Source organism: Vitis riparia, chromosome 12, assembly GCF_004353265.1.
Source record: "Vitis riparia cultivar Riparia Gloire de Montpellier isolate 1030 chromosome 12, EGFV_Vit.rip_1.0, whole genome shotgun sequence".
Lineage (NCBI taxonomy): Eukaryota > Viridiplantae > Streptophyta > Magnoliopsida > Vitales > Vitaceae > Vitis > Vitis riparia.
The window spans coordinates 6,684,871-6,756,959 of record NC_048442.1 but is presented as its reverse complement, the minus strand read 5'-3'; the positions used below and the strand labels follow the sequence as shown (position 1 = coordinate 6,756,959).

The following is a 72,089-nucleotide window of genomic DNA, read 5'->3' as shown; positions in this document are numbered from 1 at the left end:
CCAGGGTGGTGCTTGTCGAAGAAGGATGCGATGGTGATGCATACCTTCAGCATTTCCACAGCCACCAGGGTGCTTCTGGTGCTTGCCGATTCGGCCATGGTCGGCGCAAACGTGTCCTCTCTTCTTCCTATTCTTCTTGAACTTGGTTGTCACCCTTGTACCTTGCATTGCCTAAGGCTTTTGAATCTCTGGGGTGGTCTGCGGAGAGAAGAGATAATGTGATAGGGAAGATGATGGGTGAGTTGGGTATAGGGAGGTACAAGCATGATAGGCACGAGGGGTGCATGTGAGGGTGTTTAGGTTTGATGGAGAGGCACGGGTGATGAAAGAAAACACGGAAGGTGAGTATGGTGGGCTTGATGGTAGAGAGAGAAAAGGTGATGGGCAAAGGAAATGAGGAAACCGGGTATGAAGACGAGTAGAATGGAAGGGGAGGCTTGACAGGTTGTATTAGGAACAGAGGTTGTCGTGCCATCTCCAGTGGAGCAGGAAGAAATGAGACTACTGGGTGCTGAGAGTGCTAAGACTGGGGGCGAGCAGGAGCGGACCAACCAGCAGGAGGCATGGCTAATGCACCACCACCAAGTTGTGAACTCGGGACATCCACTTTTGCCAATTTTTTATGGGACGTCTTCACCTTCCTCTCCATAATGAGCTGCTAAGATTTCAGGTGAGAGAGCGTATTCTCTGTTCTAGAGGTGACAGTCACGAACCCAGCAGAATAATCCAACAATTCTTTGGGTAATGAAAATGCGGCAAATCAGGTTCCGAAACTATGCCCATGCAAAGACCAAAGGCGATGCTGGCCATGACCCTTTCTCCTTGATGGTACGAATAGCTTCCGAGAACAGAGAGTGAATAGCAAGGAAGCAAGCACCAAAAAAAAAAAAAAAAAAACAGGGCATCCAAATGAACTTAATATAACACTTACATGAGCCTTCTTTTATATTGAAGTTAATAGGTTCCTGTATAAGTGGGAAAACCGGGTGGAAACAAGATCCAAGGATATGATTCAAACACAAAGGAGAGCTAAAAAAAGGGATTAAATCATTCTCAAACAAAATTTCACATGGGGAACAAGGAATGAATACATCATCACATAGTTATAGTGACCTAAAAAGATGTCTATAGCAAACAAAATGTGGTTTAGCAAATGTACCTGAGGATGCTCCCTCTCTTTTCCCCTGTTTTCTCTTAGTTTCTCTCTGGATCCCTGGAACCAGCAAGCCCCCTCCTCTGTAACTAGTCGTCTCTCCAGAAAAAAAAAATCTCCCCCCCCCTCCCCCCCGTTTTTCTCTTCCTCCTCTGTTTTCTCTCCTCAGCAAGCCATCACCAACCTCTCTGTTCATACATCAGCAAGCATGGGCTTGCAACCACCCCCCCTACTGCTGCACGTCTCATGCAGACGACATCAAGCCTTCCAGCTGGGGGTCCCCTACCCCTTCTAAAAATATAATCAAAAGCCAAGAAAAAACCACTCCCTGGGTCCTCACCACCAAAGGGGGTCTACATTTAGGTTTAAATTTTGTACATTCTTTACAAGGAGTGATAACAATACAAAATAACCAAGTCAATTTTCATTCTAAAACCACAACAATTGTTTATACAAACATGGAAAATGTATTAAATAAAAACCATAATGTAACATCTCATCAAATTAAAAAAGTAGAGGCACAAAAGGATAGCATAATTAATGACTACTCAGAACAATTAAGAAATGCAAATAGATTAAAAAACTTTATATTAGAAGCAGAAAAAATAGGAATTATAGGAGAAAACCCACAAAACCATTGGAATAAAAATAAAACAACCTGTAAAATACCAATTAAAAACCTAGATTTAACAATAAAAATGGCAGATATAGCATGTAATCTTATAGATACAAAGAAATTCAAAATTCAAATAGAAGAATTGTTATAGAATAACCTCATAAAACAAAGTTTCAGTCCCCATAGATCCTTAACTTTTTTAGTTAGAAACCATAATGAAGAAACACGAGGAAAAACTAGGATGGTTATTAATTATAAAAGATTGAATGATAATACATATGATGATGCCTATAAAATTCCAACAAAAATTCTTTAATTAATTCTATGCAAGGATGTAAGTATTTTTCTCAGTTAGATTGTAAAAGTGGATTTTGGCAAATTAGATTAGAAGAAGATAGTAAACCATGGACAGCGTTTTCATGTCCTTGTGGATTATATGAATGGAATGTAATGCCATTTGGACTAAAAAATGCTCCTCATATATTCCAACAAATGATGGATAATATTTTTGGTAAATATTCTTTTGTTCTTGTATATATTGATGATATTCTTGTTTTTTCATATACTCTACAGAAACACATAAAGCATTTAGAATTGATTTTTGAAAAACTAATTAGTCATGGATTAATAGGAAGCAAAAAGAAATTGAAATTATTTAAAACTCAAATAGAATTTTTAGGATTAGAATTAGAGGATGGACAAATAAAATTGCAAGAGCATATAGTACAAAAAATAAAGGGATAATTATCTTTTGGGGATAGATGGGCCCCCAAATTAACAAAAGGTCCATATAACTCTTTAAATTGAATTGAAGGATATGAAATAGTAACAGACAAATATACCCTTTAAGAACACATATAAAATATTTTATAAAATTAAGTTAAATAATTTTTTTTCAATAATTTTTTTCAAAAATACTAAATTAAATAAAAGTAGTTTTCAAAAATATTAAATTAATTTTTTTTCAAAAATATTAAATTAAATTAAAGTATTTAAAAAAATATTAAATTAAATATTTTTAAAAAATATTAAATTAAATAAATTTATTTTTAAAAAATATTAAATTAAATAAATTTATTTTTTAAAAATATTAAATTACATAAAAGTATTTTTAAAAAATATTAAATTAAATCAAAAATATTAAATTAAATAAAAGTATTTTTCAAAAATATTAATTTTTTTCTCAAAATCAACAAAGGGCATTTTTGGAAATACTGAAGGATGATATCCTTCAACTCAATTTTCATACTTTCATTGGGTCTTGGGCTCAATTTGAAGAGTTACATGGACCTTTTGTTAATTTGGGGGCCCATTTACCCCCAAAAATAAATAATTTTTTAGATAAACTCGAAGACTTAAAAACCTTTCAAAATTTTTTAGGATTATTAAATTATGCTAGGCCATATATTAAAAACCTTAGCAAATTAGCTAGACCCCTTTATAGTAAAACAAAAAACACAGGGCATAGATATTTTAACCAAGAGGATATTAAACTTGTACAGAAAATAAAAGAACTTGTGAAACATCTTCCAACCTTACATTTACCCTTAGAAAATGAATATAAAATAGTTCAAACTAATGCTAGTCAAATAAGATGGAGAGGTATACTTTTAGCAGTAACTAATATAGGAGAAGAAAAACTTTGTAGATATTGTAGTGGAACTTTTAATGATTATCAAAAGAACCTTAGTTCTACAGATCTAGAAATTGAAGCAATAATATTAGTCTTAGAAAAATTTCAATTATTTTTTAACCAAGAACAATTTACTTTAAGAACTGATTGTGAGAATATTAAAAAATTCTTTGAAAACAAAAATTCTTCAAAACTGTCCACCAAAAGATGGATAAAATTTCAAAACTCTTTAATTGGTTTTAAACCTAAATTTGAACATATTAAAGGAAAAGATAATATATTAGTAGATTGGTTAAGTAGACAAATAATTAATAATGTTAATAATATTAATGATTGATTTTATTATTACAGGAACATGGCTCAAAGAAAACTTACTAAAGCTAGAACCTTCCAATATGGAATCAAATGTCTGAACGAAGTGTTGAATGCAAATATGAGGTTTAACTCTTTATTTTCTCAAAACCTTTTTGAAGAACATAAGATTATTGTAGATAATTTTTGGTCTTTAAAACCACAAAGCTTTTCAAACCCTCATTAAAATAATATAAACATTTTCAAACAATTATTATTTTAATATATATTTAACTTAAAGTTCTCTGCCTATAGTATGAAACCATTTAATATATAAAAGTTAAGTTTTTGAAATAGGATATCTCAAAAATTCAGGTAATAAAAATCAAAAATTTTAAAACATCACTTTGTGTCAAGGTAACACCCCCCTTCTGACTAGACGAAGTCTCCCTAACACGCCAAATTTCTGGCAAAAACGGGTTTCAGGTCAAGGGTTAAGACTAAAGACTCTAGTTTTAAAACATGATTTTACACCCAAAATTTTCTAAATAACCCGATTTTTTTTTTTTTTTTTTTTATGTTGATGAGAACATTATATAAAAAGGATTCGTGTATATTACGGATATTAACTAGTAAAGAAAACTCAAAAATAATTCAAATAATTTTCATTTCCCTACTTTACCTTTTTACCCCTTTTACCCCCTAAGGGTAAGAAAAATACACAATAAAATAAATTTTTAATATTGAACTAATTTATATTAAAAATTATCACCATTTATCCTATATAATTATGTTATTTTAGTGTCATACTTATTGTAAGATCTATATTGTTTGTATAATTTTGCCTTTCATTTACCAATATATTTATTTTATAAAATTTATTTTATAATTGATTAATTATGTAATTTATAATTAATACAAGCATATATATATATATATAATTAAATATTTATTTATTTAATTTTAATAACTCAAGTAGCTTATATACGAAAAATTTAAAATTAAGTTGAAAATCTCCAAATTAAAGTGAGGTTGGATTAAGTAGACTTCTCACCCAATTAACCTCTCTAAATGGTAGGTCTATTGTGTTTGAGTGACCCGATCCACCAAACACTAAGATTCGACCTAGCAAATGGATGCTTTTGAGCTAAGTAGAAGTATACAAGTTGATTTAGCCCCATACTCTTTTGTTCATGCCACATGAGTTAGGTTGGTAGATAGGACTAGGATAATGTTGAAACTATAATCTGACTTAAAGTCAAATTAGAATAATTTTAGGAATTGGATAAATATTAGGAATTTTTATTTATTTTAGTTTCCTATGTTAATTAGGAATCTTAGTCTAATAGGAATTGGAGTCCTAGTACAGGTATGATTGGTTTATTATAAATTGGTTTGTTATTATGTTGAAAAGTAAAATGCAATAAAATATTATTCTAGCAAAAATTTTATCAATACCAAATTGTGTGGGTTCCAACAATTGGTATTAGAGCTAGGAGATCAGACAAGGTGAAATGTTATATCAAAGTTAGAATACCAGGGAATGTGCAGAATCATAAGAAAGTTGCAATCTTGTTGATGAAATTATGGCTTCAAATTAACTCACTTCATCCTCAACTCCCAAAATTCACAAGTAAAATTTTTGATAATTAGTATATTCAAATGCGTTGCTTGTTTATATCTCAAGATTTATGGGATCTAGTGAATATTGGTTACAATGAAGTTACTAATTCAAAAGAATTTGAGGCACTATTAATTAAAGAAGCAGAAAAATTCATTGAAAGATTTTCGAAAAAAAAAATCAAAAAACACTCTATGTAATATTCCAAGCAGTGGATGAATCCATATTTAAGAAAATATTGTAGACAGAAATAGAAAAAAAGACATGTTACTTTACAAAAATTATACAAAGGTGATGAACATGTCAAGTGAATGAAGTTGCAAACATTAAGAAGTGAATTTGAGTCTTTTTGCATGAATGACTCCAAATCTATCTTAAATTATTTTGATTGAGTACAAACTATATATTGTTAATCAGATATGGGTTAATGATGAGAAGCTTAATGATCAATGAATAGTAGAGAATATTATACGTTCTTTAAGTGCAAGATTCGACTATGTTGTTGCGGCAATTGAAGAAGGAAATGATATTTTCACTCTCATGGTTAAAGGGTTGATGAGTTCATTGTGTTCGCATGAACAACGAATGAATCAGATAATCAACTCTACTAATTTGGAGCAAGCCTTGTAGAGTAGAGCATCTACTAGAGGTCGTGGTGGCCAATAAGGGGTAGAGGTTGTGGTCCTAGCATAGGTAGAGGATGACACAACAACTTCAATAACAAAGATGGAGATGGTAACACAAATTCTTCTAAAGGAAGGGGCAACACTTCTAAGCCTAAAGATAAGTCACACATACAATGTTTTAGATACAAAAAGAATGGACATTATAAGTCAGAATGTCGAACAAAATTGCAGAATGAACAAGTTGAGCAGACAAACATTATCGAGGTAGAGTAGAATTTGGTTTGCCCTACAATGTAGCAACATCAAATGTAGTCTACCAAGATGTTTGGTATCTCGATATAGGATGCAGTAATCACATGAGCGGTAAGAAAGAATTGTTTTCACATTTAGATGAATCAGTTTAAGGTAAAGTTAATTTTGGAAACAAATCCAAAGTTTTGATCATGGGCAAAGGTAATGTTAAAATATGTTCTAAAGTTGGTATTGATGTTACTATAGTAAATGTATTTTTTGTTCCTAATCTTTTTGGGAATTTGTTGAGTATGGGACAATTAACAGAAACATGACATATCATTAATATCTTTAATGGAGTTTGCACCTTTAGTGATAAAAATAAGAAGATGATTGTAAAAGTGTAGATGACTAAGAATATGATGTTTTCTATGCTTCTTCAAGTAGAAACTTTATTTAGTTTGAAGACAACAGTAAAAGATAGCAATTGGTTTTGACATTTTCGGTTTAGTCATTTCAATTTTTGTGGGTTGAAGTTGTTAGTGCATAAGAATATGGTAACATGATTACCTATGATTGATATTCCATATCGTGCATGTGAAGGATGTCTCCTTGGGAAACAACATAGGAATTTTTTTTTCCAGTTGGAAGATTCCAAAGAGCTAAGCAACCTTTGGAGTTGGTGCATATAGATATATGTAATCCTGATGAGGTAAGATCTTTTGGTCATAACAAATATATTTTGACATTTATAGATGATTTTACAAGAAAGACTTGGATTTATTTGTTAAAAGAAAATTTTAAGGCTTTTAACAAGTTTAAAGAATTTAAAGTTCTTATTGAAAGACAAAATGGTTGCAATATTAAGATATTGAGATCTGATAGAGAAGAGGAGTTCACTTCTAATGAATTTTATAACTATTGCAAAAGTTAGGGTATTCGACGATAATTGATAGCTAGTTATACACCTCAGCAAAATGACATAGGTGAAAGGAAGAACAAAACCATTGTTTAAACGACAAGAGCATGTTGAAAGCCAGGTCTTTTCTAAAAACTTTTTGGGCAAAAACTGTTATATGTGCAGTGTTCTTATTGAATAGGTGTCATATTAAAGCAGTCTTTGGAAGAATACTTCAGGAAGCTTGGAGTGGTCATAAGGTAGAAGTAAAAGAGTACAAAAAAAAGTTTGATGATAAAAGTGGGAAGTATATTTTCATTTGTTATAGTGATGTAACTAAAAGCTACAAACTATATAATCTAGAAACAAGGAAGTTGATTGTGAGTAGAGATGTTCAATTATTGGAGGATGAGAGTTGAACATGGACTCAAACACAAAGTGAGGAAAAATGAGTTGTCCTTGAAGAAGACTTTAAGAATTAGAAGGATTCTACAACAAATATTTCTACTTCATACTCTTATCCTATTAGAAGTGCTCTAATGCAAACAGTAACAGGGCAAAAGTCTGAATCACAAGGTTGCCCAAAACAATATCATATTATGCCTGCACATCTAAAGGATTATGAAGTCATAAAAGATACTAAAATTACTAATGAAGGTTTAGTTAACTTTTGTCTATTTGCAGATTGCGATCCTATTTCATATGAAGAAACAAGAGATGAAAAATGGATTCAAGCAATGAATGAAGAAATTCAATCCATAGAGAAGAACAATATGTGGGAACTAACTTCCTTTCCCGTTAGAAAGAAGCTTATAGGTGTTAAATGGGTTTATAACATAAAATATAAACTCAATGGTAATATTGATTTATTTAAGGTAAGATTGGTTGCAAAAGGCTATAAATAGAAGTTGAGTATTGATTATTTTGAAGTTTTTGCACCAGTTGCTAGATTAGATACTATTCATATGATAATTGCACTTACAACTTAGAAAATGTGGAAAATTCACCAAATAGATGTGAAACCAATTTTTCTTAATGGTGTACTTGAAGAAGAGGTTTTTGTTGAACAACCATCAGAATATATTAAGAAATGGCAAGAGAAACAGGTTTACAAACTCAATAAGACATTATATGGGTTAAAACAGGCACCATGTGCTTGGTACACACAAATTGATACTTATTATTACAACATGGATTTCAAAAGAGTCATTTTGAGCATACACTTTATATCAAATCAAATTATAATGGTGATATAACTGTTGTATGTCTCTATGTGGATGATTTAATTTTTATAAGAAACTACCAACATATGTTTGAAAATTTCAGGGAGACAATGAAAAAAAAATTTGAAATGATAGATTGGGATTAATGTCCTATTTTCTTGGAATTGAAGTCCAACAAATGGATGATGGCATCTTTATCTCATAAAAAAAGAATGCTTTAGACATTTTAAAGCGATTCAAGATGGAATCATCATCAACAATTCGTACTCCTATTGCAGAGCAATTAGAGATGAAAAATGAAGACATTGGAGAATTAGTAAACCCCACATATTTCAAGGGCATAATAGGAAGTCTTCGTTATTTAACTTCTACTAGACCAAATATTGTTTATGGAGTGAAAATTATCAGTCGATTTATGAAAAAATCATATCAGTCACACTTGCAAGCTGCAAAATGAATTTTGAGGTATGTAAGTGGTACTCGTGATCATGGAATCTTCTGCTCCTACTCAAACAACTTCACTTTAGTGGGCTACAAAAGTGGTGATTGGGGAGATGATGTAGAGACAAGAAAGAGTACTACTGAGTATGTTTTTTTTTTTTTAATCTTGGAATAGGAACATTCTCATGGTCATTAAAGAAGCAACAAGTTGTAGCATTATCAACTATAGAAGTTGAATACATTACAATTATTTCCTCAACATGTCAAGCAATTTGGCTTCGCAAGATGCTTAGTGAATTGAAATATGAACAAAAGGGTCCTACAAAGATCTTTTGTGATAATAAGTCTACTATTGCATTAACAAAGAATCTGATGTTTCATAGTAGAAGCAAACACATAAGCATCGAATTTCATTATATCAAGGAACTCGTGAAAAATCAAGAGATTGAACTTGAGTTTTGTAGATCAGAAGATCAAGTTGCAGATATTTTTACCAAGCCACTAAAGATGGATGTGTTCGAGAAGTTGAAGATGATGCTTGTGTGATTGACTTTACAATTCAAATTAAGGGAGGTTGTTGAAACTATAATCTGACTTAAAGTCAAATTAGAATAATTTTAGGAATTGGAGTCCTAGTATAAGTATGATTGGTTTATTATAAATAGATTTGTTATTATGTTGAAAGGTAGAACATAATAAAATATTATTTTAGCAAAAATATTACTTATACCTAATTGTGTGGGTTGCAACAGATAATACATAAGTTTCGAGCACCCTTGTCCAATGAAGAATCAAGCAAGTACGACCCTTGTCCATGCATTACACATTAGAAAGCCCTTCACTTTCACTGACTAATACCTTTTTAGTTTGATTTGATAAGATGATACTGGGTCAGTGCTTGTTCCATCAAGAGGACATTTCTAATTTTTCGTTGCCTATACAAACTTGAGAAACAAGTAATGAGCTAGGCACAATGTCCTAGATCTCACCTTTGAAAATGGAAGCGATCACCCAATAACAATTAGGCTTTATTTGTAAGGAATCAGTTGACCTTAACTTTGTCACCTAACCAACAACAACATAATAGCTAAAAGCTATATAAACTGGGCATAGCCTCAAGGAGGAGTTTTGGCACAAAATGGGCTTCTTCCCAAACTTAATATTAAAACTATGCTTCTTCCAAAACTATTGTTCAAAGTAGCCCCCATCTGTCCACATAAGCATAAAAACCATTTTTTTAATGCTATTTTTGTTTACTTTCCCAATTCCCATCCCGTTCTCTATTCAATTTTTCTCTTCAAACCCTAACCCCAACAATGGGCCACTGTGAGAGAGACATTGTTGGAGCTACAAAGCATCAAGGTTAGGGTTGCTCCCAATTTTCTTTTTGGTTTGTTTTATGTAAAGTTTTTGACACTTTCCCATTTTTTTTCCTCATCTCGTAATCTTGGTTTTTAGAAATATTTTTTACCCATTGTTTTTGCTTTTCTATTTTGTTTACATCTTTCACTACTATTTTATCAAAAATGGTTTGTTATCATCCAAATATTCAAGCCCTTAAGATGCAGACATTTGTTGAAGTTTTTGGGGAAAATGAAATTTTTTGGGAATAAATGAAATTTTCTCAGGAAAATTAAAATAATAAAGAATAAGAAAATAGGTTTTTTTTTTTTTTTTTTTTTCGTTTCTCCATGAAGGTTGGCTGGTCTTTAGGAGAAGGGTGACCATTCTACACTGCAAATCCTAATTATTTTCTGCAAACATAATGGCCACTTGTGTTTCAATTAGCGGGGACATTTAGTAATGTATAGGGCTTCAGAGATCATTTGAATTCAATACCTTGGTTGCTTATGAAAATGCTGATAAGTTGCTTGACAATATGAAATTGTTAGATCAACTACTTTAAATGTCTTTTATATTTAATTTTAGAGTGGGTTATCGTTGTTTAATATGAGGTGTTAATGTCTATGGAAAACCTTTTTGATTGGGTAAGCTCTAAGTAAGGGGAAGGAGTTGTTATGTTTTTTGTTTCTCTTTTCTTGTTCTTTGTCTTTTGGTACCCTTTTATATGTCTTGAGTACATCAGTACACCCTTTTGCTATACACTGTTAATGTTTTAAGGGTGATCAAGGTATCATCAAAATACCGTCATGGGTTTTAATGTCTTTTTTTTTTTTTTCATTTTTTCCTGCTTTTGGTTACACTATTTTAATTTTAGGGCATCAATGCTGCTGAATGTGATGAATACATGAGCTTCCTCCCTATGTTGATTGGTTATTAGTTGGTTACTCAAACATTTTTTCCCTAGACTCTTGATTTGTGGCGTATTGTTAGATATTGTTGTTTCTTGTCAATCATTCATATTTTGCTTATATCATGTATTGATGTATATGCAAACATGGATACTCGGTTGTTTCCTACTCGTCCTGACCCTCAGGATACATTTGTGCTTACTCTTCAGCATTGATATCGATCATCCACCATTCGTGTTGATCCAAATATGGGTCATGTTTTGACTTGTCGACACAAGTTTTGTCGAGAGTGGGTTTTGGATGATCATGTTCGGCCATACATTATATAGTTAGGATTTTATGTATTTCATCGAGTAGGGCATGTTAAGGTTGATTGACCTTTGATTACTGCATTGATAAAGAGATGGCACCCAAAAATGCACACATTCCACATGCTAGTTGGTGAGATGACCATCACATTGTAGGACGAAGCCATCTTATTTGGATTACATGTATATGGTCATCCTGTCACTGGTTCTATAGATATTGATTGGCATGCACTTTGTGAGGAGTTATTGGGTGTTCGACTAACAAAGACTAATATTCATGGAGCATCCCTTAGAGTTCATTTTATTAGTACCCATTTATCCTACTTACTACCAGGGGTTTTAGATGAGGTCACCCTACAGTGCCATGCTAGAGCATATATTTTATTGTTAGTTGGTGGTTCATTATTTCCAGATAAGGAGGGAACCTACCTCCAATTAGCAATTATACCCATGTTAAGAGATTTTGGTGAGACTACACGATATAGTTGGGGGAGTGCAACACTAGCACATCTTTATCAAGAGTTATGTCGAGCTCGTTTAGATAGTGTAGAAACTATTGCTGGACCATTACAATTGTTACAGGTACAACTACAAGTCTTATTAATTATGTGCATTTAAACATAATTTTGTTTCATTTTTAGTTATGGTCTTGGGAACGATTACATATGGGTCGTCCTTGTAGATCACTTCCCCATGCACCAGTGCCTATAGATGAGAGATTCCTGCTAGATGCACTAGGGAGTAGGTGGAGAGTTCCCTTATCTCATACAGACACTCCTCATCATGTGTTGGTCACATACAGAGATGAGTTTGATAGACAATGATCTAATCAGGTTTGGGCTAAATATTAGTATTCTTTAACAAGATTATTAATATTAATATTATAATTTAAACTTTGTTGAATACACACTAAGATTTGAATATATCAGGTATTATGGTAGTCTTACACATATGATATACTAGCATTGCTTCTAGACATTTGTTTAGCTTATCAGGATATTTGGTGGACAATGTCACCACTTATTTTTTTTATATTGTTGAGTAGCATTGTCTTAAGTGTGTGTTGCGCCAGTTTGGACTCATATAGGGTATTCTTTCGGCATCCCATATAAATTCTGACCTTCACTCCATAGATTGACGTGGTCAACCTCAGTTTGATTGAAGGTTGTATCATAAGCGCTACGTGGCATTATGGAAGGCTAGGGGGGACCACATTGTCACTGCGGAGCCTATAGAGCCTCATATGGACTACCATGCTCCATACATGACATGGTATCATCGTATTACATGTTGTTTTATTACACCTATGGATGATTTTGGACCTATGCGATACCAGACTACTGCCTCATTTGCCCACTTATTGGTTTGTATCACTTTAATATTATGTACATACTGTATATAATATTTATTCCAACAAAGAATTATATATCATTTTATGTGACAGATTGAGACTATGACATCGATCATATCTCGAGGAGGTCATGCATTGGAGGACTCTGATAGTGATGCTTGCCGCATTGGTATTGTTGATATTATTCGTATGGTCATTGATGTTATGTGCATTATTCGGGAGGACTATCGTATCTCACATGTAGAACATGGAGGAGGTAGGTCATCGACTTAGTCGACAGTTGCTCAATTGCCACTTGTTCGGGGTCGATCGACATCTCAAGGAAAAGGTAGATATATTAGTTGTCAGCTCACCACCTCGTCAGTATCAACATCATTACAACTCCATACCTTTTTATCCAATGTTTTCAGAACTAGACTGAATATTGAACCGAAAAAGTTACCAATTCACGGTTCACTGGTTGGATTGGTGGTCGAACCATGGTCAAACTAGTGATGTCATAAATATACATTTTCTATTTTTATTAAAATTAAAAATAATTATAAAATATTTAAAATATATAATTAAAATTTAAATAATATTTATAATATTATTTATTCATTTTTATATAAATGTATTAATGGTTTAAATTTATTAAACAAAATATATACAATATTTAAATATGAAAATATATTCAAAATGGTAAAAAAAAAAAATTGTATTTAAATATGAAAACAAAAAAATATGTAGCACAGTGGAAGAGTTATGCTCGTGATGAGCTTGTGGTCCATGGTTCAAACCTTCTTGTTGCGGCCTGGAGCAAAGTAGATTTTTTCTTTTAAATCCCTTTACCTTATCCCACATTGGAAGTAAGAGGAAAAATAAATTGCTTGATAAACCTCTTCACATCTTACTGAAGCCAGGTTGTTGGGCCTAGTGGTTGTTGTGCCTTATGTTGAGTAAGGGGGCCCATTTTGCAAGATGGTGAGTATTTAATGTTGGGCCATGGAGAGAAGCCCATTTTGTAAAAAAAAAAAGGGTATGGACAATTACTGTTAGGTTGTGAGGGAGTGGACCGTTTAGTAAAAAAAAATTGGGGGTGTTGAATAGTTTGGTTATCCCTAAACCATCTGGCCCAAGTGGTTCGACGGTTCAAACATTACCCCAAGCGGTTTAGAACCGATCCAATTGATATCCGATCCAAACTAGGGAACTTGATCAGAAAGGTCATAGGTCGACGGTTGGAGCAGTCTGGTTTTTAAAACATTGTTTTTATCCTCACAATTAATACAGTCACCCATCTCTTCCGACCTACCATACTTACCATCAGTGCAACCCTGTACCTCTTTAGACCCACCATCAGTACAACCCCCTAGTTCTTTAGACATACCTTCAGTTGAGGCCACTACTTCTTTAGACCCACCATTAGCACAACCCCTTACCTCTTCAAACCCACCATCAATACAACCCCCTACTTCTTTAGACCTACCTCCATTACAACATCCTACCTCTTCAGGCCCACCATCAGTGCAGATTGATACATCTACTCAACTAGATTTACCGCCAGCCATTCTGAGGGGTAAACGAGGCCTACATTGACTTAGATTGCTACCCCTACCACCACCTCTATTTTCAACTCCAATTCCATTACAGATAGATGTTCTTCATGTGTCACATGTAATGCTTGCTATAGTTAGAGATGAGTGACCAAAAAGGAAGAGAGTACCAGTTACACATAGGTTCTCTCCTTGTGGAAGTATGTGAGATTATATATGTTTTTTTTTCCATTATATTAATGTTACCATCAGTGCAGATTGATACATCTACTCAACTAGATTTACCGCCAGCCATTCTGAGGGGTAAACGAGGCCTACATTGACTTAGATTGCTACCCCTACCACCACCTCTATTTTCAACTCCAATTCCATTACAGATAGATGTTCTTCATGTGTCACATGTAATGCTTGCTATAGTTAGAGATGAGTGACCAAAAAGGAAGAGAGTACCAGTTACACATAGGTTCTCTCCTTGTGGAAGTATGTGAGATTATATATGTTTTTTTTTCCATTATATTAATGTTTACTGAGTATTTTTTGTGACTTTGATTAAACTACTAAAAATTACATTTTGCATTACACTTTTTCTAATTAATTTCATTAACTAATTTTGTCAAAAAATCTATATATGGCAACTGCGGTTTAAAAGTATACTATTATTTCGATAAAGATAAATTTTTCATAATACAAATAATTTAATATCTTAAAAAACAACAAGTTAAATATCTTAAATTAATAAATTATACAATTTTATATATTATTTATATGTTATATAAGTTTATTGTTTTAAGATTATTAATTTATTAATAAATAAAATATTCATTTATAATATCTTCTATTTATCAATTTATTTTTGTTGAAGTAATACTAGATTCTTAAGTTTAAATATAGATAATTTATTATTAAAGTATATATTTTTTAGTTTTAATAATAAATTGTAATTTAATATTTTTTAATTAAATTTGAAAGTTAAAAAAAAAAATTGAAATCTCAATTGTTAACTACGACTTAAGAGTATACTATTATTTTGATAAAGATAAATTTGTCATAATACAAATAATTTAATATCTTAAAAAACAACAAATTAAATATCTTAAATGAATAAATTATACAATTTTATATATAATTTATATGTTATATAAGTTAATTATTTTAAGATTATTAATTTATTAATAAACAAAAAATTCATTTATAATATCTTCTATTCATCAATTTATGTTTGTTGCTTAAGTTTAAATATGAATAATTTATTATTAAAAAATATATTTTTAATTTCAATAATAAATTGTAATTTAATAGTTTTTAATTAAATTTGAAATTTAAAAAAAAATAATAATTGAAATCTCAATTGGCAACTACGACTTAAAAGTATACTATTATTTCGATAAAGATAAATTTATCATAATACAAATAAATTAAAATATTAAAAAACAACAAATTAAATATCTTAAATTAATAAATTATACAATTATATATATTATTTATATGTTATATAAATTTATTATTTTAAGATTATTAATTTATTAATAAATAAAATATTCATTTATAATATCTTCTATTTATCAATTTATGTTTGTTGAAGTAATACTAGATTCTTAAGTTTAAATATAAATAATTTATTATTTAAGTATATTTTTTTAATTTCAATAATAAATTGTAATTTAATCATTTTTAATTAAATTTTAAATTTTAAAAAAAATTAACTAAAGCCTCTGCAACTTTAGTTAAAAAATGAAACCTCAGTTGTCAATTGAGAGTTCAGTTTAAAAGTGAAGCCTCAATTGACAACTACGACTTTAATTCAAAAATGAAGCCTTAATTGTCAATTAAGACTTTAGTTTAAAAATGAAGTCTTAATTGACAACTGCGTCTTTAGTTCAAAAACTAAAGTCTCAGTTGATAACTGCGGTTTTAGTTCAAAAACTAAAGCCTTAATTGGCAACTACGGTTTCGATTAAAAAATGAAACCTCAGTTGACAACTGCGGTTTTAGTTAAAAAACTGAAATCTCAGTTGACAACTATGACTTTAGTTCAAAAATAAAGTTTCAGGCTTCAATTAAAATGATGATTTTTTTTTTTTTTTTATGACATGACTCAATTTGAACATAAGTTTCATAAAGTGGTTGGATCCTATACTTTTTTTTTTTTAATAAATGGGTCATTTTAACCCAAAACTCCTCACAAATTTTTTCCTCTTGTGCATAGAACTCCACCGGGCTCTATCATTCCTAAATACTTGTCCTTATACTGTCTTTCTTTTGGAGTTTAAGACCAAAATAATTTATTTGTAAAAAAAAATGATAAGAATAGTATCCATTTGAAAATATTTGTCAAAGTAGTCTTCTTTGTCCACGTAAGCATCCACATGGATTTTAAGTGTAAAAAACCACCGTTGGTGACTGTGGTTTTAAAACTTACAGAAATTTCCTTAAAACCACAATTACAAACTGTGGTTTTAGAATTTCTCTTAGAACCACAGTTACTAACTGTGGTTTTAAAAGAAATCCTTAAAACCACAGTTACAAACTGTGGTTTTACAATTTCCCTTAAAACCACAGTTAGTAACTGTGGTTTTACAATTATTTTTAATCCGTCCCTATTTTAATGGTGTTATAATTTTAATATTATTTTTAAAATATTTTTTTTATCAAAACAACCCAAAACCACAGTTACAAACTGTGGTTTTACAATTTCTCTTAGAACCACAGTTACTAACTGTGGTTTTAAAAGAAGTATCCTTAAAACCATAGTTACAAACTGTGGTTTTATACTAACTTTGGTTTTACAATTATTTTTAATCCGTCCCTATTTTAATGGTGTTATAATTTTAATATTATTTTTAAAATATTTTTTATCAAAATTTTAATATTATTTTTAAAATATTTTTTATCAAAATAACTATAAAACCACAGTTAGTAACTGTGGTTTTACAATTATTTTCAATCCGCATCTATTTTAATGGTGTTGTAATTTTAATATTATTTTTAAAATATTTTTTTTTATCAAAATTACAATTATGTTGTAATTTTCACAAATATTTTTAAGGGGAACTCATGTGTAAAAAAGTATAGGATTTTAGAACTTTGCTTTTCACAAAATTTTTTTGTTACGACTGTTTTAAATATTTGTAAAACAAATAAATATTTTATTTACCATAAATATATAAATTTTTATGGGAATGCATGTAGACCAAATTATTTTCTCAAATTTTCAAGAAACATATGAAAAAATAAAGATAATATATATATATATATATATATATATATATATATATATTTAAAACAGTTGTAACAAAAAAATTTGTGAAAAGCAAAGTTCTAAAATCCCATACTTTTTTACACATGAGTTCCCCTTAAAAATATTTGTGAAAATTACAACATAATTTGTAATTTTGATAAAAAAAATATTTTAAAAATAATATTAAAATTACAACACCATTAAAATAGATGCAGATTGAAAATAATTGTAAAACCACAGTTACTAATTGTGGTTTTATGGTTATTTTGATAAAAAATATTTTAAAAATAATATTAAAATTTTGATAAAAAATATTTTAAAAATAATATTAAAATTATAACACCATTAAAATAGGGATGGATTAAAAATAATTGTAAAACCACAGTTACTAACTGTGGTTTTAAGGGAAATTATAAAACCACAGTTTGTGGTTTTGGGTTGTTTTGATAAAAAAAATATTTTAAAAATAATATTAAAATTATAACACCATTAAAATAGGGACGAATTAAAAATAATTGTAAAACCACAGTTACTAACTGTGGTTTTAAGGGAAATTGTAAAACCACAGTTTGTAACTGTGGTTTTAAGGATTTCTTTTAAAACCACAGTTAGTAACTTTGGTTCTAAGAGAAATTCTAAAACCACAGTTTGTAACTGTGGTTTTAAGGAAATTTCTGTAAGTTTTAAAACCACAATCACCAACGGTGGTTTTTTACACTTAAAATCCATGTGGATACTTACGTGGACAAAGAAGACTACTTTGACAAATATTTTTAAATGGATACTATTCTTATCATTTTTTTTTACAAATAAATTATTTTGGTCTTAAACTCTTTCTTTTGTACCTGAAAAGTTAAAGCTTGTACCAATCTCTCTTTGTTAATTCCAAACTTTATAAAGAGTTGTGGTTGAAGCTAGCTTTGATTACTTGTTTATGCAGGACTATAGCATGAGGCGAAGACCACACAATCCATCATTATCATGAGGACACCCAAATTGGAAGCCCTAGCTCAAACACTATTCAAATTGCAATCATACATAAGACTAATTTAATTGATTCAAAAGAAGGTTTAAACACAACATTATTTTGATAAAAGCCATTTAACATAATTTTAGGTATATTTTTTGCCCCCAAAATCTCCTTAAAAATATTGAAGCATAGTTTATTTTTCCATATTTATCATTCATACTCGACAGTGTAGAGAGGAAATGGGAAGAAGGCATGGAGGGGGAGGGGAGGAAACCAAAGGCTGTGTTCATGGCCTTCGGCACCAAAGGCGACGTTCACCCTATTGCTGTATTTCACTCTCCTTTCTATTTTTTTATTTTTATTTTTTTTCCTGATTGGTTGCTGGGAAAATGCAGGAAAGTAAAAGAAATTAGCAATTTGAGTTTTGAATTTTTTTTGATTGTTTGGGACTAGAGAAGATTAGAGCCTCCACTAAACTGTGTGTAAAGGCATATGGTTCCAAATATAAAAAATTTCCCCATTTTCTAGGCAACCAAACAGAGGTTTGTGTTGCAAATAGTTTAGCATAACAGCTGAAGAAACTCTAGAAAATTTTGGCTTAAACGCAGAGAATTCAGAACCGAGGTTTATTGACTCCGTAGCTGCAGAACAAAGGTTTTGGACACATGATAAACAGAATCCTGCCTATAATCTGTAATCAATGAGAAGAACCCTCAGGGCTTGTTTGGGTTTGAGATAGAAAATGAAGGAAAAGAATATGCTAAAAGTGGATTTGAATCAACTTTAAATTAATTTTTAGCTGTTTTACTTTATTTTCCTTGTTTTGAACGTCCATAGGACACGAGTAACTGATTAGTTGCATGTTTTCATGTGTTTTGGCATGTGGTTAGAGTTTCTTACTCTCCTAGCTAGAAAATAGAAATTCTAGTGACAGTAAAGTGATCTTTTTTCCCCCTTTGGGTGCTGCAATAGGGTAATATTTTTGAGTTCCATTTGATTGTGAATGGGTTCACATCTTTTTGTCCTTGGAGTTGTTTTAAAACGGTTTCTTATCAGGGTAGATGAATTACTATCATTGAAGCACAGTTGTTGAGAAGGAGAGGAAATACAGCCCGATAAAAATGTTCCTTCAATGAAAGGAAGGCAAGTGTCAAAGCGATGGGACTAGGACAAAAGAAGAGGGAACAATCCTTTAAATGGAGATTACAAAAGTAGGGATGTGGAATCTATGGAGAAGAACTCCATAGCATTGGCGATCAAAATACTCCATTGGGCTGCATTGTCAGCTGAGATCCCAATATTTATGAAGAGTCTTATTTTCGACTGTTGAAATTTTTGAAAAGGGAGCCTCATTGGTGATGCAAGTGAGTTGTTGTGTATTCTTAGTGTAAGTCTTAGTTTAGATGAATCTTTCTAGTTTACCTGAAAATTTAAGTATTCATGATATTTAAGGGTTCCAAGGAACTTAGGACAATTGAAAATGTGGAATTTGTTGATTCAAGTGCTGTTAGAGATTAAATGGAAAGGAGAAGAATAACTTAACTCTTCAAGCAGCCATGTGGTTAAGAGGAAAAGGTTTTTATTGTTGTATGAAGGCTATTATCTATAAAAGAAATGGTTAGGATGAATCAAATGGTGTATCTCTTTTTTGTCTTGGTTAATGGTTCCCTTTTAGGCTTTTTTCAAAGCTTTACGGGTTTGAGACAAGGAGACCCTTTGTCTACTTATTTGTTCATCTTAGCACTGGAGACCCTCTCCCGCTTGCTCTCTAGGGCAAAGGAAGGTGATTTTATTAATGGATTCCTAGTCAAAGGAAAAAATGTTGTGGGAGTGGAGATTTCTCATTTTTTATATGCAGATAATAAATTAATCCTTTGTGATGCTAGTAAGGAAAATCTAGAGTACCTAAATTGGATCTTCATGTGGTTTGAGGTGTATTTAGGGCTGAAGATTAAATTGGAGAAAAGTAAGTTGATTCTAGTAGGAGATGTCCCAGATATGGAGGAGCTTGCTGAGGTTTTAAGCTACAAGGTGGGTTCTCTCCCAACCACATATTTAGGGTTTCCTTTGGGAGCTCCTTACAAGTCTTCTAGGGTTTGGGAAGGGATGGAAGAGCATTTCCAAAAAAGGCTTGCTTTTTGGAAGAGACAGTATCTCTCAAAAGGTGGAAGATAGTTTCTGATTAAGAGCACCTTATCCAACTTATTGATTTACACCATGTCCCTTTTTGTCATCCCAAAGATGGTAAGGGCAAGACTAAAAAAAGATTCAAAGAGACTTTCTTTGGGGAGAGGGGACTTTGGTTAACAAGCGGGGATATGCCTTTGAGGGATTCTTTTCCGGATTTGTTTTTTTCTATAACCTTCTTAAAAGATGTTTGGGTGGTTGATGTTTGGGATGGTGGTAGTTGAGGCCCTAGGTTTATTAGACAGTTGAACGATTGAGAGTTGGAGGGAGCATATGTCTTTTTTGGGAGGTTGCATGATTATACCATCTCTTTGGGTACTGATGATATTATGGCGTGGTTGGAGACGAAGAATGGTGACTTTTTAGTTAAGTCTTTTTATTCCTCCTTGGCAAGTAGGAGAGCGGAGCTTTCCTCATGGTGTAGTTTGGAATTCTTGGGCTCTTGTAAGAGCTAGTTTTTTTGCCTGGGAAGCAACTTCGGCCAAAACTCAGGATCAACTCAAAAAGAGGGGTTTGAAAGATGCATAACAAATGCTATATGTGCAAAACAGAAGAAGAGACGGGTGATCATATATTCCTACATTGTTTGAAGACTCGCATTTTGTAGTAGTTGATTTTTGCTCTTTTTGATATACAATGGGTTATGCACTCTTCAGTGAGAGGGATGCTCTTGTGTTGGGGCGGCTCCTTTGTTGGTAGAAAAAGGAAAAAGGCTGGGGAAGGTTGCTCCTTTTTGACTTTTTTGATCCATCTGGAGGGAGAGAAATAGGAGAGCCAAACAATTAAAAGTTCTTTTTTGTATCTTTTTTGGGATTGTGTTAGATTGTACATTGGGTATGGTTCTATGTCACTATTAGATTTTGTGGATTGGTTAAGCTCTTCTTAGGGTGCCATTGTTGGTTTTTGCCTTTTCGTGCCCTCTTGTTCTTTGGTTGTTTTGTGTACATCGTGTATACCTTTTTTTTTTTAAAAAAAAAAAAATTAATAGAATCTTCATTTACCTATAAAAAAATTCTATAGAAGAAATAATTAATGTTTCTTTCTTTCAACAGCTTTGACAATAAATTTGAGTGCTGGAAAGTAAAATTGCAATCCACTTGTTACAAGGTTTTAAAAGCCAATATGAACTGATATATCAAGATTCTAAACTACAGATGTGTGGAAGGAGCTGTCATGTTTATGTGATGAAAGTGTTTGGTGGCTGGCCTGTAGAACATATTCAGAATGTCATTTAACCTTTTCCCTTTAGTCTTGGGTTTTATCAAAGTGAAAGACATTATCACAATGGAGAAAAAAAGGAAAGAACCAGAAGTATAGTGAAAGAAGTTGCAATCAATGAGAAAAAAAATGGTTCATTCTCATTTGGCTGCTTGCAGAGTACATATTGAAAAGAGAGGTATTATTAGAGTTGGACAACTGAGTTAGTGGAGTGTTTTTTCATTGATGGCACTAGTTCTAAATTCAATGGAAAAGAAGCCTAACAGAGTTCAAAAAATTGAAGCAAACGCTGAGGTAGAATTTAATCTTGATCTAGTATTGGCATTGATGAATCAAACATTAAACATCCAAGGAATGTTTTATTTTTGTATGAAATTACATGGAGGGATACTGTGGTCAAGGATATACATAGATCGGGAACTTAAACTCCATGGTTGACTCATGACTCTGCAAAGCTGGTAAGCTCCCACTAACTTAGGGCCTGTTTGGGAGTGGTTTTTGTAAATGTGCTTTTAGCTTGTAATGCTTTTGTTGGTAATACTTCCATTAGAAATAGTTTTATTGGGGATAAGTTAGTATTTGGATATAGACCAAAAATGTGTTTCGAAAGTGTTTTTGGTAATGGATTACATAACAAAAAAGTGATTTTTAAAAGTACCCAGTAAATGCTAGTTCAAAAATTAAGTCAAGTGATTCTCTATATTTTTAAAAGGCTTTTTTACAACTTTGTCAATCTTCTACTTATTGTATAAAAAACACATTCAAGCATTAGGAAGTGCTTCTAACCCTTGAAGAATCACTGCCAAATAGACTCTTGTTCGAGTCCTCCTTAGTGGGAAAGGTTCAAACCAAGATCCTGTGGTTGAGTGGTCTAAAATATCCAAAGGAGACAACTAGCTCTCATGCTCTGCAATATCTGAACAATTTCATCTTGTATTCTGATTGTTGCTAAGGTTGGAGAAAACATCCCAAGTTCGTAATGCACGAGGGGAATGCAAAGATATCCCATAAAGAGAAAAAAAAAGAAAAAAAAAAAAAAGAAGAAAAAGTTAAAAAGCAAGCCATTTAATTTTGAATTAAATAAACAGCTAGAAATAAACTAAATTCTGTTGTCTCCTGCTAAGGGGTTAATTCATTCTCGGGGAACCTTGATGGCTGCAGTTACTTCCTGAAAAAGTGTAAAAGTAAGCAAGAATGAGTGCAGATGCCTATCATGCAAAAACATATTAACCTGGTCCATGCAGCAGATCAAGCTATCAAAATGTCCACAGACCACAGATGACTAAAATAGGTTTTGTACATAAAAAGAAGGGCTTTTGTACATAACCCGTTATAGATTTATTTATTTATTTATGTTTAATTTCAGCTTCCATTTGATACAAGATTCCTGATTTGGATGTTATGTCACAACAATCTGATTCATGTATATAGCCACATTGATTGTCTTTGACCAATAAGTGGTTTCATATATTGATGTTGGGTAAACTATGGAAAATACACCTCACGCCTAAACAAAGCAATGGAATAATTCTAGGTTCTGAAAAATGTAATCTCCCTTTATATTTTATTTGATTCCATTTAAGTAAAAAAAAATTTGGACTGAAGTTTCGTAAAGCTATAAAAATTCTATTATCAAATGAAGTAGAGTTATTGGATGAGAAAAATTTCTACTATCGTGATCTGTTGAATTCATATGTGCGTTTTGTTTCCATCAGGCTCCATGATCTAAAATCTACTGTATTTTATTTGATCCATGCTTTGGGGAAGAAATTGCTTACAAATGGTCACCTCAATTTTCTTGGTAAACTTTGGCTAGTGCAGGATTCAGTCACTATTGACTGCCACTACATGGCTTTTGTTTGTCTGTTGGATGATTGCTTTTCGTGCTTAACATTAACAGTGCTTCTTTTTTATAGAACCTTTTTCCTTCTTCCACTCCTACAAAGGCATTGCTATGAGATTTCTAACTGTGATGATCCTTGCAGGCCATTGCTTCAGCTTTTGCTAGTGACCAAAAACAGTACCATGTGGTTCTAATAACTCATTCAGCACACAAGGTTTGCATGATAACCTTTTCCAAATTTGGGGTTCCTCCTCTATGGATTTTCTTTAGTGGTGCAAATGCATATTGTCCATGTATCAATCAAACAGTGAATCAGACCATTGTATACCCTATTGACCTAAGATTGGGGTTAAATGTCAAAAAGGAAAATTATATTGAAGTGTGAGAGATACCTTGGGCTGTTCCTTTTCTTATTCTCCATTTGCAGTGAATGATCTTCCAAATTGACTAGTAAAATATGGAGCTAAGTGAAGGGCTTCTTTTGTAGGGATTGTTTTTATCCCCTTTTGTACATTGTGTCTAAATTTTGTTTATCCTTGATCTGCATAGCTATCTTGTTAGGTAATTCTCCTTTCATTTTTTGTCCTTTGTTTTTTTGGAAGGATGCCTCATCCTTCGCTTGCACTTTAAAATCTGTATCCATGAATTGTTTTTTTTTTTCATTAGAAAAGATACCTGCATAGGAGATGAGAAATTTATCTTGGAAGCCACCATGTCATTCTTACTCAGCTTCTTGGCTAAAATTGAATTCAAACTTCAAAATGCAAGTCCTGGTGATAGGGTTTCTGCCACAGGAGTGTAGTTTTAGGGTTTGTGCCCCAAAAGCAAACTGTATTCAACATTTATGTAAACAATAAATGTTATTATTTGTTTTGAGAATCATTTGACCATGCATTCATTATTATGAATTCATGGATGGAATTAAGGTCCTTAGTTATTTTGTATATGATTTAGATGTATGGAGTGTAATCATAAATAGAAGACCAAAACCATAAGTGCCCTATAAATTGTAAATACTGTTAACACTTGGTGATAAAATTGATATTTTATCTGGAATGTAAGTCACCAATTTCTATGTGATAAGGTCACTTCTCTTGGTCATTGAAGTGAAGAGTTCAAATTGGCATGTTACTGCATTTGGAATGTACTGATTAGCTATGAGAACCCATTTTAATAATATTACTGTCATTTAAATATATGTTGTTATAAGTGTTTGGTAAGTGTACATAGTGGATATCATTGAAGTGGTCAATAGCTCAATAACTTGGATGGCTAAGCTTACAGGGAACATATATTTTCAGGATGAAAGCTGTGACATGTTTGAGCATAATATGTAAAATTGTCAGAGAAAAAAGACAGAGAAAAGTAAGATAATTTATGAAAGGAGTTGAAAATGTTGTGGGAAGTTATCTGTGGATTGATGATTATGTAATTGCGCTATTTTATTATTTTTATTTCTTCTTCTAACAATAAGATGAGGTTCTTTGTGTTGCTGCATGTGTGAGAAAGGATATGGGACACTAAGGAGAGCAATCCAAATTCTTTTCCCTCATAGTTTTATGTAAAACTCCGAAGGAATTGTTTTCATTTTATTTTATTTATTTCTTCTTCTTCTTTTTCATCTTCTTCTTCTTCTTATTATTTTGTCTTTTCTTTTAGGGTCTATTGCTGATGAGATTGATTTGTTGATAATCTTGCAGAACCTAACTGCTCATTTGGCAGGAAAAAATGTTGCTTATTTTCCAATTTCATCTCCACCAGTTCTTTCTATCCATGAAAATCATGACACTGAAGGTTTTGATTGCTAACTTTGTTCTTCAGCTTGTCACTTCATTCTATAATTATAATGTTCTATTTGCATGGCAAAAGTTGGTTCTATTCTTGAGCTTGTGATTTTACAATTACAATGTTCTATTTACATGGCAAAAGTTGGCTCTGTTCACAGCATAACACAAGTAAACTGATGAATGCTTTTCCAATGTCGTAAGTGATCTTTTTTACTTTATCAGGTTCCCTGGAGTCTTTTTCTCTGCAGAAAAGAATAATTACAAGAGAACATAGACAAGAATGCTTTTCAGTGGTTGAAACGATCTTTGGGGAAGAACCAAGCATGGAGGGTGATTTTATTGTGATAAATTTCTTTGCATTGGTAGGTTTATTTATTTATTGTTAATTCTAAAGTTGAAGGCAGCTTTTAGTGCACGTTCAAATCATCTATATAATGAAAATCCGAGGAATTTAATAAAATTTGGATACTGAACTATAAAATATGTATATTAATCCTTTAGTTGTGTTGGGTTTATATATTGGTTCTGATGGAGTTATTAACCTGCCATTACCAAAGGCAATTTTATTTCAAAGAAAGCTTTGTATGAAGAGGGAAGACGACTTCTAAATGAAATTCCAGGGGATGTTTTGACAAGTTGATAGTACCCATTTGTAATTTGAAATGTAACAAGAATTAAAACTAGTTCTCTAGCACAAGAAAACAAAGCTGTGGTTCTTTTCTATGAAAACATACAATCATTGGGGGGAGGTTAGGATGAAGAGACCTTGTAAATCATCATATTCCATTACGAAAGGAAGAAAGGAAGCTTTGTGAAAATAAATTTAAAACCTATTTTAGAGGGTTTTCAAAAATATTGAGGGATATTTTACTTTTATGGGTGCTTTGTAATTCATCCAATTATTTAAAAATATGTATTTCCTATTTTTTGAAATTGGGTAAGCAGTAGAAATTTCAAGCCATGGTTGTGAGTGGTGTGATGATGATATACCTAATAAATCCATTTTTATGGTGGTCCAGGAAGGGTGGAGCCTTGCAGAACTTTTTCATGTGCGATGTATTGTTGCTGCTCCTTATGTTGTTCCTTATAGGTATATGAAGACTTAATTATTTTATTTTATGTTACAAAAGAGTAAGCAGTTTGCCTCCATGATGATCTGTGACCTATCTTAATGGTTGGGACAATTATGGTTATATTTATTTTGTTGGATTACAGGTTTATGGCTTAAATATTGATAAACATTTGGATGTTTATGATGCAATAATTTAAGTTGCTCATCAAAATGTCATTTCTTAATTGTTTCTCTGGTTTTGAAAGTTTTGAAGTGTAAACATGACAATGTACTAAAAACTTGGAATATGAATTTTTTTTTCTTTATTTTTTATTGTTTTATTCTTTATTACAAAAATTGTTTCTTTGACTCTGTCTAATTCATTTGGCACCTCCAACCTTATGGTGGAGAGAAATTTAGTGGCAGTTCTCTCTTGAGTGGTGAATGGGCAAAGAGGGTCATGGATGTACAAACATTGGGTGCAGAGGATTTTGGGTCTTGTTATAGTTGTGGGTTTTTCATTCTCTTGTAAGTTTAGATCAAAAAATTACAAAGCCTATACATTCACCAAAAAAGAAGCCATCTCTCTGTTTGATTCTATTGGTGTTTTATGTCCTTTGATGGTTTTTATTTTTTTGAAAGTTCTGTTTTCTTTCTAGTTTTTTAGTGTTCAAATGTTTTTTATTTTTTATTTTTTATTTTTTATTTTTCTGAAGGACCTTTTGTCCTTCTTATAAACATTTCTGTTACTTAAATACAATTCCTAGTAGTTTTTTTATGAAACAAATGGCCATAAATAATTGGATAAGGCTGCTTACAGATGAATAATGGTGGCTAGGGCTTTAGAGATTAGGGTTTGAGAAGAGAAAGGTGGAATTAGGTTTTATTGATTTAATAAGGTTCAGATAGGCTGTGGTTTTAAGAGGCTTGTGGACTGGAATTTAGGGGAAAAACTTGCTTAAACTTTGGGATCACGTGGAAAATTAATTTTTTTGCAATGCTAGTGTAATATGTAAGTGCTGAATTATTGCTATGGTCAAAGAGAAGGGTTTAGGGATAAAATTTGAGCTAAGGAAGGGGTGTGTAAAATCTTGATATTGCTAAAAATAAAATAAAGAAGTACCTTACAGCATAATAAGACATTCTAGAAGGTTTGTTTAGAAGATAAATTGATGGAGGGTCACCATTAAAAGAGTGCAAAAACTGTTGAAAAGTCTTATTCATAGACAATGGAATCTTATCATTCCAAGAGCAAAATTTGCTGAGGATTTTTTTTGTTTCCCTGTTTTTGTTTGCTCCATTGAACTGTCTCTGTGACTTATATAGGAGCAGAATTACCAGACTCCAACTTCAAAACAGGAACTTTTAAAATAAGAATCTTCTACCATGCAAAAACTTCATAACTCCATAAAAATTGAAATTTAGACATAACAAGAGAAAATGGACCAGGAGCCTTGTACAGAAACAAAAAGTTTCCATAAGGCCTAGTTGCCAAATCTTACTGCTCAATCTTAGAAGTGTCAATTTGTCTGAATTGCCTTCACGTCTTTAGACCTTTCATATATATAGGAACTATACAACAAGATTTCACTGAATTTCTCCTAATTACAATAGAGATTTTCTCTTCTGCTAATTACAATAGAGATTTTCTCCCAATCCCCTAGTTGTACACACTACTCCTATATGGAAAACCCAACTGTACAAAATAAAGATAATAAAGACCTGCCGCATGCCTTGTTGCACATCCTATTAACATCCCCCCTCAACTTGATGCGGGCAGATCAAGAAGCATCAATTTGTCAATCATGAACTGATGACGGTGCCGGGTAAGAGCCTTTGTGAACACATCAGCAGTCTGAAGAATGGTGGAAATATGAGGAAGAGTAATCACACCCCCATCAAAAGCTTCACGTATGGAATGACAATCCACCTCAATGTGCTTGGTCCGCTCATGAAAGATGGGGTTAGCAACAATCTCAATAGCACTCGTGTTGTCACAATGAAGCGGAGTAGGCTGGAGCTAAGGGAAACCAAGTTCGGCTAACAACCCACAAAGCCCATGCAAGTAGAGGACATAGCACGATACTCGGACTCTATAGAGGATTTTGAAATGCGAGCCTGCTTCCTACTCTTCCAAGAGATAAGAGCATTTCTGAGAAACATGCACCACCCTGTGACAGAACGATGAGTGTTTGCACAACCTGCCCAATCAACATCACTATAACGGGTCAGCAGAAGAGAACCAACCGGAAAGAACAATCCACGTCGAGAAGTCCCCTTGAGATAGCGAATGATACATCGAACAACAGTAAGATGAAGGTGGGGAGGTGCCTGCATAAATTGACTAACCTATTGGACAACAAAGGAAAAATCGGGTCTTGTAATCGTTAAATAGTTTAAGCTCCCAACCAATTGCCGGTAGAAGGAGGGATCAGAAAGAAGTTCCCCTTCCCCTTGTTGCAATTTCAAATTCACCTCCAAAGGTGTAAGAACCGAATTTCCGTCCTGAAGACCGGCCAAAGTAATCACCTCCTGTGTATACTTGTGTTGATGCAGATATGTACCTTCTAGTGTGGTTTGAACCTTAAGGCCGAGGAAATACTGTAGACGGCCAAGATCTTTCATATGAAAAGAAGCCTTGAGGTGCTGTTGTAATTGCTCAATCAACTGGGAGTCCATTCCTGTAATCACGATATCATCCACATAGACCAGAAACACGACAATCTCAGTAGCAGTCTTGCGGAAAAAGAGAGATGAATCAAAATTGCTTTGAACAAAGTGGAAATCAAGAAGAGTGAAATGAAACTTATCAACTAAGCACGTGATGCCTGCTTTAATCCATACAGAGACCATTTTAGGTGACAAACATCTGACGATGGTGTAAAAGTAGACCTTGGGGAGGAGTCATATAGATGTCCTCCTTAAGATCCCCATGTAGAAAAGCATTCTTGACATCCATCTGCAAGAGAGCTCAGCCTTTAGAGGCAACAATGGCTACGACGGTCCGCAACATAGTCATCTTAGCAATAGGCGCAAAAGTTTCCTCATAATCAACACCATATTCCTGTCAATTTCCAAGGGCCACTAGGCAAGCCTTATACCTCTCTAAGGAGCCATCAGATTGGAACTTAACCGAATAGACCCATTTACACCCAATAGGTTTCACACCAGGAGGACAAGACACAATATCCCAAGTGTGATTGTCTTGCAGTGCCTGAAGCTCTTCTTGCATAGCTCGTTGCTAACAAGCTTGTAGAAATGCTTGAGAATAAGAATGAGGCACGACAATAGTATCCAAAGTTGCAGTGAGTGATGTATAAGCAAAACCATACCTATATGGAGGTCGAGTGACTCTATTAGACCTGTCGAGATTCAATGTCCACTGGATCAGGTGGGGAATCGGTGGCGGGAAAAGGCATTGCTGGGCGTGGATGACGTCGCTGGCACACAAACCCTGGCTTAAAGCGTTCAACAACATGGGACACATCATCAAAATTGGGAAGCATGGCAAGATCAGATTGCGAAAGAAGGTGAGACTGAAAGAAATATTGATTCTCAAAGAAAATCATATTTCGGGATACACGAAGCTTGTTAGCAGTAGCATCATAACAAACAAAACCTTTCTAAGCATTACTATACCCCATAAAAGCACATCGTGTAGACTGAGCAGTAAGTTTGTGATCTTCTGTGGGTGGGAGATGGACAAAACAAACACACCCAAAAGTATGAAGGGACTAATACTCAGGATGATTACCATACAAGCTGAGATAAGGAGAGTCATACTGCAAGGTGTGCATAGGCAAGTGATTAATCAAGTAGACAACAGTAGACAAGGCTTCAACCCAAAATTTAGATAGAACAGAGGATTCAATTAACAAAGTACGAACAACATCTAAGAGATGCTGATTCTTGCGCTTAGCCACCCCATTTTGTTGTGGGGTGTAGGGGCAAGAGCGTTGAGAAAGGATCCCCTTTTTCTGTAAGTAGACCTGAGAATTGTGAGACATATACTCTCCCCCTGAATCAGAACACAAGACCTTAATACAAGCTGAAAATTGTGTTTCAATTAGAGCAACAAAGGTTTGAAACACAGAGAACACATCTGCCTTAGATTGAAGAAAGTAGACCCAGGTGAAATGACTATAATCGTTGATGAAAGTTACAAAATACTTGTACTGAGCATGTGAAATAATCAGACTAACACACCAAACATCAAAATGAATGACCTCAAAGCATTTTGTAGAACGACTTCCATGCATAGGAAAAGGTAAGGTCTTGCTTTTGCCAAGTTTATAGGTAGCACAATCAAGACACAAACTAAGAGATGAAAACTGATCTTTATTCCCCAAATGACCATGTTTCATTAGATGTGTCAATACTACATAATTTGGATGGCCCAATCTTTTATGCCATACCTCACTTTTATTTGCTACTGTAATACAAGCCAAAGACGTTAAACTAGGAATAGAAAAATGTAGAAGAAATAAACGTCCCACTTTAGGCCCCTTTGTGATTACTGTCCCGGACACCCGATCTTGCACAATACAACCACCACAAGAACAATGAACATCACAGTTAGTATCCACTAATTGGCTGATAGAAATCAAGTTTGTAGACAACCTCGGTGACACAAAAACATCATTGAAACCATGGCCAAGAGTGCCAACAGTAGTAATAGGAAGTGTACTGCCATTGGCAATCTGAATGTGTTGGGATCTTTCGTACTTGCTAATACCATGTAATGTATCCGCGCTACCAGTCATATGATTTGAGGCTCTTGAATCCACTAACCAAGAAGGTGTGAGTTGAAAACTCTTACCTTGAAGTCCGAAAGTAGAGAAAGCTGACATAATCATTTGTTGCACCATCTCGGGTGTGAGGTCAGGCCGATTAATGCCAGCTGGTATCAGGCTAAAAAATATAGTTTTGAATGAATTTTAAAAGGATTCTTAGTTTCTACATGGTATCAAAGCGGTGTTTTGCTCTAAAACCCTAATTAGTCCATGGATGCCCAAAGAGGAAACAACCATGAGTCTAGTCGGTCGGCAACCCATGAAAGAGTGTCGGAGATACACTCCTCAATGGGCCTCGTCGGTGCATTCGACAACTCCCCACTCTATCTTACCATTGAAAAATTAAACGGTAAGAATTACAGAGAGTGGGCGCAAGCAATCAAACTCGTTATTGACAGAAAGGGAAAGTTAGGGCTTCTTACCGGCAAGACTCGGCGACCACCTCCGACCGATGTAGCAGATCCCAGAAATGGTAGTCCGAAAACTCCTTTATCACCTCATACTTGATTAACTCCATGAAGCCAACCATTGGCAAGACTTACATGTTCCTCCTGATGGCAAAGGATGTGTGGGATGCGATACGTGAAACGTATTCCGATGTCAAGAATGCTTCCCAAATCTTTGAAATCAAGATGCGGCTCTGGCAGATGAAGTAAAGAGATCGGGAAGTCACGAAATACTACACCGAGATGCTGGGTTTGTGGCAAGATCTCGATCTTAATTGTGAAGAGGAGTGGGAGTGCACGGGTGACAGTGTGCACTTCAAGAAGAAGATGGAGAACGAGAGGGTCTTCGAGTTCCTAGTGGGGCTAAACGGCGAGCTTGATGACGTCAGGAGCAGGGTTTTCAATCGCCGGCCGTTGCCCCCCATTCGAGAGGTCTTCTTTGAGGTGCGACGAGAGGAAAGCAGAAGGAAAGTGATGCTGGATCTCTCATTTGGGCCTGAGGCTTCAGCCTTTTTAACCCGTGGGCCTCATGCTGCTGCTGGACGTGGGCCTCATGCTGAACCTAGTGGGCCTCATGTTGCTGGATCTAGTGGGCCAAGCCCAAGACAATCCAAGAGGACTTATTGTGAGCATTGTAAAAAGTTGGGCCACACTAAAGACACTTGCTGGACTTTATATGGCAAGCTCGTAGATTGGAAGCCCAGATAGCCCAATAAAGCCCATTGTCATCAGGCCTCCACCGAAACCTAGGCAGACAAAACACCCATAGAAATTTGTTAGTCAACTTCTAATGTGGGGTTTAATTCCAATCAGCTTGCGAAATTATATGAGCTTTTTTTCTAATTTCCAAGCCTCTGGTCAATCTTCTACCACTTTATCCTCTGGTTCTTTGGCCCAAAAAGGTACCTTTCTGACAGCACGTAGCGCCATGTCTCAGATTACTCCCTGGATTATTGACTCTGGTGCATCTGGTCATATGACTGATGCTCATCATTTATTTTCTACATACTCTCCCTGTGCCGGTAATTTAAAAGTAAAAATTGCAGATGATACTTTATCATCAGTTGCTGGCAAAGAGAGTATTCGTATTTCTGAGTTTATTAGTCTCAACCCTATCCTACATGTACCTAATTTATTTTGCAATTTGCTATCTATCAGTCAGTTAACCAAAAAGTCTAATTGCTCAGCTAAATTCCTACCATCTCATTAAATTTTCAGGACTTATCATCGGGGAAGACGATTGGCAGTGCTAAGGAACGTGAGGGTCTATATTACTTCGACGAAACTGATTTGTTTGGACAGTGTCCTCCTACTGTTTGTAATTCTGCATCTTATCCTAAGGACAGTAAACTTTTTTTATGGCACAAAAGGATGGGTCATCGTAGTTTTCAGTACTTAAAACAATTATTCCCTTCACTATGTTCAAATAAAATTCATTGGATTTTCAGTGTGAAGTGTGTGAACTTGCCAAACATCATCGGGTGTCTTTTCTTAAATCTAAGTATAAACCATCCATACTATTTACTCTAATTCATAGTGATCTATGAGGATCCTCATGTACCCCTAATAGGACCCATAAAAAATGGTTTATTACTTTTATTGATGATCATACTCGCCTGTGTTGGGTATATTTGTTGATTGATAAAACTGAGGTTCGATCAGTCTTCATGAACTTTCACTCCATGATACAAACTTAGTTTCACACCAAAATTCAAATTCTTCGTACTGATAATGGTACTGACTATTTCAATCACTCCTTGAGCACTTATCTTCAAGAAAATGGTATTATACATCAAAGTTCTTGCATTGACACCCCTTAGTAAAACGGGGTTGCAGAGCGGAAAAATAGACATATTCTTGAAGTTGCTCGTGTTTTGCAGTTTACATCTCACATGCCCTCACAATTTTGGGGTGACTCCATTTTGACAGCCACATATCTTATTAACCGAATGCCTAGTCGGGTCCTATCTTTTGTCACACCCCTCCAGAAATTCCAAGAGTTTTTTCCTCATTCTAGACTCGATGCACATCTTCCACTTCGTGTCTTTGGGTCCACTGTGTTTGTCCACACTCACAGACCTAAGCGGAACAAATTTGATCTCAGAGCGCTTAAATATGTCTTTCTTGGCTACTCTTCCACACAAAAGGGCTACAAATGCTATGACCCAATTTCACAGAAGCTATATGTTAGCCTAGATGTCACATTTTTTTAGCATACTTCCTACTACTCGCTTCAGGGGGAGTCCATGAGTGAAACTAGACCACCCTTAACCTCTGACTATTTCGATGTTGCTGTGTTTGAATCCATTCCGTGCCTTATATCTACCCCTTCGCCTAATACAGAAGGACACTTAAACTCAGGGGAAGATACAGAATTACAGACAAATAGGGAAACACTTGTCTACTCAAGGAGGTCAAAATTGAAGTTCAATGAGACACTCATCTCTGAAGCACTAAAAGAGTCAGAACCGGTGATAGTTCCAACCCCTCGGGAATATGGCTCCAATTCTGATCAAGTAACAGATGACTTACCCATTGCTCTTAGGAAACAACCTCGTTCATGTACTCTTCATCCTATCTCGAAATTTGTGTCTTATAATGCTCTTTCTGCAAAGTGTCGTGCTTTTACAACTAACCTTGATAGAATCCAGATTCCTAAAAACATTCAAGAAGCCTTGGAGATTCTAGAATGGAAAGAGGCAGTGATGGAAGAAATAAGGGCATTGGAAAAAAAATGAGACTTGGGAAGTGATGAATTTGCCAATAGGGAAGAAACCAGTGGGTTGTAAATGAGTATTCACAGTGAAATATAAGGCGGATGGCACAGAAGAACGATACAAAGCCCGCCTGGTTGCAAAGGGGTTCACTTAGATCTATGGCATTGACCATACCAAGACATTTGCACCAGTAGCAAAGCTGAACACTATATGAATTCTTTTATCCTTGGCAGCAAACCTCGACTGACCACTCTATCAGTTTGATATCAAGAATGTCTTTCTGAATGGTGAACTGGAAGAAAAAGTGTTTATGATGCTACCACCAGGGTTCTGTAAGGAAGAAGAAGAAACCAAGGTATGCAAATTGAAGAAATCTCTTTATAGTCTCAAGCAATCACCCAAAGCATGGTTTGATAGATTTGAAAAAGTGATTAAGAACCAAGGATACCAACAGGGACAATCGGATCATACTATGTTCTTCAAACAGTCCAACGACAGAAGGATGACCATTTTAATCGTGTATGTCGATGACATCATTCTCACTGGAGATGACACAGGAGAAGTGGAAAGGTTGAAGGTCTTAGCCACAGAATTTGAGGTAAAAGATCTGGGTCAAATGCGGTATTTCCTAATAATGGAGGTTGCCAGATCAAGGAAGGGAATTAGTATTTCCCAAAGAAAGTATGTACTTGACTTGTTGACTGAGACTGACATGCTGGGATGCAAGCCAAGCGATACCCCTATCAAGGCAAGAAACAGGATGGAAAGCGACGGAAAACCCATGGATAGAAAGAGATATCAACGACTAGTAGGTAGACTGATCTACCTTTCTCACACTAGACCTGACATTGCTTTCGCCGTAAGCGTGGTTAGCCAGTACATGCATTCACCAAAGGAAAGTCACCTGAAAACAGTGTATAAGATCCTCAGATACCTAAAGGGTTCTCCAGGGAGAGGACTATTCTTTAAGAAGAGTGATAGTCAGAAGGTAGAGATCTATACAGATGCAGATTGGGCGGGATCAGTAGATGACAGAAGGTCTACTACAGGCTATTGTACCTATGTCTGGGGGAATTTAGTAACATGGAGAAGTAAGAAGCAGAGTGTAGTAGCTAGAAGCAGTGCCAAAGCTGAATTCAGAGTAGTTGCACAAGGTATGTGTGAAGGACTATGATTGCAGAAACTGTTGAAAGAACTACGGATTACAATAGAGCTCCCCATTAAACTCTATTGTGACAACAAAGCTGCCATTAGTATTTCTCATAATCCTATTCAGCACGACAAGACCAAACATATAGAAGTGGACAGACACTTTATAAAGAAAAAAATTGAGAAAGGGATTATTTGCATGACTTATATCTCTACAAGGGAATAATTGATCGATATTTTCACCAAGGGGTTACAGAAATCAAGTTTTGAAGATTTTATTTGTAAGTTGGACATGATTAATATCTATGATCCAACTTGAGAGGGAGTGTGGAAATCCGGTATAATTTTGAATGATGATTTGTAGGATATTAGGGAAAGATTGAGGCCCCAATTGTGGGTAATTTGTGTAATTATTTTTTTCCATGTTTGTATTTTTTCCTTTTTTTGTTTGCTCTCTGTGTATTTGTTAAATAGGGATCTGTTTATGTAAAAAATATAGTTTTGAATGAATTTTAAAAGGATTCTCAGTTTCTACATCAACTTCATCAGAAATTGATCTCTTTGACTCTCGGCATGAACATCCTGAAGTGCACTTAGTGCTGCTTGAGGAATCTTGGCATGAACAATGCTCGAATACTCGCTCCATAAGTTCAGAAATCCACCATAAAATTGTTCAATGGACAGATTTCCTTGGCTGTAGTTAGCGATCTCCAATTCCAACTGGAACCTTCGAGCATTGTTGTCTTGATTGTAGATACGCCTCAGATACTCCCACATCTCTTTAGCAGTGGTGAAGCAACAAAGGTTATTCACCATGTGAGGCTCAATAGATCCCAACAGCCAAGAAACAATCTGCAACACACTAAATTACCCTCTGCAGATCAAAAGGAAACCTAGAAAACTTGCACCACAATAACCAGAAAATGCTGAACTCACCAGATATTAAGAGGCCTTGATAAAACCCACAGCTAATACCTTCAACTTTGAGACAGAAAACTCCCAAGAACCTCCAGAAATCCTCCAAGAGAACACACCATCGAGACCCACAAAATTGACTTAAAAAAAAAAGCCCGAAGGGCTAAACCAAGAGATTATGAGAGATTGAGACAACAAAGAGTTTTGGTTCAGAAAGTAGCTTTGATACCATGTCAATTTGTCTGAATGGCCTTCACGTCTTTATACCTTTCGTATATATAGGAACTATGCAACAAGATTTCACTGAATTTCCACTAATTACAATAGAGATTTTCTCCCAATCCCCTAGCTGTACACACTACTCCTATATGGAAAACCCAACTGTACAAAATAAAGATAATAAAGACTTGCCGCAGGCCTTACCGCACATCCTATTAACAAAAACATGTACTAGAACCAGAAAAAGGCTAATGAATGAATGAATGAATAAGACCAATCTATGCTCACCCAAGAATAGGAATTGAGAGAATTGAGCCAAATGAGTACTAATTTTGAATCCACACCCAAAATTTTGTAAAAGTATCAAAATAATTAAAATATGGAAAAGTTTAGATTTCTCCAAATCTAAATAGAGTAGAATCAAGTGAATCGGTGATACCCTGTGTTAGTCTAAGGGTTCTCCTAATCAAGTTTTGATGATAACAAACTAAGGTTAAGTTGTTAATCATTTTGAATTATAAAGAATTTCAAGTGTTAGTTTGGAAATTTATCAAAGGACCCGATGGATGCAAGATCAAGAAAATTGGAAGACCCTTTAATCATAGGAAATATATGTGAGATGAAAGCATGGGTGCACTTAGGATTTTCACATCTTTTCATGCATCTTTAAAAACTCGGTTTATGCATTAAAGTTACATTTTCATCTAAACCAGAGTTTTATTTAGTGAACCTTAGGCAAATCATTTCAAAATTGACATATTAATTTACCTAAAGACCCTGCCTAAGTGTTAGAAGAGAAAAGAACAAAAAAAGATAGGTTTTTGGGCAAGAAATAGTGAACTGGTCAAGGCACTGGCCAATCGGCTCAACCAACTAGGGTATTGGTCGACCGGTTGCACCTTTTCAGTCGAGGTTCGATCGAGAGATGCGAAAAATCTTCTCTCTTCCAGTAACCTTGCATTCCCAATCGAGGTATATGTCTTCCCGGTTAAGGTCTGGTTGAGGTCTAACGGTTATCTGCCATGCATTTATTGCTCAATGGCTAGTCAATCGGTCAACCCTCATCTCGATCAGTCAAGACTACTTTTTGGATTTTTTGGCTCCCGATGTTAGAAACTTATAAATTGAGAGTTTCACCTCATTTATGAGTAAGAGAACACCTGCATTTATTTGTTTACCCACTTGTTCTTGCCTCAAAAACTCTCATTCTTTCTTTGGTGCATTAAACCTCCACTTGCATATTCCTTAGTGCATCCTTGTGATTCATCCTAGCATTTGAGTTGTATTTGAGCCCTTGTTGAGCTAGGTTGAGAGATTTAAATTTGTTATTTGAGTGCAGAAACTTCAAGTGAGTAGAGACTTGAAGAGATTGTGTAAGTGCCCATTAGAGTCGGAATCCAAGTGTAAAGGTGTTACTTCCTCTAATCTTATCTCTTTATATTTGTGCTTTCTTTGCTTGAATTTGTTGTGTTTGAAAAAGAATTTTTAAAACCCAATTCACCCCTCTCTTGGGTGTTTTCCTAATTAAGATTAGCCTTTATTTTCTCACCCTGTAAAAAATATTCCTCTATCACTTAGTAGTTAGCACTGAAGGTGAGACCCATTGGTACACTGGTGGGGTCCAATTGACATCTTTTATCTTTGTCAAAAATGAGTTTTAAGGTGCTGGTCTGACCAATTAACTTCTCCATGAAATTATTGCTCTATGTTTTTTTTATTCTATTGTATTTGTATGTCAGAATTAGCAAACAGATTGGGTTGTACCTCTAAAAATATAGTGAGTGCTTGCAAGTGAGCTCTTTTACCTCCTGTACACAACAGACCTGTTATGTATGAAGTGCTAATCCATGTATCTCTAGATATTTTCCAATCCCCTGGACACTCCCAACCCCCACTCCTTGTTCCCTTTTTCAAAAATTTCTTGAATTCCCAAAAAATCATACATACTTTGATATGAACATGGCTACTACTATACATGTTGATCATATCTCAACATATTCATTGAATGATTAATATCTCTAGTAAAATATTTCCTCTGTAGGAAATAGATTCCCGCTTGGAACCAAACTCTTCTTGTAAAAAGTGATATGTTTACAGTTAGAATATTTTCACTTTTTATTTATTTTTTATTTTTTTTCATTTTCTACATATATATATATATATTTGATAGGTAACAATTTTTTCCCCTGGAAATTGAACATGAAATCTCCTACATCCTCACTTCAATCCTTTGCCATTGAGCCAGGCCTTAGGGGCATTGGATCACTGTCACTGTTAGCATTTATTTTGGCTTTTTTCTTTTGGTGCTTTATTGTGCAGTGCTCCTTCATCATTTGGGCATCATTTCAGAAAAGAGCTTCCCCTTTTGTATGAATATCTTCAAGAAGCTCCCACTGATAAGGTATGATTTTTTTAGCAGAAATTTCACAAAAACTGCTACTGCGAATGGTTCCCTCTTACATGGTGCATCTTTATATGTTCATACAGCAGAAAGCATCATAAACTTTTTTTTTTTTTTTCATTTTTAAAATTTTATAGTATTTGGTGGAATTTAGATTTGAATCTTTGTAGTCTGATTTTATATTTTCCTCCATACCTTATGCCTTCAGCATATTTTAATGTGGGAGTTCTCAACTAATGTACTTCAAAATAATTTTCACTTTTTATCCAAATAGGTTTGTTGGAAAGATGTAACCCACTGGATGTGGCCGCTTTTCACTGAAGATTGGGGATCGTGGAGAAGTGATGACTTGAATCTAAGCCCCTGGCCTTTCACAGTTAGTTCTTAGAACCTTTGAAAAATCTCCTATCGTATTTAATAAATGATGTCTGGTTCAGTCACTAATAAAGTAAAGATTACATGTAGTGATTTAGACTTTTTTTCTTAAACTTGTCAAATTGCTTCTTGTTGATTGCAGGATCCAGTAACAGGTCTTCCAATGTGGCATGATAGGTATCCGTCTCCTGTGCTATTGTAAGATATGGATGCTTAAAGGCTTTACCATTAAGAATTGCTTCCAAGGTTAAAAAGGAAAAGGATAGGGTAATTCTATTTGTGCGTCTCTCAATTTTGTTGATCTTCTCAAGCTCTGCTGCTCAAACATTCAACGATTGTTCACTTTCTGGTGTAGCCTCATTATTCATGACTCCATTTGGAAGTTTGAAACTGGGTTTTTAATGACCTGTGAGCCTACTGGATTAACAGCCTTGTTTTCTATATCTGGCCTCTGGAAAAGGAAATAAAACTTAGATTAGAACAAGTAGTCAGTTGAGAATGACAGGCTTTATCTTTGATAATGATAAATTTTAGATGCAAATTGATATTTTAAAAGTAATATGTTTTTCTGATTTCTCACTAATTTTGTTCTAACAGATATGGATTCAGCAAAGAAGTTGTTGAATGCCCTGGTATGTGAATTTTCTTTCTATCTTTAATAGTCTAATATTTCAATCAACTTTGTGGCTTGTTTAATTATTTTAATTGACTTTGTGGACTCTTATGAACATAAGTATGAAGTATTTTTCAATATAGCAGAGGCTGGTAATAAGTTTGAAGAATGATTCATCCTCCCACCTTATGACCTTAAGTAATATTTAAGAAATCATATGGTTTAAACGGGTTTCTTGAGCAATTTGGTGATGAGGATGTTGTACTTGAATTTCCCCACAAAAATGGTGAGAATTTGGCATCCATAGAGTTAAGAGGGGTTGGGGCATGATCATATCACAATTTACATGTTTGACTTACATGAGCAAATTGTAGATGAATTATTCATTGATTGAGTTTGAATTTTTAGCTAGTTCAATTATTTATAATGTTTTTTTACTCTTACCTAGTCATGTAACAAGTGTTTTAATGGCTGTGTCTAGATGACATTTTGTGTCAATTAATTTTTATGAATATAGTATTATTGAAAGAATGCTTAAAGAATATTGTAATAGGGGTGTAAGGGCAAATTTGTAAAACAAACTGCTTTCAAACTTCAAGTTTACTACCCTATCAAAAACAGTTTAATTGAATTCAATACTTCAATTCAAATTATGCCAATGGGCTCTTCAATTCTACAAAATTTTGTATTTAGCACTTTCTAATTCGGTCCTATACTTTTCAATGCTTAAATCTTCAGTTTGGTTCAACACCCTATATTCTTTTTCATGATGTTGCAATCTCCATTCTAGTCAAGTTTGCTTTTCCAATTCTGTTAACCTATTAACATTCATTAAATAATAGGTTATTGGCCTTCAAATGTTCGGGTTTGTGGCTTTTGGTTTCTGCCTATGGAATGGGAGTTTTCATGTAACAAGTGTGGAGAAATTTCAGCTTCAATTTCTTTAAGGCGAGTAAATGCAGAAGTTGAAATGTGCTCTGCACATACCATGTTGCAATCTTTTCTGAAGACCCCTGCACCAATGCCACCTGTTTTCATAGGTCTGAGTTCTGTTGGAAGGCAAGTTTGTACTATGTTGAGTTTGTTGTAGCAACTTTTATGGGAAGTCTGTTTGATGGTTAATGTCACTTGAGCACCTATATATTAAGCAAGGCTACTTTGCACTGATATGAGTACTAGCTTGTGCCTTCATGGATTAGGCATGTTTGTGTTAGAAAAGTAACATTTTGGAGCCTTGAGTGCTTGGGAAGGAGTTTCATGTTAGTTCTCACCCGATAACAGATTAAACTTGGTACTGGGAACTAAACTACAGAACTTTTCTTTGTCCATTCATTGTTCATGACAAAAGCAACTATAGATATAACTTGGTTTAGGTATTTGACTAGAACTGAGCCATTTCTACTGACTCAAAATCCCAATTAGCATCCCTTTTATTAGGAAAGGACCCTGAACAGCTTCTTCTTCTTCCTCATATATATATATCTTTCTGTCCCCAATGTTTCTAACATTTCTTTCTGACCAGATAACCCACAAGATTTCTACCATTGCCATCAGCGCAGGGTCCCTGACACCCTGACTTGGTGGTCCTACCTAAAATGATTAATTTTCCTTGAAGTTCTTAGAAATTGTCCTTTGACTGATGAAGGATCTGAATATCACTGTAGAGTTGGTTGAGTTCAAAACTGCCATGTAACCGGGATTTTATTGTACTTAGTCAAGCTCTAAAAACTTGTTTGCATGCATGCATTAGTTTTCTTCGTTGCTGAAGCATTTAAATATTATCAAATTAGTCGAATCCAAAACAACTGTTTATCCTGGTTTTATTTATAGTTAGTCTATCTCTTTAAAACTAGGCTTTGTGAATTCATCAGTTTTCTTCATGGTGGAAGCATTTATGAATGCTTGCAATCATATAAATGGGTTAGGTGGCCTTTTCTTGATCTTGCTTTTATTCCTAAAAAATGTACCTATGTGTTTCTTTAGGCTCTTGCAATCATAATATCAGTTCTGCCATACTCCTTTTTGCTTCCCTCCTTTTTATCTCTTCTTTGTTCCACTTTCTTGTGCTGAGTTATCCTTTGTCTTTCACAGCATGAGCTGTATGTTTGTGTGTATGAGATCTTTGTTTGCTTCTGCAATCATGTAAATGGGCCCACAGGTTGTTCCTTGATCTTGCTTTTATTAGTGATGAATTTGTACTTTTGCAAGTTACTATTGCTGTTATTCTTCAGTGCCAACTCACTCATTTTTTCTTCCCTCCTTTTTCTCTCTGCCTTGTTCTGTTTTCTTGAGCTGAGTTTTCCTTTATCATGTGCAGCATGGGTTTTTTGAGGAACCCCCGAGAATTTCTTCAGGTTATCCTTACTGTTTTGGATATCACAAATTATAGATTTATCCTTTTCTCGGCTGGCTATGAACCATTGGAAGCAGCAGTTAAAGTAATTGCTGCTGAAGCATCATCAAGTTTGGAAAGGAGAGAGTCCAGTGAAGATGGGATCTTTCTCTTTGGTGGCAGACTTTTTTGCTTTTCTGGGTGAGCCCTTCTTAATTCACTTGGTTGGATTAGGTACTTGGGCAGGAAATTTGAACAAATATAATAAAAAATTTACTAATTTCAAAGGAGTTAAAAGATAAGAATACCATTTAATAAATTCTGTCCAAATTAAGATTTTAGATGCACTTGCAAGCAGTTACATCATAAGATTCTTATGAGGACACTTCAATTGTAGCTGTGTCAATCCATTGGCTCGTGCAATCACTTTGCATATGCTCCTTATGTTATGCTAATGATGTTATGTCAGTGTGAGCTGATGTCAGAAAAGTATGTTTATCTTTTGGTATATCTAGACAACATGTTATGATGGACTTGTATAAATATGGCCAACAGTTCAATATTTGTTTGTTCTGGAGGCATGTGGCACTTATTTTTTTATTAAATACATTTCTATAGTTAATAATTTAGGTATCAATATTTGCTGTCTTTGTATGCCATAAGTTTTGGTGGCTGATTATCCACATCAGACACCTATAAACACCTGAACGCTTGGGACGTAACTACCAACTCACATTATACACCATATAAACACAAGCATGCATGCACTCCTTTAGCCAAGGGTAAGAAGGAAAGACAAGGAAAAAAGAACAGGAAAGGAAGGAAGTCAGAGATTTGTTTCACCCCTGCTATTTTGATCTTTAGTGAAGAAGATTTCTGATGCTTGAGCATTGATCTGCTAAGAAACTGAGGGATATTGACAAAGAGGCATTGTTTTTGTTTTTTCCAATTGAAGGGTGTTAAAAATCATTTGTTTGATATTTCCAACATCTAGCCATAGTGTAATCATCATCTTACAATATGGAGAGAGATTTAGATTTTTTTACTATTAAGTAGATAGTTTCTCTCTGTTTTTCCCCTTCACTTTGTGGAGATTGAAATATTTTCTTTTCTTGTCAATTAGTACCATGTCATACAACTGGTTGTTCCCAAGATGCAGTGCTGCAATTCATCATGGTGGCAGGTTGGAATTTTACCCTTGATTTACTCTACGTATTAGTCATTCTACTGGAAAATTGTGCAATGCGTCCAAGTACTAACATATGCCTTGTTAATCTTAGTGGATCTACAGCTGCAGCACTAAAAGCGGGAATCCCACAGGTTTGGCATTGGCTGAATTTGTTGCTTTATCTTTCTTTTATGTCCATGTCATTTATTAAGAAACTCTCAATTCTATTGTCATGTTGCTTTTGACATGGACATGAAAAGTTCAAGACCATGTGTATGAGTTGGGAATGGAAGGTTGACTTTATAGGCTTATGAGGTGTGTAAATAAATGAAATAAGAAGAATATAGAAGAGTTTAGAGTCGTATATACTCCTGTGACATTTTATTTTTATTGATTTAACAAATAAACATTTGACAATAGGTTGATAAATAGAATAATATAAAGATTTAAATTAAAATTTGACATGCCACTATAATCTATAAATAAGTAGAGGTTAGACTCTAATAACACCACCAAGTTGGTGCAAAGATCTTATAGTTTCTTTCTTGCCTAGGATAGCACTGAAATAAGCTTCAATAACTGCCCTATTGTAAAGGGAGAATTATGGTCTAGGGCTTTGAACTCTATATAATTGGGTCATAGACCTTTTATGTTGCATACTTTATACTGTAACCCATGCCTTTTAATATGTTGTACTGAAGGATATTTGACTCATTAACTATGTAAAAATGGCTAAATTACCTTTTTCTTTCTTTCTTTTTACCTTTTTATACCATTTCATTTTTACTATTTGTATTTTCTTCTATTTCTTTTTTCCTGCTCTATGTTGCTATTATTAATATTAATATTAATTATTATTATTATTATTATTATTAGGCCTAAATGAGAAGAAAATGAAGCACTAGCGGATGAAATTTAAAAATCAGAAAGTTCATGTGCCAATTTATTCTATATTCACCTAGTTTGTACAGAATAAATTACAAAACAGTAAAAAGATAAACATAAAACCATATTCGATTAACAAAGAATGTAAGAATATAAGAAATGCCCAAATAGATTTTATGAATTACACCTAGCAGTAAAAACTCTTGCAATTAAAGAATTGGATCCCATAAAACACCTGGATAGTTATGAAGAAGCTTTGACAGAAAATATATAGAATTAATGAAAGTAGAAAATCGTGTTTGGATACACTTCTTGTTTTTTGTTTTTAAAATAAGAAACTTCTATTAAAGTAGAACCTCTTGTACACAAAAATATGGATTTAGCTTATGTCTTTAAAAATCACTTTAAAAAATTTTAAAATTTGAGGTAGTAAATACCGTAATTTTTTGAACAGTTTTTAAAACCATTACTTTTTCAATATAACCCTCTAAGAGTCTGTGTATCTTGTATAAAATTTAGTAATATTTTCTGATTTTAAAACTAGAAAACAGAAAGTGTATCCAAATGGACACTACCTTATAAAATATGTTTATAATTAATTGAAAAGATCTTTTGAGTTTCTGATTAAAAAAAAATAAAGGAAACTACCTTATAAAGAAAATTGTAGAAGATCATGTAACAGATTTATACGCTGAAAGCTCCAAAAGTTAAGAAAATTATATTAGCTGAATTTAGATATAACAGATAAAAGTATAATAGAATTATCTAAAGAAGAAAATAAGATAAAGTGTAATCATAAAGGAACTTATCAAAAAAAAAAAAAAAATATAGTGTAATAATAAAGGAAAGCATATTTTACATACTCCCAAAGAGTCCATAGAAAGTATTATAGTAGATCTTATAATAAATTAGGTAATAATTTAGAAGTGGATATTAAACAAGTAGTTGTACCTTTATAGTAGATTAAAAAAATAGAGTTAGGAACCTAGATTATCTAAGAAACCAAATAGTTATGTATTTAGTGTACTTTTCTCATAGAAAAGAGTTAAGTGAATTATTGAGAAGTAGTAAGAGTAGATATGTATTTAGTGAACTTCTCTAAAAAGAAAGAGTTACGTGAATTATTGAGAAGACGAGAATGTGTGATACTTACAAAAAAGTCTAACGGAAAAGCTAAAAATGGAAGTAGATGGTTTAAAAAGAGAAAGAGCAGAAGTGCACAAAAAGTTAGGAAAATTTTTAGTATGAGTAATAGATCCATAGGATATATAGAAAACCGTAAGAATGCTTACAAGAAAAAGAGGTTTGAAACTATCAAAATTAACACACTCAATCCACTTATACACCTTAACTCAGTACAATAGAACCTATTAAACAGAATAATATGATAATCTGACTTTTAATCCAAAGATCTGAAAAACTTTCAAAATTAGAAGAAAACTTGAAGTAATACAAAATAAAAATTCTTAACAAAGAAATTGCAAAGCTAACCTACCACTTGGAAAATTACTTCTTGAAAAAAACTTGAAAGGAAAAAGAAGAGCAGACTTCATTGAATATAAAAAAATGACTGCTTCCTCATCAAAATCCATTGATAAAGTTCACAATCAATCAAAGCAGAGTCTTAGAAAAAATTTATTTTCAAAAAACAGAGAGCACTGAAGATTTGCTAAACAATGAAGATGATGCTCATGCCTATAGAGAGCAAGGAAACTTAAAAATGTAAATATCTACAGAAATGGATTTTAGGGTAAAATCAGAAAGCATATACACATTTTAGTCAAAGAACAATTAATTGCATAAATAAGACTGAAATATTAGACTTAATCATTATAGATGCAATTAGAGAAATTAGAAACCAAGATCTTCCATTAATTTATTTGGGAGCAATTTTGATAAGAATTTTAGGACTAACTAGAGCAGAAGTAGGAGAAAGATTTTTAGTGTACATATACAACGACAGATAGACTAACCATGAACAAGCATAAATAGCATTGACCAAAAGTAATCCAGAATCAAATGCCACAATATTAAGCTATATCCCAAATTTTACTATTAAAAGTGAATGGTTTATTAAGCTATTAAAATATGTATTACTACAAAAGGATATGAAATGAATAAAGACTTTGAAAATTTAATATTAAGTGCCTTCTTTATAAAAAGAAGTATTAAATAAATATAATATTATTTTAGATTATAATTTTACGAATTTATAAAATGTTTTAATAAAAAATTTGTACAAATGAAAAAGGGAAAGAAAATAGATTAGTAGATGTTAGAAGGATAAAGGTGGGACCTACCCATGGCGTACATGTCATAGAGTTCCATAAACCTACATAAAAAAAAAGCATTGTTTTGTATATGCCTTTCAAATTTATTGCAATTGCCTTGTGCATATAGTTCAATTGTCTGGTACATATTGTACTTGCTTAAAAGTTATCTTTGATGTGTAATGAAGTGTAAATGAGATGAATTAAGGGTCTATTATACATGTCTTGTGGACAGGTATGACTAGTGTACCAAAAAAATAATATCTTGTATCTATCTTGTACGTCTAGTTTACTTGCCTTGTACATATAAAACAATTGTCTTGTGCATGACTTGTAATTTCATAAAATATGCTTTGGCATGCAACAAAGGTATAAATAAGATATATTAGAGTGCATTACATATGTAGTTTCATGGATGCGTATCTCATGCTCTATGGATTATTTGCAACAATATCCTATAGTATTATTATAATTATTTTCATTATTATCATTGTTGTAGTTAATGAGTATGTTGTATCCTTGTAAAAGATGAACTAGACATTTAGGATATATATATATATATATATATATTAATTAATGGCCCTAAATGCATTACTGTTTATATTATTTTTAATAATAAATAATTATTTTCAAATAAAGATAATAATAATAATAATAATAAGAACATATTAAGCAATAAAAGTAATGGTAATAATGATAAAATAATAATTCTATTATTGTTATGAAAAATAGTAGTATTAATATTATAACATTCATAAATAATTATAGTAGAAAAGAATGAAATGAGCAAATTGAATAAAGGAAAGAGACAAGATAAGGAAAGAGACAAAAAGAAGTGTATTTTTGTCTCATTTGTCATGGACTTCCTACCATTTTAAAATTTTGTATCCTTCTCCTTAATTTTAATGATTTAAAGACCCAACATAATTCTCCCATTGTAAATTATCTGTGAAGCATTAATATGGTCTTGTAAAAGGGGTGCAAAATTTACCTCCATTTGCATGATCTGGTTTAAAACTTATAAGAAAAGATATACCACTTGATCTTATTAACTACAAGGCTAAGAAAGGTATGCACTGCTCTGTCATCTATTAAGCTTTAACCGGGTTGGACAAATTGCTTCTGGTCTTTCCTTGTCTCTGTTTGTTTGTGTCTCTCTTGATTAATTTTGGATGTCAGGTATTATGTCCATTTATGCTGGATCAGTTCTATTGGGCTGAGAGGATGTTCTGGCTTGGAGTTGCCCCAGAACCACTGAAAAGAAACCACTTGTTTCCAGACAAAAATGATGGCACAAGCATCAGGGAAGCTGCTGTTGTGTTATCAAGAGCCATAGATTATGCATTATCTCCTAAAGTGAAAGCACGTGCATCAGAAATAGCTGAGAGAATTTCTCTTGAGGTACTTGATATTCTTGGAGAATCTGGTGCATTTATTGTTGTAACACTTGTTTAGAAGCAGAATTTTTTTTGCCTTTTATGCTGTATAAGAGCATGTTTTAATTGGTGTAGATTTTCATACTACATATTTTTCTTTTTCCTTTTTTACTTGTCCTCTGTATTTTCAAATAATTGCTAATATGGGAAGTCTGAACACTTTTATTTGCCTGGAAGTTCCTCATCTTTTCCCTTGATGTTTCTCTCATATGATTTCTTAGTAGGTTTTTTTGTCTCTGGATAACGTAGGTCTCTGTGTCTTTTAAAAGCATTGCCAGCACTCATCTATTGTTACATTTTTGTGGAATTGGTAACTTTTCTGGAATCTGCTCTAGCAAGAGATTTTTCTCTTCAGTTTAAAATGTTCATAGTGGAACTCAGCATTCTGCATTAGGTATGGTGCCGGTCCAGCTTTGAACCAGTCCAGTAGGCAGTGTGCCTTGGCTTAGCAGACATGATAGGAACTTATGTTTCATAATATGTACTTGTAGTTTTCATTGTTTGAAATTTTGAGTACAGCAAGTTTAACCCAAAGTTGATGGTCAAATATTGTACTGTATCTTCTACCTTGCCTATACTGCTGTAAGATCAAACCCCATCTTCAATTAATTTCTTTTCAACCCTTCTGATGAAATTCTGGGCCAAATAATTAACGATCAAATTTTATTTGGCTGTTGAATTGTGAGTGTGTTGGTGTAGATGGTTAATAAACTGATTTGCTGGATGATACTGCTAAAATTACATTCTAGTGCTGACTATTTATGCTTTAATTTTCAGGATGGAGTATCAGAAGCAGTGAAGATCCTGAAGGAAGAGATTACTTGTAAAAATTCTACAAACTCCTAGCACTTTTGGCCTTTTGATCTTCATTTCATATTAAGCCATTGACTAGTTGTGAACCCCATGAATATACGTAAAACTCTCTGTTATAAATTATAACTAGGAATTGTATGAAATCATATAAAACTTAGGTGAAAGAAAAACCAGTAAGAAATTGATGTAACTTCAGAGAAAATAGCTTGTCTTATGTCTAGTCAACTAAAATTCAGATAATATTATACTCCAAAAATCAGGATAAATTAGAGGGCAGGAAGACAAATTACAGAATTTGGTGGAAGGTGGAACTGTTATGAACTGGATTGAAGTCTGGAAATGATAGTTTGCTTTCAAACGAACTTTACTAATTCAATATTAATCTTAAACCTGCAAATTCATATTATAAACACTTATCCCAAAATGGAAAAAGGAAAAATTGGAAGTTCAGTTGATGCTTTACTTTATCAGCTATGAGAGCTTATGTGTTTGTGGATGGTATAAATAAGATGATGTTCTAAGATTTTACAATGCTCTGTTGATTGTTGCTCTTGAGATTTGGCTTGAATGGTAAAGGAGGATTCACATTCCTAGAAACATTAAAGTAAAAAATGAAAACATGTACCTCTGAAGGAGAAAAGAAAATTTGAAAATCCTATGTTTTTGTTAGTAAAGATTTGGAGCCTTGAAAAGTTTATTTTTTAGGTAAGAAAGGTGAGAAGCAGACAAAGTAAGCAAGGAAAAGAAAAGTGGAAATTTTACATGTTCCTTTGAAAAGAAAAGGTTAAAGGTTTGCAATACCTCTTTTTTTTTTTCTTTTTTTTTTTTAAAGAAAAAAAATTAAGAGTGAACACCTTTTTGAGAAAGCATTGTAGAAAAAGGTTATGTATAAACACCTTTTTAATAAATAATTTAAGTGAAATTGTGTATGAATTGACATTGATTTATGTTGATATGATTTTAATCTGTTAAACTTATTAATACGATTATAACACATTAACAAAATTATAATTCGATTAATTAAATTTAAAATGTATAATTTTTAAAATTTTTTTTAACTTTTAAGTCTTAATTTTTTAAAAATCATAATTAATTTAATTATTTAATTTTAATTATAATATATTTATAATATAGGAAGTAAATTAAAATTAAAATTTTACACTTATTCATTATTTTATTTGATGTTTTAATTATAAAATATTTTTAATTTTGATAATGAAATATATAAAATTTAACTTCCTAGATGTACTTTTTGTTTTCTATTTTTAAAAATAAAAAATGGTAATAACTTCTATATAAAATACAATAACTCTTCAAAACTTATCTTAAAAAAATTAATGAATTTTAAAAACTATTTAAAAAATTAAAGTATTAAAAAAAATTCTTAGTAATATTTAGTTATTTAATTAAAAATATTTTTAAATTTTTATAATTTTTAAATATATAAAATTAATAAATTTGCATAGGTTAAATGAATTGGTTGTGTAAGATGTATTTTGAGTCAAAAGCTAAGGATTTAGTGGAAATAGGCCCACCCATAAGACAGTATTCACATGGTTCACATGGTTGATGGTGCAGATTGAAGCTACCAGTAGAAGTGTAGTGGAAGTGGACCTAGCCCATAATGGTTGTCATCATCATTAAATTTCATTTGACCTAGCAATGTTCTGGTGGGCCCATAATAAGCCTGCCTACATTTGAATTGGGTCCGAGCCTGACCCATTTGTCTGGGTCAATTTAAGACCAATGCATGAATCTGATTATTTACTATAATGGTAACATTAATGGAACCCTACCTAAGCCCAACTTATCTCTAACCTTTTAGGGTCAATCTTTGCAACCCAAAAGCATCCTTGGGTTTAGATTGATACTTTAATAATAATAATATTAACATTAATGTGCTTGTTTTGAAAAATATTATGTTGGTTTCTTCTTTTGATTCAAATCCTAAAAGGGTTCTTTTTTTTTTTTGTATTTTTTTTAATAATAGAAAGACCAAGTTATGATTCTTAAACTAACGTAAAGAGTAGAACCCTCGATTTTCATCATTGAAAATGTGAAAAATGTAGATCGTTGGGTGAAGGTATAAACAATGAAAAAAATGTATAAAGAGTAAGAGTAGATATAAGAAGTGAAATTAAGATACGAGTAAATGAGATCAATATACTAAGCAATAAGCATAAAGTAATGGACACAAAGTAATAAAACTTAAATGCACACATGACGTGATTTGATTGATTATACATTTTGATAGGTATGTTTTTAGTATTTTAATGGGACCCTTAATTTAAGTTCGGGGTTTTTATTTTTATTTTTAATAGAAGAGCTTCTAGCCATGTGATGCTTTGAATATAATTTTTTTTTTGGTACAATTTTTTTTTGGAAAGAAAAAATGTTACCAAAAAAATTAGTACTCAACCAAATGACATGTTCACCTATTACCAAAAATACCACAAACTATATTAACAAAAAAAAAAAAAAAAAAACCATAAAAACAAGTTATGCCAAGTAACAAAACACAATTTCACCATAAATTTTTAATAGTACTACGACATTTGAATGATTTTTTTGCAAAATTTATAAAACATATTAAGTAATCATGGTGATGCAAGATGTTAGGCAAGTGCAATTAATTTAGATTGTAACCTTAACCCTACAATGTATATCAAGCCGATCTTACATATGACGCTAAAATTCTACTATATAAGTATCCCTTTTTGACCTTACATATAGATTTGACGAACTAAGAAAATAAACATATCGTAAAGCAAAGCTAAACTTTGATACCATATCGGATTTAAACTTTTCTTGAATCAAGACTGATACCACATTAAATTGTCAATTAATTTTAAAACTAATTATTAGGTAATAATTCAATATATAATACATATCTAAGTTAATTTAGAGTAAAAAATCTAATGTAAAAGGGTATTTTTTGTGATATCGAAAGATTACTTTCTAGAATCATATGATGATAGATGACAATGGACTAAAAGTATTCACATGACTATCCTTAGCCTTTGACAATGATCTCATCTTTTCGTTATATAGATCTCATGTGTTCATACTTGGTCTATGTAATTCATTTCTCCCTGCCTTTATTGCACAGAAACTTTGTTATAATATGCAAATGAAAACCTCAAAAGTAGTGATTCTTATCCTGACAAACAGGGGAAAAATTGCCCCAAATGAACTGTAGGTGTTGATGAGGTTGGTAGGTGAAGATGGATCCATTTGGTGAGTCAGGACACAGGAGATGTGGTATGGTAATAATTCAAAAGCGATTGAATTTGAATATTTTCTGGTAGTGGAGGCATTTCATAATGTCATATTTAATCAAAAAGCAAGACAGACTGAGCATTCAGTCTTTGGCATTGCTTACAAACCTACCAGACCCATTGACTCTAAGTAGTCCAACTTCATAATGAATTGGGTGAGGTGGGGGTTGTTGGTCTACTTTAATTTTTTTGGCCTTCACTTTCTTACTATTCCACCTTCCATTAATTTGTTAGGTTTCACCCCCATGTTAGCTACAAACACACAACCCCAGATAAAAATAATAATAATAATAAAAAATAAATAATAAATAAAAAATTATTGGTGATTTCATTTCAATCTATAAAAAAGGTCACATTTACAAGTAGGTTTATTCTCTTTTGATTCTTTACTTGCTATCCTCTTTTTTTTTTCACATTTATAGTGCTTTTATCAGTATTTCTATTGAAAATATTTATAATGAAAGTGCTTTTTATAAAAGTGTTTTTAAGATAATCATTTATAAAGTGTTTCTTCCAAAAATATTATAAGTAATTTTCTTACATTACAAATGATTTTTCAAAATTTTAAAATATTTCCTAAATTTTGTTAAATATTTATTTATTTTTAAAATACTTTCAGATCAAAAACATTTTCTAAAATCACTATAAAATAGACTCTTAAGTTGTTCAATTTTCATGACATTTGTAGTCAACTTTGTAATTTGTAAAAATTTTATTATATCAAGACTTGTTTTATGCTCATAGTACAAAATATTTTTAGTAAATTTAAATATAAATATATTTTGAAGAAGAGTTTACTAAATGAGGTCCTCTACTTCAATATTTTTTTTTTAATATTATTGTATAAAAAAATATTTGAGTTTTTTAGCCTCTGAAATACCATGGAAGAAAAGAATATAAAAAGCACCAGAGAAATAAAATGATTCAATTAATAATAGAAAAAAAAAGTAAAATAAAATGTAATGAAAATGATGTAAAAACTTATATGGGTCTCCTTCTTTTTGTCTTTATGAAATAATAATAAAAAAATTATTAATTTTAAATATGGATTTTATAATCTAGTTAGTAAATCCTAGATTTGACCATTACCATGCAAAAATCCATAATTGAATTTTCTCAATTTTCTTACCTCAAAATGCATTAGGAAGGATGACTATGTGTCACTCTTAAATCTTTATGGAAAATAAATTTTACAAAAATGTTTGCTTTAATATTTTTATTAGAAATATTTTTACCATGAATCTCTTCAGATGTAAATTACAAAGACTCTTTTCATAATGTTTTTGATGTGCATTATATATTTCCTTGTGTGGGAAAATATTAAATAGGAAATCCCCCAAAAGTCTTCCTGCAATAATCACAAGCATGCCAAGATCCTTGGCTATCATATATTATCTTGAAACATATGGGTCCACATTATTTAGTGTCCACACCCTCCCACCAACCCTTATAAAAAGGCCACTTTGGTCTGTAAGGTTCCACATTACAACTTCCCATTTCACTGCTTTCTCTCTGTGTCACCATCCTTTCTTGTTTGTTTGTTTGTTTGTTTGTTTCCCTAGAAAATGGCTGTGGGAAGAGGCAGTGCAGTTGTGGCCGTAGTTCTGGTGCTGTGCCTTGTGCTTCCATGTGACATTGTTGATGCAGCCACCTTCACTGTTGGTGGTGCCAGCGGCTGGACCTTCAATGTTGTTGGCTGGCCTAAGGGAAAGCGTTTCAAGGCTGGTGATGTGCTTGGTAAGTCTTTTACTCTTAAACCTAATCTTTTTAGGTGAAATTTTAATAATTTACGAAAAATTACAGGATAGGAAATTATACCTATGTGTTTATTATGCAGTGTTCAACTATAGCCCTTCGGCTCACAATGTGGTGGCGGTGAACAAGGCCGGGTACAATGGGTGCACCACGCCTCGAGGTTCCAAGGTGTACCAGACAGGGAAAGATCAGATCAAGCTGGTGAAGGGGGCCAACTATTTCCTCTGCAATTTTCCTGGGCATTGCCAATCTGGAATGAAGATAGCAGTAACTGCTACTTAATATCTACACACATATGAAGCAAATAATATGGAGTTGCATCTCCTTCTACATATATATTGATTCTATCATCATAATACAAGAGGCCTTATGCTAGTTTTTAATATTTGTACGTACGGTTCAACCTTAGCTAGCTAGCTCAAGTGAGAAGTGACTTTTCAGTATCTTTAATATCATAAATAAAGTTGCAGTTGGTTGACAATATATGGGTTGTTGCATTAACTTTTTGTTTTGAGGATGCCCTCTCTTTTCTTTTGCTTTTTCCCTTTTTCTTTTTTAATGTCAAAAATTTTGAAAGAGAGAAAATGAAAAATAAAAAATAAAAAATCAATGAGAGTGAAGTTATATTCTTGAGATACAAAATGGGCTTGAAAGATTACCAAAAAGGAAAAAATTAAGTAGTTAACTCAATGATCAGACTTTCACATGGTTGAAGGGGTGCTTAGTTGATCCCATGTTTCAAATAAAGATGATTTTCTTTCCCCACCTTTTAGGGGTAGCTGCTCCTGGGCCTTAGTTGACTCAGTCATAGGGACAAAAGAAAATTGAATAAGTGTAATTGTGAATCGTGTGACCTTATAAGTGGGTAGGTAATACATCAAATCAAAGAGAAATGATTCCATAGGGAAAGTGGTTTTTCCTATGGTAAATCTCTGCATGTAAACTTCTCAATCTGTCAAACAAAAAACATGAAATTTATAATATATTTTAAAAATTATTTTGGTATTAAATCAACAATTAAAAAAAGAACATATTAAAATAGGCCAAAACAATCCATTTTGAAATATTTATTTATGATATAGTAATAAAAATTCTTTTAATTTTTGGATTATGTGTTGTTATTGACTACCATTATGGCTTTTACACAAGTTAAAAAGAATCAAAAGAATAGGTGAATTTATATAACAATATTCATTTTGTGGTCCAAATTTTATTTCAACAACCCATGAATATAATCATGACTTGAGAAATTATAAATGCATCCGCCTAAACTCTTTTTTGTATTCACTCTTTTAGTGAATATTTTAAGATACAAATATCTTTTACTAAAATCCCCAAAGTACTGTTCAACACAAAAATACATATACTTTGCCTTTTTTTCCTTCATTTTTCTCTGGTCGGTAATTTCTCTAATCCTAATAAAATTTAGTAAAAAAAGTTGTGTTTCTCACAAATAGAAAAACAAATAATTATATCCAATAATGTTACAAGTGAAAATATATGGTTTTTATACATTTATTTTTTTTCATTTATTCTCACATTTTTGGGATTGGAGGAAGAGGTCTTTATTGTTATCATTTTTTATGTATGTCCTCACTCGATGACAAAACTCGCTTTTTATTTATAAAAAATTGATTTTTAAATATACAACAAAGCAATGGTAATGAGGAGCAAGGAATAAAAGAACATTCATAGTAGAGCATGCATATCAAAAGAATCAAACAAGGAAGGAAGGAAGAGAATGTACCTCAATAATGCCTAAAACAGGGCAAGGCTCTTACATAGGAAAGAAAAAGTTAGTTTGCAAGCAAAATAAGGGATATAATATCAAAACAAGAGCCACCCAAAATGTACAAGATTTACACAATCAAAATTAAGAGTCAAAGATGGTTAAACTAGTATCAAAGTGGACTAACATACACTAAACATACAAAGAGGCTATAATAGTACAATAAAAAGGTAGTCATAAAATAAATCTGAATAAAAAAAGTTAAAAAGGATGATCATGCTATGGGGAAGCTTGTTTAACATGTATAAGATGTATAAATTACAAATTAAGAGTCATAAAAGGTTAAAGCCATGCCGAAATGGACTAATTGAATAAGTTATTCAAATAATATAGAAACATGATATAAAATAAGCATTTACAAAATAAATTTAAATAAAATGATTAGAGATGAGATAAAAAAAAATTCCATATAATATTTAAAGTGTCTAGAACATAACTCTACCCAAAAGCTTAAGGGGCTCAAGCATGCACCAAATAGTCTAAATTTCAAAGAATATCTCCTAACTCCAAATTAGGTTAGCACAACAAGCATACAAAGATTGAATTAATTCGCAAGGACAATAAGTTATTTTTTAGTGAGACCAAAGCCTCTAAGCTTATTAAAGAAGTATGGAATATAGAAAAAATATCCAAATTAATTAAAAACCTAAGAACTAGGATTGATTTACAAAAATATTTCAAAGGCTAGAAATAAGGTAAAAGCTAGACATTTGGAAAGACTGATTTATTCAATAAGCTTGGAGAAAGAGTTTTTTACAAAACAAAAATTATTTGATACATTCAAGAAATCTAAAACACATTACAAGCCTTAAAAATATTTTAGAATAGATCAAAAGGTCCATATTTATACAAACATTTTGAAGGTAAAAAAACAATATAACAAACAAGCAAATTTCATAAATCAAAGAATGTGGGCTATGAGCTCAAATTGTTTTTCATGGACTAATCTACATCTCAACCCTCTAATGAACATGAGAAAAGGGTTCATAGGGGCTAAAGATGATCTCATTAACTTACGATTTGCAAGATTAATCCATATTTTCAAAATCAAGAAAATCAGAAAATTAAAAGTTAAAAAGAAAATGAGTGATATAGGCTAAGGAAGTGAGTTTAGTTCCTCTTTAGGGTTTTAAGCCTCAAAATGAGTATGAATTTAAACTCACAAAAGACATGGAAGGCTAAATTAACTCTCAAGTTTGGAGAAAAGTGCTAAATGAACATGAAAATATCCATAGTGAGGTATGTTCCCATGTGAAATCAAGTCATGTATGCCAAAAACTAGTGGCAACCGTTATTGGCCTTAAAATGTCTATGATATTTGTCAAAGGACAGCTTTGCTGTCCATACTTCTTTCCTTATTTTAGCCCACAATTGTTTCCTTATTTCTCCATTTATTATTCTGTACAGTTAGCATACATTATTTGACAGATTATAGTTTACATATCTAGGGCTAGAATCATGCTGGAATTTATTTGCTTTTATTTGCTTTCCATGTATAGCATCCTTGTAAAGTCTATATATAATATACAAAACTCAAGGCTAAGGTATTCGGTCATTCACACAATATTTTGACATGGTATCAGAGCTTGTGCTCTAAACCTAGAGTTTACACGCTTTCTAGTTTTTTTTCTTTGGGTTTTCTCGGATTTAGCCATAGGGGCTCTCGAATTTAGCCCTAGGGGCTCTCGGACTCTAGCCCAGCTTTTGGGTTCTTTTTTTTTCTGGTGGTTGTGACAACACATCTGTGGTGTGATCTTGGAGTTTTCTTTAGGTTTCTTCTCTTCTAGGCTCTTGGAGATCTTCGATTATTTGGAGGTTTGTTATCAGATTTAGGCTCTTTGAAGATGTTTTTTTTTTTTTTGTTTCCTAGGCTATTTCTGTCTTCATAATGTCTGGAGAGTATTCTATTGTTCTTTTCAATGGCAAAAACTATCTTAGTTGAGAGTTTTAGTTTAAAATGTTTGTGAAAAGTAAGAAGCAAGACAGAGTCTCTAAGTCATCTACGGAATTTGAGTACCGGGCGATGTCTCTTGCTTGTTCTGAAATCATTTGGCTTCGAGGTTTGCTTGTGGAGTTAGATTTTTCTGAGACCGATCCTACACCTCTACATGCCGATAATACAAGTGCTATTCAGATCACGACCAATCCTGTCTATCATGAGCGCACAAAGCATATTGAAGTGGACTGTCACTCTATCCGTGAAGCCTTTAAAGTTTGTGTTATCACTCTTTCACATATTTCCACTGACTTACAAATTGCTGATATCTTCACCAAGGCTCTCCCTCGTCATCGACATTGCTTACTAAGTAGCAAATTGATGCTTGTTGATCAACCTGCATCAATTTGAGGGGGGCTGTCAAAGGACAGCTTTGCTGTCCATACTTCTTTCCTTATTTTAGCCCACAATTGTTTCCTTATTTCTCCATTTATTATTCTGTACAGTTAGCATACATTATTTGACAGATTATAGTTTACATATATAGGGCTAGAATCATGCTAGAATTTATTTGCTTTTATTTGCTTTCCATGTATAGCATCCTTGTAAAGTCTATATATAATATACAAAACTCAAGGCTAAGGTATTCGGCCATTCACACAATATTTTGACACTATTAAGCCTTAAATAACTATGAGAAGGGATTCAAAAGGGCCAAAAATTGTCCTTTAAAATTCAGTTTAGAAAACCTTTCAAAAATAATGAAAATAATGAAAGCAACTATCAACTTTCTCAAGCATAATGACAAGACCAAAGCCTAGGGTAAGAGGATTAACCTTTGGCCAAGAAATTAACTATTGAAATATGCTTGAAAATCAACCAAAAAGGATTTGAAAGCGGGTTTTATAACCATATTTGCAAAGAAAACCAAAAAAAAAGAAGGCTTTTTAAAGCCTTTTTCCACATAAAATCTCTTTGACAAAGAATCAAACACTTTGTGGATCTCAAATTTTATTTTAAAATCAGTAACAAAACATTCAAAAATCATTAAAATAAAGGAGAAAAACAAAATCCCCCAAAAGATGAATCTAAAGAAAATCAAGGATTTCAAATCCAAATAAGTCTCGTATCATGTTTTAACCAATGAGCTTCAAAAAGAACAAAACCAAATTAAGCAAGGCTTCAAAAACTACTAAACAACAATGAAATTAAGAGATCAAACATTTCATCAAGCAATCATGATGGACAAAAATAAGAAAATAAGAATAAAATCTATAGATGAAGAACAAATATCCAACAAGCAAGACTTCAAAAACTACTAAGCAACAATGAAATCAAGAGATCAAACATTTCATCAAGCAATCAAGATGAACAAAGCGAAGAAAAGAAAAAGAAAATCTATAGATAAAGAACAAATACCTAACAAGTAAGTGTGTGGCTTTTCAATATCCACACCCAATACACATATCATCTAAAAAATCAAAAGAAAATGAAAATAAATTGAAAAAACAAGGAAAAATTGAAATTAAAATGAGCTTACCAAGATAACTCCTCACAAGTGAAAACACTTAGCTTTTAGCAAGCTTACGATCCTCTTACAAGCCAAGTATTCTTCCAAGCTATCCCTTTTTTTCTCTTGATCTTTGTAATTTAACAAAGTTTTCCTTTCAAAATGCAAAAGAGAATCACCCTAAAAATGAGCCCCAAGACCCATTTTTATAGGACAAGGAATGGCAAAGATCTTGACACTTGTCACCATCTCCACTAAGTCCTAAATTCACTTAAGACTCTTTTAAATGAAATCCAAACCCAAAGAGACAATAACCTAGAGTTAAATCTCTAAAAAAAATCCTAAAAAAAAATGCTAAGAACCTCCAAAGAAGGGAAAAAAAAAAAAAAGGCCTAAAAAGGAGCTCAAATGGGGCTAAAATAGGCAAAGCTTGATCAATCAATCGAGGAACTAGTTGAATTGGTTACCAATTGGTTGAACCAGTTGCCTTGTCTAATTAAGGACCTGTTGAACCATTAGGACAACCTAGAACAAGCCAAAAACAAGTTTTAGGTCATAAAAAAAAAAGCTTGAATGAGCTCTGATCACTCTAAAACTTTGAAAAACCTAGGTTGTCTCTAAAGTGATGCCATAAATCCAAAAATTCCCTTTCAAAAGATCTCCAAAAGTGACCCAAGATTCAGTGATAAAGCCAAGTAATAGATGGACCACCAAGGAGTACAAAAAAAAAAAAAGGAATCCTATGCATGTACTATGTGAAGAAGTGAAGTGAGGGGTGTCGAGTATAATCAAAAGCATGCTTTATGAGGACAAAATGGAGGGTCTACACCAAGGTCGAACTTTTTTTAGTTTTTCATCAATGTGCTTCTTGACATTTCAATAATGTTTGGAAATGTACATCTAAACACACTTACAGGTATATGATATTGTACAACTAGACATTCCTAGGATGTCTAACACTGTATTAAGTCTTCTAAGTCCATACACCATGGGCTACTTTTTTTTTCTTCATTTATATTGTAGTTTTTCATGATTTTTCTCTTCTAGATCACTTTTATATTCTTCTTAATTGTTTTTCAACCATTTTTACAAGTTTATTTTTTAAAAATAATATATGAATAAGCCCTAAAAGATATCCATGTTGTATGTTATATGGATTCAAACAAAATGTATAAAAAAAAATTCAAATTAGCTATGAATTTGCCTATAGTAGTTTTCTGGTATTCAATAAGCTTTAAACAAGATGATTTGTAGTTAGGGTTTGTGGTTGGGAACAAATATGTTGGAAGAAAAAGAAAGAAGAAGATGAGTTTATGGAGAGATTAACGAGAAGGCCGTTTTAGGTATTTTGCAAGGTGGATGCATTAATAAGTTTTTAGTTTTTAGGTAGATATGTAAATAATATGGACACAAAGAGAGTTTTGGTGGATGCATCTATAGTTTCTGTTTTTGAATGTATCCCATATCCCACATTGATGTAAGCCTATAATGCTATTATTCATTCAAATCATTACTCAAACACATGCCACTTTCCCCTTAAATTCCTTCTTTCCTTTTACACAATCATCACATTCGTTTTTAAAATTATTATTACTGTTTTGATTTTCATTTTTAGATAATTCCCATATATATATATATAAACAAATGAGGATTTTTTACACAAATTATTTGGTTATTTGGGTACCTTAATTTGTGTGTAGTTTATTTGCTTATCTATTGGAATTTTTGCATCTAGCATAGCTAAGATTGAGAAATGAAATAATTTATCAATTAAATCAAAGGTCTAAAGGTGAAAGTGGAAGATGATGAACTATAAGTTTCACATAAGCCATTTAAGACTCTAGTTTCATAACTAATAAATAGTTAAAATAATTTAAAATATATAAAAATTGAATAGAATAACATAAATGATAAACTTTATAATAGATCAATTAGTTACGAAAAATAATACTAATAGTTTCACACTTTCACTTAATTCTTAAAAACTCGTAAGTATGATTAAAAAATATATTAAGTTCTCACCCCTTTATTATCTTTATTATCTAATGCATCATTAGTAAAAAAAATTTATACCATCAATTAATTCCTCTTATTTCATCTTATTTAATTGGTATCAAGTTACCTTATTGTCTTTGTCTTTACTCACACTTTTATCTAACATATATTAAAAATTGGGTGTAAATTATCATTAGTGATTAAGTTGAATTATTTTTTTTATAACTTTAATTTTATTATACTTGCAAACTTATTATGCAGTTTTTTAGAATGGAGAAAACCTATATTGATCAATGGTATTGTAGACCCTCTTTGTCCTCATAGCACATATTATTGCATACTTGTTTCCCTCACCTTGTACTTTCTTGTAGTACACACGTAGGATCCTCGTTTGCTTAGTTGTTTATTGCACTCCATAGTGGTCCATTGGTTAGTTTGTCATTAACTCTTGGGCCATTTTTAAAGACTTTTTGGATCCTTAGCATGATTTTAGTTGTCCTCTAGATTCTCCTAAAATTTCAGCCATTTTTAGAGCTCAATCGGACTCTTTTCGATGACCTAAGAACCTTTTAGGGTCCAACTAGTTCCCATTGACCGGTTCATTGTGTTTTTGTTGTTTTAAGCCCATTTCAACTCAGATTTGAGCACTTTTTTTTTTTTTTGTTGGTTTCCTTTCATTCCCAAGTGTTTTTTGGTTTTAATTTTTATTTAAGTGGGTTTTTGGTTGATTTGAGTATAGGGTAAGATGATGACAATAGTCCAAATCTTAGCCTTCTTTTGCCTTATAAAAGGAGGGTTTGGTAGGTTGTTTGTAAGGACTTTTTGGGGTTTTTTGGAGGAGGGACTACTGAAATTTTCAGTGGAGGAAGACTTTGGAAATTTTGAAGATCTTTTTGCTTGGAGGAGAAGAAATGCTTGCTTGAAGCTAAGAAAATCTTGCTTAAGTGGAGAATTCTTGGGAAGATCACTTAGATTTTGTGTTTTCCTTTTCATTCACTATTCTTCTTCACTTCCTATTGATCCCTAAGATTGTTTTCTTGTTGGGTGTGGATTTTGGAGGTCACATATTGGTTTTTTGTATATTTTATTTGCCATCTATGATTGTTTATCTTCTCTTCTTCTTGATTCACCATGATTGCTTGAGAATTGATTTAATCTTAGATTCATGTTATTGAACAGTAGATTTTGAGAGTTTATTTGAATTGATTTTGGTTCTTTTGGGTTGTTTTACAAACTTTTAAGCCATTTGATGATTATTGAAATGAGGCTTTGCTAGATTTTAAATTTTGGTTTTGTTTTTAGGGATATTGGTTTTTTCCACTTTATGTTGATTTTTTGAAAGTCTTTTTGTTAGATTTAAAAATAAAATTGAGAGCTACAAAAATATTTAGTTATTTGCCAAATTAATTTTCTATGGAAAATACATTTTTAGATCTTTTTGGCCCTTTTTGATTTTTTCTTCCAAATGTAATTGTAAAAATGGATTTTCAAATCCTTTTGTTGGATATTTTAAGTATCTCTAATGATCTTTTTTGTGGCCAAGGATCAAGCCTCTCATCATAGGCTTTGGTCTCATTTTTATGCTTGACAAAATCAATAGTTACTCACATGTTTTTATGTGTTCTTGAAAAGGTTTTTTAAATTGATTTTTTTGTAAACCAATTTTAGTTCTTTTGATATTTTTCTATGGTCATTTAGGACATGAGATTATGGCTATTTTTTTTTTTTTTTTATGATCAATAATGGCTACCATGATTGTTGGTACATAATGCATGATTTCATATTTTATGGGTATTTCTTTGTGAATTTAACACTCTTTTCATTTGTGAGTTTTAATTTGGTTCTCCATGCCTATATGAGTTTAATTTCATACTCATTTGACGGTTAAGAAGGAATGTTAACCTCATGAATTGGTCTATGACTCATTCTTTTGGCCTACATCACTCATTTTTCAAACTCTTAGTTTTAAGATTTTATTGATTTTTAAAAGCATGAATAAATCTCACAAGTCTTAATTAAATGGGATAACCTCCAACGCTCATGAGCTTTTCTCCATGATCATTAGAGGGAAGGGGATGTGGATTAATACATGAAAATCAACTTGGATATTGGTAAGGCCCACATTCTTGGATTTTCGAAATCACCCACTTGTTGCCTTATTTTTTACCCTTAAAATGTTTTATTAAATCTTTACTTTTTGGCATGTCCTAAATATTTTTTATGTTCAAATGATGCTTTGGACTTCTTAAATGTATGAAAGAATTTTTGTTTTGATTAAAAAGGCTTCTCTAACCTTGTAAATTAAATTGGTTTTTTAAGATGTCTAGATTTTGCCTTGTTTTTTAAACCCAAAATGTTTTTGTAATTCTGTATTAGCCCATGGGATTTTAATTATTTTTAATATTTTTCTTGTATTATAGAATTCTTATGTAATGATTTAGGCAATTTTGTATGCAATTCTTTGCATGCTTTTAATCTTATTTGATCCTTGATTTGTACTATCGACGTCTTATACATGTTAACCAAGCCTTCCTTTATATCACATCTCTCTTTTATCTATTTTATTTGACTTTATTTTGAGATTGCATACTTGTTGCTAGTTTTGAAATTTGTTCATGTTTAGTTTGGTTTAGTCCATTTTAATGTTAGCTTTGTCATCTTTTGTTTCTTGATTTGAGTTGTATATATGCAGTAGCCCTTGTTATGATTTTATATCTCTTATCTTACTTGTGACATAACTTTGTTTTCCATAAAAGCGTGCTACTCGTTTTGGGGCATTATTGAGGTACACTTTTTTCGTTTCTTGATTCGTTCCTTTTATATACATGTCATGCTTTGAGTGTTCTTTGTTTATAACTCTTCATCACCATTACTTTGTTGCATATTCTTGTTGTCCCTTAGTATCCATTAGTTTATTAGTCAATTGCCTTGCATCTCTCTGCTTGTTTTGTAAAAACCTCTTTAGGGCTTAGAAGGGTGTTACCCTATAGTACCTTCTCAATAAGTAACCTGACCCCTAGACTTGGACTTGATTTTTTTGTAGACATATTTTTCCTTTTATAAGGAATCACTCTTAGGATTTTATTTTTTATTTTGTTTCTTTTTTAAAAAAATAAACAAAAATAAGTGATAATTCTAATTTTTTCAAAAATCAAAATTTCATAATAAAAAGTGAGTCTATCCGTTGAGTAGGGAAGCATGTAAAAAATGTGGGTCCATAGGTATTTAACTTGATCAACACTTTGATGGCATAATCTTAAATAGTTTTTCATCTTGAGGTAAGAAGCATCAAATGGCAAGAGATGAGCTCCTTTTTCTGCAATCACCATAAAAATAAAAAAAATAAAAAGGTTATTGTTTAAAAGAAGCATTTGGTTAGTAAACACATATTACGACAACAAATATTTTTCATCACAAATTTGATAATAGAAGTACCATTACTAATTAAATCGGTGACCATTAATTATATTCATCAATAATAATTTTTATCAATGATTTTTAGTTGTTGAAATATATATATATATATCTTTAAACTAGTATTTACACCTTACTTATCACCTAATTTGAATCATCTAGAGTCTTCATTTAAACATATTCACCAAATTGTTGTATTTTATTATTATTATTATTATTATTATTATTATTTTATATATATATATAATAATTAGGTTTTCACATTTTTTCCATGCTAAAATAAATGAGGATTTTTATTTGAGGACCTCAATTTGTGGGCAGTTTATTTGCTTATCCTCTAGAATTCTTCCATCAAACATAGCTAAGAATGAGAAATGAACAATAATAGATGATAATTTATCAATTAAAGTTGTAAAGGTGAAAATGGAAGATGATAACCCTTTTAAGACTAGTTTCCTAATTAATAAATATTTAAAATAATTTAAAATATATACAAATAAATAAAATAACATGAATGATAAACTTTATAATAAATCAATTTAGTTATGAAAAATCATATTAATAGTTTCATACTTTTACTTAATTCTTAAAAACTCGTAAGTATAATAAAAAATATATTAACTTAAGTTCTCCTTGTCCATGTTATTATCTTTCTTATCTAATGCACCCTTAGTAAAAAAAAATTATACCTTCAATTTTTTTATTTTTTTATTTCATCTTATTTAATTGGTATCAAGTTGACCTCATTGTCTCATCTAACATTTTTATCTAACATAAATAATAAATTAGGTACAAATTATATTAGTGATTAGGTTTAATTTAGTTAATAACTTCAATCTTATTGTACTTGCAAACTTGTTATCATTTTTTTTTGGGAACGTAGAGAATCTATGTTGATCGATGGTACTACTTGATCGATCTCTTTACCCTTTGACGGTATAATCTTAAATAGTTTTTCATCTTTGAGCTAAGAAGTATCTAGCGGTAAGAGGAGAACTTCTACCTTTGCAATCACTTAAAAAAAAAAAAAATCATTATTTAAAATTAGCATTTGGTCACTAAATGTATATTACAACAAAAAATATATTTTGTCACAAATATTATAATAGAAGTACCATTATTGATTAAATTGGTGACCATTAATTATAGTCATCAATAATAATTTTCATCGATGATTATTGGTTGTTAAAATATTTTTATCTTTAAACTGGTATTTACATCCTCCTTATCACTCAATCCGAATCGTAGGGAGTCTTCATAGTCATAAATAAATTGTTAAAATGTCTCTTAATTTGAATCATGCCATGACCTTCGGTACTATTTGTTGGATGGAACTTTAATGATCTCCATTAATGAAAGCATATTGATATCTGTCCAATATTTTTAGGACAATGATTTAGATAGAACTGTTGAGATTTTCTTTCCTGTAATTAGGGGATTTTATGGATTGTATAACTATGAGAGATTCCTTATTTAGTTACCGGATTTAACACTAATTTCTAGGCAACTAGTTTCCTGATGTATACCCACTGGATTTTTTTTTTTTTTGTCTGATCTAGCTATGCCCAGATCCCTACCACTATGAAGTGTGGCATCGAAAAGCGTCATTGATACCACAGTCCCAAACCATCGCCAAATCCGTCAAAGCTGCACCGAATCTGAATCCATTCAAAGTTCTGCAGCAAACCCATGTTAGAGCCCGATCGTTGAAGAACTTCGTTTCTACAGTTAAAAACACACACCTCCAGCGTTGCTTAATACTCGACCCTTGTCACCGTCGGAGCCGAACCACTACGTTTCATGAGTCCCTCTGGTTTTAGTATATTGAAACCTTAATTGGAACAACACGTGTGTTAGAAAGAAAAAAATGATGGATAAAAAAATATTAAATCTTTTGGGACAAAATCAATCCCTGTTATTGCCCAATCAGAAAGTATTTTTAATGCAGATATCATCTTCACATAATCAAATTATGATATTTGGTCACAACTAATGGAGATGCATATTGTTGAATGGGAGAAACTCTCCTATATTCGGGGCAAGACAAAGCCACCTGTAGAGTCCGAACATGGATAAGAAAAATTGTATATGGAAAACTCGAAAGTGAATAGATGACTATTAATGGCCATGAGTCTAGAAATTATGAAGGATTAGTTACGCTTACCCACTGCTCAAGAAATATGGACTGCTTGTCAAAAGCCTTCCATGATGGAAGTGATGAGTTGCAAGTTTTCACCCTAAATCAAAAGGCCTTCCCTGTCGGACAAAATGGAAAGTCTCTCTTCAAATATATGGAGAGTTGATTGGGATTTTTCACGAATTGGATCATCTGACAAGGTGGTCATGAAAGATCCTGATTTGGAAGAATGCTACGTGTTCATTCAATGAGAGGCGGTATGTCATGCAAAAGAGGAGTTTAAAAATCCAAACACCTTAGCCATTGTGGCTCGGCACCAATCAACTCAAAACTAGCAGGACCAAACCAACGCTAACCATCTTAAGACCACCACTATTGCTGATAAGCCTATTTATAAATTCACCCATTGCAATCAGACTAGTTGTACCAAAAGTCGTTACCTTAAACTTATGGGATATCACTCATGATGGATCATAATTGTGATTTATAGAAGACGAATTCCAAAAAGACCTCAATTGCAGTCGTTATCAAAACAAAGACATAGGATGATGTTGCTAAAAAGGCCTCAACGTTGATAATTTCTATAGATAATGGTGGAAAGATTTTAAATATTTCTATACCTATTTCTAATAGTACATGAATAATTGATTCTGGCGCTATAGATCATATAACTTTTTATTCTAAACAGGTCTAACCTCTTAAACCATCCTCACAAAAAAATTTCTCCATTAGAATGACAGCATGACCCTAGTTATTGGGGAAGAATATTTAACCATCACCTATACTTTAAATGTAGATTTTGATTTAATTGTTCCATCTTGAGATTACAACCTTTTGTCAATTTTCCAAATCACTAGAGCCTTATCTTGTGTTGTGATTTTTTTGGCTTCAGTTTTGTGTTTTTAAGGACATCAAAACAAGATAAACAATTGATTATGCTATTAGGCAAGGAAAACTATATTATTTGGACTTGCTATCGAAAGATTACAACAAGCTATGACAAGCCTTAAAAGTGGATGGTTTTAAGGGAATGGAGAAGAAATCTAAAATTTGGTTATGCATTGACACCTAGGGCATGCTTCCTTCAGTTGTTTGAAAAAATTGTTTTCTAGTTTGTTTGCAAAATGTGATGTTTCTAGTTTTTGCTATGATGTTTGCGAACTAGCAAAAAGTCATCATGCTTCATTTTTGTTAATCTTGAATAAAAGTCCAATCCCTTTTATGATTATATATTTTGACGTTTGGGGTACATCTAAAGTCCTAACTTTAGGTGGATCATGTTGGTTTGTTACTTTTATTGAGTACTATACCTGAATGGCCCAGTTATACTTGACGAAGTCCAAAGGTGACATAAACTTAATATTTCAAAATTTTCAAAAAAAAAATGATTGAAACTTAGTACAATGCAAAAGTTCAAGTTCTCTGTAGCAGCAATGGTGGAGAATATTAAAGTTTCGACTTTCAAGGGTATCTGGAAGCATAAAGAACCATTCATCAAACTACTTATTCCAATATACCCTAGTAAAATGGGGATGGTTGAGTGTAAATATTAACACTTGTTGGAGATTGTTCAAGCTTCATTGATAGCAACATATCTTATTAGGAAGAAGTATTTACCTCTGCTGCATATGTAATCAATTGGGTACCTTCTAGCTCTATTGACTTCCAAACACCTCTTTAGGCTCTCACCAATGCAAATGTTGTCCTAATCATTCCAAATTTACCTCCTCATGTTTTTTTTATGTAGCATTTGTACACCTTCATAAGCATCAATGCAACAAATTACTCCTCAAGCATTGCGATGTGCATTTCTCAGATAAGTTATGCATAAAAAGGGATATCGATGTTTTCATCCTCTAGCTCAATGAATGTTTATTACAATGGATGTGGTTTTTCATGAAGACTCAATGTATTTTTCTTTCAAGCATGAACTTTAGGGGGAGTACTATTGGGAAATTTAGACTCTAGATTATGATGTTTTAAAGTATGCTTATCACATCTCGAAGGAAGGCGAATCTTCTAAATCTAGTAACTTGGATTTTAGTAGTAAAGACTCATAATGTGGACTAGTCAATCAAGAAGTGGGTGACTTGGATGGTATAACTTTTGAGCAAAGTAGTGAAATAGAAAGCTTGATTCTACTTCCTCCGTCATCTGAACCATTTGGGTTGGAGGTCCTCACTAATATTATACCAAACCAATTGTCTATTGAGGATTTTCTTAATTTAGTATCTAAGCCACCTAGAAAACAGTTACCACCACATCACACTAAAGGTATTCCTAAACCCCCATATGAACTTGAACTTTCTAGTAAAATAAAATATCCCATGAATAATTATGTGCCTAATCATCGTTTGTCAAAGTCAAATCAATCATTTATAAATGAATTATCTATTGTAGCCATTCCTAGCAATATGTAGGAAGCCATAGTTGATGCTGATATAAACAAGGAGATGAAATCATTACAGAAAAAATGAAACTTTGGAACATATGGATTGTCTACTAGGAAAGAAGCCAGTTAGGTGTCGATGGATTTACATTGTGAAATGAAAAGAAGACGGTTATAGGAAAGGGTTATTTGGTTAAAAAGGTTAAAATAACCCCCTTATTCACAAAAGTAACCCACCACCTCAAAAAACATAAAAAATGACCCACATAGGACAAATAAGGCCCTTTTCTTTTGTCTCTCCAACGTAACTTTTCTTCTTCTACTTCATTCTCTCAATGCAAAAAATATACTTCTCCGATTTCATTCCCAAACCCTAGTAAACGTCTTTCCTCTCATCCTTTCTTTCTTTCCCAAACCTTATCAAACTTCTCACTTCTCATCCTCTCTCTTACTAGGAAATTGTCCACTTCTTATGTTTTATCTCTAAGTAGGAAGCAAAAAAATGAGTGCATTGAAGAGTGATAAGTCGAAGAGGTTTAAAATGATGGTCAAAAAGCAAAAATCCCAATTGCCAACAAAATAGAAAAGTGAACCAATAGAAGAGAAAAGTGAATCTACTAAGCCAATGAGTATAGTCTTCATGTTTTATAATTTTTTTTGAATTTTTAAGGATGTTACATAATAGTGTTTGAGTAGGATTAGGTTTTTTACTTAATGCAATTTGGGAACCGTTAAAGTGTGTTCAAAATAATAAATTATGCATTTATAATTTTTTTTTTCTTTAAGTTCTCTATTGCCATGTATTTGGAGTGAATCAAATATATTACAATTTTATGTAGTGGTATATGATTAAGGATAAGTTTCTAGAGAATTTAAGAAATTTTATGGGTTCTTTGAATTTTTAGAGATGTTATGCAATGGTATTTGAGTACGGTTAGATTTGTTGTTTGATGTTTTTAAACTTTTGAGAACTATTGAAGTGTGTTGAAAATAACGAATTGCATATTTATAATTTTTTTTAGTTTTCTCAATTATTATCAATCATATGTTTAGAGTGAATAAGATATATTCAATATAGTGATATTTGATTAGTAATAAGTTTCTATTTTTAAGAATAAAAAACTATTTTCTAATTGTTAAACATGTATTTTTTTTTTCTTTTTTGTTCTAGAGAACATAAAACTATTCTAAAAAACAACTATCAAATAAGGCCTTAATTTTTCAAAAAAAAAAAAAATTATTCAAATAATAAAAACTAGAAACTTTGCGAATTGTCAAACTTGGCATATCTTGACTCAAATGCTCAAGCATGTCTCAAGTGCGCTTGAGCACTCTAAGCGCTTGAGCAATCCTCGACAATGCTTGAGCATCCTTTTGAGCGCTTGAGCTATTGTTTAGGGCGTTTAAGTGCTTAATTCAAAATTTTATTTTCAAATAAATTAAATGCCCGCTTTTAAATTTCATAATGTCTCATTTTCCCATCATTACCCTTTCATAACCCCCAATACTTATATTTTATGGGTTGATTTTGCAAAAATCTTGAACCTTCACAAGTAGTCTAAGTTAAAGGAAAGTATATGGAATCAACATAAATAGATCAAGTTGTAAACTAAATCTAAATAGACTAATACACTAACAACCTCCTCCTTCGACAATTTTGTGATAAAATATTGATTGCATAAAACCCCTAATACTCTGGAACAAAATTTACAAATCACTCAATGCCACTTATAGCTTAATATACTAAAACAATAATACTATGAAAAGTGTGGAAACAAAAATAACCAATAACGTAATGAAATCATAATCCAAGCCTGTATAATAAACTAATTTAATGGTCTCAATATCTTGAATTGAAACATAAATATAGTTTGCCCCTTTTTGTCACAAAACTAACAACAAAAAGATAAAATAGTGATGATAAAAAGGGAAATACATATAGATAGATAGATGTGTTTTTTGTGTCTTAAGCCTAATAAAAACCTCATTAAAAGTATAGCAAGCAATGCTAAGAATTTTTACTAAAAACTGAAGAGGCACCTCATTTGCATGAAGCATGACGTGAGTTATCTCTTAGGGTACTCTATTCATCCTTTCTACCACTCCATTTTGTTGAGGAGTTCTAAATGTAGAGAAATTGTGCTTTATCCAGGGACTCTTTCACAGAAAGAATCAAAATCTATGTTATCAAATCCCCTTCCTATATCACTTCTAATTTTTTTTTTACAATGGTCGTCTTCTTATTTTGAATCCTAGAACCAATGGCCTTGAAATGCAACAAATGCAAACCTAGAGAAGTCATCAACTATGACTAGCACTTATCTCTTCCCACCAATACTTTCTATCCTCATAGGACCCGTGAGATCCATGCACAATAACTCTAGTGGCCTAGTGGTTTGAATTTTGTCTAATTTCTTAAGGGACCTTTTACTAGTTTCTATTTTTGACAATCCCTATAAGTTAGATTTTCAATCTCACTTAGTTCAAGAACTCCTCTAACTAGGTTAACATTGGTTACCAGGACCAAATCCCTATAATTCATGCGTCGTAACCTCCTATGTCATAGCTTAATAGAGTGAAACTTAGTACGAGTACACATAAACACTAGACTAAAAGTTGGATTGATTGCATAACAATTATATGAAGTTCTATACCTTGTAAAAACATACTTTTCATATGATACTACTTCACACTTTTCCAAGGAAAACTTAATACCAAGCTTGTTGTCACAAATCTAGCTTATACTTACCAAGTTTTTTTTTTCAGTCCTTCAACATAAAGATCTTCATTAAGCCTAGGACATTCAACTAAAATAATGGAACCTTTACCCCTAACATGATTAGTGTTACCATCTCGAAAAGTCACTACACCATTGAAATCT

The 72,089-nt window shown here is 32.5% G+C and overlaps 2 protein-coding genes across 4 annotated transcripts; both read left to right on the top strand.

Annotated features, from left to right (window-relative positions):
* Window positions 1-18,352: 18,352 nt before the first annotated feature.
* On the top strand, window positions 18,353-49,207 carry LOC117927165 (sterol 3-beta-glucosyltransferase UGT80B1). Of its 3 annotated transcripts, none has more exons than XM_034846586.1 (16): window positions 18,353-18,533; window positions 18,615-18,714; window positions 23,778-23,849; window positions 25,336-25,429; window positions 25,645-25,784; window positions 26,442-26,512; window positions 39,032-39,113; window positions 39,388-39,489; window positions 39,631-39,665; window positions 40,086-40,120; window positions 40,944-41,160; window positions 42,419-42,634; window positions 43,557-43,616; window positions 43,714-43,753; window positions 47,936-48,157; window positions 48,970-49,207. In XM_034846586.1, exons 2-16 carry the CDS (start codon window positions 18,640-18,642, stop codon window positions 49,036-49,038), a joined length of 1,530 nt encoding a protein of 509 aa, XP_034702477.1. In that variant the 5' UTR covers window positions 18,353-18,533; window positions 18,615-18,639; the 3' UTR covers window positions 49,039-49,207. The 3 variants fall into 3 exon arrangements, with proteins under 3 accessions (XP_034702477.1, XP_034702476.1, XP_034702475.1); XM_034846585.1 differs by having other exon boundaries at window positions 18,354-18,485; window positions 39,631-39,686; XM_034846584.1 differs by having other exon boundaries at window positions 18,354-18,533; window positions 39,631-39,686.
* Window positions 49,208-53,766: 4,559 nt separating this feature from the next.
* Window positions 53,767-54,521, top strand: LOC117926954 (basic blue protein-like). The gene is made up of 2 exons (XM_034846291.1): window positions 53,767-54,020; window positions 54,121-54,521. The coding sequence occupies exons 1-2, from the start codon at window positions 53,849-53,851 to the stop codon at window positions 54,318-54,320; spliced, it is 372 nt and encodes a 123-aa protein (XP_034702182.1). The 5' UTR covers window positions 53,767-53,848; the 3' UTR covers window positions 54,321-54,521.
* Window positions 54,522-72,089: the final 17,568 nt, after the last annotated feature.

Coding starts and splice junctions, on each gene's coding strand:
- LOC117927165 (XM_034846585.1), top strand. CDS start 18,640: ATGGAGGGGGAGGGGAGGAAACCAAAGGCTGTGTTCATGGCCTTCGGC. Junction 26,513..39,031: donor CCTTATGTTGTTCCTTATAG/GTATATGAAGAC, acceptor TTTATTGTGCAG/TGCTCCTTCATCATTTGGGC. Junction 39,687..40,085: donor TATCCGTCTCCTGTGCTATT/GTAAGATATGGA, acceptor TTGTTCTAACAG/ATATGGATTCAGCAAAGAAG.
- LOC117926954 (XM_034846291.1), top strand. CDS start 53,849: ATGGCTGTGGGAAGAGGCAGTGCAGTTGTGGCCGTAGTTCTGGTGCTG. Junction 54,021..54,120: donor CAAGGCTGGTGATGTGCTTG/GTAAGTCTTTTA, acceptor TTTATTATGCAG/TGTTCAACTATAGCCCTTCG.